This window comes from Oryctolagus cuniculus, chromosome 19, assembly GCF_051225735.1.
Source record: "Oryctolagus cuniculus isolate XC-2025 breed Fujian yellow rabbit chromosome 19, ASM5122573v1, whole genome shotgun sequence".
NCBI classification, from domain to species: domain Eukaryota; kingdom Metazoa; phylum Chordata; class Mammalia; order Lagomorpha; family Leporidae; genus Oryctolagus; species Oryctolagus cuniculus.
The window spans coordinates 45,451,369-45,523,457 of NC_142885.1; the positions used below are offsets into that span (position 1 = coordinate 45,451,369).

The 72,089-nt window shown below is 40.3% G+C and overlaps 1 protein-coding gene and 1 pseudogene across 1 annotated transcript; both read left to right on the forward strand.

Annotated features, from left to right (window-relative positions):
* The first annotated feature begins 24,800 nt into the window (after positions 1 to 24,800).
* On the forward strand, positions 24,801 to 25,792 carry LOC149120541 (CD2 antigen cytoplasmic tail-binding protein 2 pseudogene; annotated as a pseudogene).
* A 38,862-nt stretch (positions 25,793 to 64,654) lies between these two features.
* On the forward strand, positions 64,655 to 65,605 carry LOC138842960 (vomeronasal type-1 receptor 90-like). Its single transcript, XM_089322008.1, has one exon. The coding sequence runs from the start codon at positions 64,655 to 64,657 to the stop codon at positions 65,603 to 65,605; it is 951 nt and encodes a 316-aa protein (XP_089178134.1).
* The last annotated feature ends 6,484 nt before the right edge of the window (positions 65,606 to 72,089 follow it).

Below are 72,089 nucleotides of genomic sequence, written 5' to 3' on the forward strand. Positions count from 1 at the left end.
GCACGCGGCGGCTTCCGCGAATGTTTCCGCCACCACCGGCATTCAGTCCAAGTTCCCCGGACTAACCTGGCGAATTTCAACCTGGCGGCCCACGTCTCTGCCTCTGGTTCCAGATCTTCGCCTCTTGCTCCCCGGGGTGACTTGAAGAATTCCAAGGTGGCTTATGTCTCCGCCTTGGCCTGCACTCGCGGCTTCATCCTCCCTAACATTTTTCTCTACCCGGTATGTTTCCTTAAGTTTTCTTCCAACAATATTCCTCTCATTTCTCCTGGCTTCTCCCCACAGTCCGTATCCAAGTCTAAGTTTCTTATAGGTTTCACTTTCACTTTCAACCTGCAGTCCGTATCTAAGTCTAAGTTTCTTCTTGCTTTCACTTTAAATCCTAACTTCTTTCCCACAGTCCATATCCGAGTCCAAGCCTCCTCCAGGTTTCACTTTCGCTTTCAATCTCCTAGCTTCCCTGCCATAGTCCGCATCCGAGTCTATGAAAGCTTTCACTTTCGCTTTCAATCCTAACTTCTTTCCCACAGTCCATATCCGAGTCTATGCCTAGGCTTTCAATAGCTTCTTCTGGCACCTTTCTCGTCCGGCTTTCCCCTAGGCTCTTCGCTAGTCTCTCTCTCCGGTATTTTCCTGCTTCTTCCCGTTTCTTCTCTCCTAAGTTTCCTATCCGTCCTAGGTTTCCTATCCGAGTCAGGTTTCCTAACCGAGTCACGGCACCATTATGTCGCTCCCCCTCTTCGTGGAGGAACGACACAGGACCCTGCGCTGTTCTTTCGTCTGCTCGGCCCTCCCCGGGTTTGCTGCTGGTTCTTCCCGGGTTGGCTACTATCCCTTCCACCTCCGTGGAAGGGCGGTTCCCCCTGGCCACATTCCCCACTTCCGCAGGGGAGCGGCACACCGCCGGCCGGCTTTCTCGGGGGCTGCACGGGTTCCCTTAGATGTTCCCCTTAGATGTTCCTGGTGCATGCCGTCTCTCTCCTCCTTTATAGTCCTCCTCCGCCAATCCCAACTCGGCTGCCCACACGCCGAGTACGCTGCTCTCCTCCAATCAGGAGCAAGTCCTACAGTTTATTAGTTGAACTGGAGGCAGCTGTGCAGAAGCTGTTTACTTCTCTCCCAGCGCCATATTGTGGGAGAGCAGATGCATAGAATAAGTCTTAATTCCAGTAACAGTCTAGTCCGGTTTGCTCCCCACAGGGGCCATCTTTTTCCTAATGTTTGGATGTTGAACTCAGTCATACTGGTGTATTTAAAGGGGTACAATGCTCCCTTTCAACTCTTACACATATGGTAAATAGGAGGCCTCCAGCCTTCCATTTCATTATCAATTTTTTTTAAGAGGGCACCAACAGAAGCAAAAAGTGAGCCCTTTCAAGTTACTGGATATGCTGATCCTCAATTTTACTCTCCCCAGCATTGAGAACAGCGTGAAAATTTTCAAATACCCAAGACAAGGTCTTGTTACAATAGCAAAAAAGCGCTGAAATCTCTGGGAATGTCTTGCTTTTCTCCATACAATTTGAAGCATAGCTTTGTGGGCTACAGATTCCTCAGTTTGCGCTTTTTTTTTTTTTTTTTTTTTTGCCTTCTGTACTGCTGCACCAGATCAGCCCACAGCCTTGTGGTCCTCCAGGGATTCCAATGAGCAATCTGTGCATGAACATAGGGGAAATGATGGAAGACACCTCCCTCTCAGCTCTACAGATATGAACAATGCACCGAGCTGTCATGGGCAACAGAACATTTTGTGGTAGTGTCATGATGCCGGGAAAGTGATCCCGTCATGTTGGGACCTATCACTCAGATGTTAAAGAGAAAGGAAAGGCTATTTGGGGTGTAGACTTCAGGAGGCAATTGAAACATTCTACATGTGTTGATTTTGCAAAAAAATAAATATCAATTTCTATAACTAACCTAAGCAAAGATCTTCTGGGGGTATTTTCTGTTTAATCAAATGGACAGATACTTGTGGAAACTACCATGGAGTATCACCAACTGTGATTGGTCCATTTCTTCCTCTGACCTTGGGAGGCACATTGTGATGTCATTCCAACTGCTTGTTTGAATCCCTGGCTTGGCAGAGGATTTTGTCCATTTCTTCCAGGAAGCAGTTGGATGCTGACCAGCGAGACTTGGACAAAGCTAAGTGTTTTCCATATTTTGCTGTTTCTCTAGTTCCTGTTAGTGTGTTGTTTATTTTGTTCTTTTATTGTTCAGTTCGTTTTGTTCTCTCCCTTAACCCACAATATTTTACTACTTATATGTGCATTTCTATTTCATTTAAATATCCCCTCATTTCTCTTTTGATTTTTCTTGTCAATTCTTCAACTTAATTTCTGTTTCCATTTTCTAATTGTTTAATACTTGCGTATCTCACCTTTTTTTATTTTTTCTCATCTGTAATCACTTTATTTACATAGGAGGTTTAGTATAGTAAGTTTAGTTATCAGAGTTGGTGTTTTACTTTCTGTTACAGTTTTCCATGTTTCTGATTTGTCAGTTTTTATTATTTTGTTTGAATCATGGCTGAGTATAGTGTAATTCATATGTAGTGTTTGTTCAAAATATTAGCATAGTGAACAGAATTAATCTTAATAATTAGTGTAGTTCACATCCTGGTGTTTTGCCTATTCTTTTTAGTGCTTATTATTTTGTTCTGTTTGTTTTGCTTTTCCTCTTTTCTCCCCCATGAAGTTTTGCTTTTTTTTCTTTTTCTTTTTTGACAGGCAGATTGGACAGTGAGAGAGAGACAGAGAGAAAGGTCTTCCTTTGCCGTTAGTTCACCTTTAAATGGCTGCCGCGGCCAGCGCGCTGCGGCCCATACACCGCGCTGATCCGATGGCAGGAGCCAGGTACTTATCCTGGTCTCCCATGGGGTGCACGGCGCAAGTACTTGGGCCATCCTCCACTGCACCCCTGGCCAGAGCAGAGAGCTGGCCTGGAAGAGGGAAAACAGAGTTTTGTTTCTAGCTGTGTGTATTTAATTTAAAATTCTCCTTTTTTTGAATTTCTAATTTTTTTATTTATTTCCTTTCTGCATTTTCTCATTGCTTAATCTTGTGTATCTCACCTTTTATATTTTTTCATCTGTTATCAATTATTTATCTAGGAGGAGTAGTATTGTAAGTTTGGTTACAAGAGTTGCTCTATTACTTTCTGTTATATTTTCCCATGTCTTTGTTTTGTCACTTTGATTCTTTGGATCACTGATGAGGATAGTGTAATTCATCGATAGGGCTAGTTCAAAACATTAGCATAGTGAGTAGAATTACTGTTAACAATTAGAGTAGTTGGGCCAGCGCCATGGCTCACTAGGCTGATCCTGCCCCTGCAACGCTGGCATCCCGGGTTCTAGTCCCGGTCGAGGCACCAGATTCTGTCCCGGTTGCTCCTCTTCCAGTCCAGCTCTCTGCTGTGGCCCGTCACGGCAGTGGAGGATGGCCCAAGTCCTTGGGTCCCGCACCCACATGGGAGACCACGAGAAGCACCTGGCTCCTGGCTTCCTATCAGCGTGGTGTGCTGGCCACAGCGGCCATTGGGTGGTGAACCAATGGAAAAAAAGGAAGGCCTTTCTCTCTGTCTCCCTCTTTCACTGTACACTCTGCCTGTCCAAAAAAAAAAATTGTGTAGTTCATTTCGTGCTGTTCTGCTCTTTTTATTAGTGCTGTTTATTTCATGCTTTTTGTTTTGTGTTTCCTCTTTTCTCCCCCACAAGCTTTTTTGTTTTTATCTGTGTGTATTTTATTCAAAATCGTATTTCTTTTTTGATGTTCCTGTTATTTCTTGTATTTATTTTCTGTTTTCCTTTTCTAATTGTGTAATTCTTGTGTATCTCACCTTTTTATTTTCTCTCCTCTGTAATCACTCAATTGACATAGGAGGATTAGCATTGTAAGTTGAGGTATAAGAGTTGGTGTTTTACTTTCTGTTACAGCTTTCCATGTTATTGTGTTGTCACTTTTGATGATTTTGTTTGACTCACTGATGAGTACAGTGTAATTCATATATAGTGTTTGTTGAATATTAGCGTAGTGATTAGAGTGTCTCTTAATAACTATTGTAGTTCACATCCTGGTGTTTTGTCTATTCTTTTTAGTGCTGTTTATTTGTTTCCCTTTTTTGTCCAATACAATTTTGCTTTTTATTGGTGTGTATTTTATTTTAAAATCTCATTTTTTTGTATTTTTTGTCATTTCTTCCATTTCTTTTATTTTCTTTTTTCCTTCTTTCTTTGTTTCCTTTTTCCTTTTTTCAGGCATAGTTAGACAGTGAGAGAGAGAGAGAGGTCTTCCTTTTTCTGTTGGTTCACCTTCCAAGTGGCCACTCTGGCCGGCACGTTGCGGACAGCACGCTGCTCTGATCCAAAGCCAGGAGCCAGGTGCTTCCTCCTGGTCTCCCATGCAGGTGCAGGGCCCAAGTACCTGGGCCATCCTCCACTGCACTCTCGGGCCACAGCAGAGAGCTGCACTGGAAGAGGAGCAACCGGGGCTAGAACCCGGTGCTCCGACCGGGACTAGAACGCGGGGTTTTGGTGCCGCAGGCAGAGCATGAGACAGTGAGCCTCTGTGCTGGCTTATTCATTTTCTGTTTTTGTGTTCTGATTGTTTAATTCTTGTGTGTCTCACCTTTTTAAATATTTTTCTCATTGGTAATCACTTTATTTACATCGGAGGATTAGTATAGTAAGTTTAGTTATCAGAGTGGGTGTTTTACTTTCTGTTACAGTTTTCCATGTTTTTGTGTTGTCACTTTGGATTATTTTGTTTGAATCACTGATGAGTATAGTGTAATTCATATGTAGTGTTTGTTCAAAATATTAGCATAGTGGACAGAATTAGTCTTCCTAACTAGTGTAGTTCACATCCTGGTGTTTTGCGTGTTCTTTTTAGTGCTTATTATTTTGTTCTGTTTGTTTTGTTTTTCCTCTTTTCTCCCCCAGAGACTTTTTCTTTTTTATCTGTGTGTATTTTGTTTAAATTCTCATTTGTTTTTGATTTTCTTATTTCTTGTATTTATTTTCAGTATGCATTTTCTAGGTTTTAAATTCTTGTGTATTTCACCTTTTTATTATTAGCCCATCTATAATCACTTTATTTACATAGGAGGTTTAGTATTGTAAGTTCATTCATACACGTTGGTGTTTTACTTTCTGTTGCAGTTTTCCATGTTATTGTTTTGTCACTTTTGATTCTTTTATTAGAGTCACTGATGTGTAATTCATATATAGCTTTTTTTCAAAATATTAGCACAGTGAATAGAATTAATATTTTTTTAACTTTTATTTGATGAATATAGATTTCCAAAATACAGTTTATGGACTATATTGGCATCCCCCTCACCCCTGATGACTTCCTTCCCACCCGCAACCCTCCCCTTTCCTGCTCTCTCTCCCCCTTCCATTCATATCAAGATTCATTTTCAATTTTCTATATATACAGAAAATCAGTTTGGTATACATTAAGTAAAGATTTCAACAGTTTGCACCCCCATAGAAACACAAAGTGATATATACTGTTTGAGTACTCGTTATAGCATTAAGCCTCAATGTACAGCACATTAAGGACAGAGATCCTACATGAGGAATAAGTGCACAGTGACTCCTGTTGTTGACTTTACAAATTGACCCTCCTGTTTATGGCATCAGTAATCTCCCTATGCTCCAGTCATGAGTTTCCAAGGCTATGGAAGCCTTTTGAGTTCACCGACTCTTATCTTGTTTAGACAAGGTCATAGTCAAAGTGGAGGTTCTCTCCTCCCTTCAGAGAAAGGTACCTCCTTCTTTGAAGACCTGTTCTTTCCACTGGGATCTCACTCACAGTGAACAGAATTAGTTTTCCTAACTAGTGTAGTTCACATCCTGGTGTTTTGCCTGTTTTTTTTAGTGCTTATTATTTTGTTCTGTTTCATTTGTTTTCCTCTTTTCTCCCCCAGACACTTTTTCTTTTTTATCTGTGTGTATTTTGTTTAAATTCTCATTTGTTTTTGATTTTCTTATTTCTTGTATTTATTTTCAGTATGCATTTGCTAGTTGTTAAATTCTTGTGTATTTCACCTTTTTATTATTTGCTCATCTATAATCACTATTTACATAGGAGGATTAGTATTGTAAGTTCAGTTATAAACGTTGGTGTTTTACTTTCTGTTGCAGTTGTCCATGTCATTGTTTTGACACTTTTCATTTTTTTGTTTTAGGTACTGATGTGGATAGTGTAATTCATATGTAACATTTATTCAAAATATTAGCATAGTGAACAGAATTAATCTTAATAGTTTGTCTAGCTCGTATCCAGTTGTTTTGCCTGTTCTTTTTAGTGTTGTTTTCTTTCTTCTTTTCATTTTGTTTTTCCTCTTTCCTCTTTTCTCCCCCACAAACTTCTGCTTTTTATCTGTGTGTATTTTTTTAAAAAATGTCATTTCTTTATTTTATTTAAATATCTCATTTCTTTTTTGATTTTCTTGCAATTAAAAAGTTAAAAAGGTACGATATGCCATGATGGGTCTTATTCAGGTGATAGAATCTCAGACATTGACATCTAGCACTTCATTGCAAAAAGCCAAACTTACTCCTTTAACTAGAGCCTTGCAATGGGGAAGAGCTAATGAGTTTATATGTATGTGCTCCAGTTTGTTTTCCTTGAATTCCATGCACATGGAGCAATTTGGAAAGGAAGAGCCCTCCTGACTGCAGACACGAAGGATGCCACTGGAGGTGGGTTTTCAATCATAAGGCCATGCACTGAATGGAGGATTGTTAATATATGACTCTCACTGCTTTGGAAGAGTAGGTTTAATGCCAGGAGTTCCTTGCATATGTGGAGGGTAAAGGCTGCATACTGTCATGAGGAAAGTACCTTAACATGTAGTGACTGCTTTAGGGATTTCTTATCTCCATGCCCCTTGGAGACCTTAGTCATCAAATAAACTCAAAAAGCTAGTCATATTCTTAAGATAATCCTAGCTAAGCTTTGCCTAGAGACCTCAGAAACATGTCTTAAATTCTTACCTGTTGCCCTCAGGATCAAAGTGGCACCTAAGGCTGTTTAATTAAAATGCTATATAAAAAGGTCTTCTTCACCTCTGACACTCTCTTTGACTCAGGGATACAGGATCCGATAAAAGTTTATTATTAATCTTTTTCCTATACAAGAGGCTAATGGACTGTGGTAATAAAATTCTCACAGTGCCAGGTCCCAAAAGTCATGACAGCCTGTCCCCAGGAGACCAAGGCTTAAGAGACATTTGCAGCAAAGACTCTAACTCTGATCAATTGCAGCCTAAATGAAAGGAATCCTACCAGGTGCTACTCAGCACTCCTACTGAAGTCAAATTCAGGGCATCCCAAGCTGAGTTGTCAAGGATCTCAGTTCTACCTCTTTAATCTTCACAGGTGCACACAGAGAACAACAAGTCTGCTCACTCTCGTGAATGCATTGAAGATCTCGAATACATCTTCAAAGGGCAAAAGGGTGAGTAAAATGTTTGCTTTTTTCATATTGAACCTGCTACACTTACTGGCACACATGTTTTACCTATCTTTTATTCTCTCAGTAGGCTGCTGTTGTGAGGAAAACTCCATAGTTCTTGTAGTGTGATAGTAGTAGGTCCTGCTAGGCCATAGAAAACCATTTAAAAATCTGTTTATTGTGTGGGCCAAACTAGAACCTACACTTCAGGCCAGATTTTACAGTAATTGCTTGAATCCGTGGGTGCTCTAAGAGAGTCATGGACAACTAGCTAGCCATAAAATGCATATTGGCAAAAGCAGGAGCTTGTGCACTGATTAATGGAATCTGCTGCATCTACTCTAACAGTTGTATATTCACTGAAAAGGATACTACCAGTCTTTAAGCCTACACTAGATGGTTTTATAGTTTGGGCAAAGACAATCTACCAACACCCATTATTTGGGAAACAATGGAATAGATGGCAGAGGATTAACCAAGTGAGCCATGGGGCCAGCCCCATAAGTCTATCTTAAAAACCACATACTGTATTAATCAATTTATACAAAAATGCCCCCACAGAAGCAAATTCATAGAAACAAAAAATATATTAGCGTTACTTAGAACTTTGGGATTTAGAGATCAAGTTCATTGACTGCTGTTAGGTATGGAATTTCTCTGTAAGAAAATGAAAATAGTCTGAAATTGACTGTAGTAAGGAGGCACAACCATGTGATTATAATGTGAAGACCATTGAATTATACTCTTTAAATGGGGGAATTGTATTGTATATGAATTAAATATTGATTAAATATTTAAGTGAATACAATGGAAGCACACAATAAAAAGTATGAGCCTGTGGTGTCTGTGTGTGTGTGTTTGTGTGTGTGTATGATGTGAATTATTCATCCTAGTAAGTATCAGAAATACATTTAACAATCTGAATTATATGTAATAACTTGAGAAGTCTACAAAATGTCAGTATTTAATGGCTTGGGAATTCGAAGTTTTTAGTTGTACTTCAGTGTAAATTTAGGTCACAAATTCCAAACATTAATACTACTCCTTTGGAAGACAGATTTTTTTAAATGTGTTAACATTCGTACTACAATGTTGTAGTCACTTATTTTCAGGACTATAGTTAATCAATATTAAATTATTTTTAAGATTTATTTATTTATTTGAAAGTCAAAGAGTTACAGAGAGGCAGAGGAAGAGACAGAGGGAGAAGTCTTCCATCTGCTGGTTCACTCCCTAATGGCTACAATAGCTGGATCTGGGCTGATCCAAAGCCAGGAGCCAGGAGCCAGGAACTGCCTCCAGGTCTCCTGCATGGGTGCAGAAGGCCAAGGTCTTGGGCCATGGTCTGCTGCTTTCCTAGGCCATAGCAGAGAGCTTGATCGGAAGTGGAGCAACTGGGACCGAAACCAGCACCCATATGGGAAGCTACCTCTGCATGTGGCATCTTTACTCTCTATGCCACAGCACTGGCTCTTAAATCATTTCTTTAATGATGAAATGTCTTTTTATGCTTCAAAATTTTCATTGTAGTAGTTTGAAATATAAACTTGTGGACGTGAAGTACATCTATATTATCCTCATAAAGGCTCATATTTGGCAGCATAAAGTTTTAATGATTTACTGTAAAATGATAACATGCTTGACAAAAAGCATTCATTGATTGCTGGACATCTTCATTTTTAAAGGTTTATTTATTTACTTGAAAGGCAAAGTTGAGAGAGAGAGAGTGATCTTCCATTAGCTAGTTCATTCCCCCAAATGGTTGTAACAGGCTGGGCCAGGCCCAGAATTTGAAACTATTTAAGTGCCTGGAGAAGAGTGGAAATAGGAGTCTCCTGGTGCAGATTAACAGCCCTTTTGTCATGAGGAAGAAGCTGAAGTTCAGATCTTTAGGTCATTTCCGGACATGTGCATGTGTGTAGTTGAGCTTCTGGGTACCACACTATCTGAATCAGTTTCAGACGTGAAGATACAAGGTGCATTGAAAAGAAGAAAACACTGCTTGGCACCCTGTGAGGTGATTTCACTAGGACTCTAGTTAACTGTTTTAAGCAAGTGCTTATAGATTACAAACAGTACCAAGTACAGATTTTTGTAAGCAACAAGCGCCAATATCAGGGTTCTATAAGGGTGGCTCAATTACTGGAATCCTGGGATTCTAGGGACTTCTAGGGCATTTTCCAAGGACCTACTAAAGGGAAGCTTTTGGATACCTTATATGCTTATATATGCTTTGTGGGCAGTGTTTGGAAATATATTTTAAAAAATTATCTGTCGAGGGGGCGGAGCCAAGATGGCGGAATAGTGAGGGCGCGCACCGATAGTCTGGGAAAATTTAGTTTAATAAAAGGGGAGTTACGGTAGCCGCAGAAAAAAGAACCAGGAAAAAATTGCACGGGAATCGTGAATCGGAGGACCTACTGGGAGAACAAGGTCGCCCACCGCGCGGAAGCCAAGTCACGGGACTGAGCCGCAGAAGCCCCAGGGTCTGCGCGCCAGTGCTCCAAGGGGAGTGCATGCCACACAGACAACAGCGGGGAGACTTGGGACGCTCAGGGCTCCGAGTCCACACATCGGCGCTGGAAGGGGAGGTGAGCTCAATAACCCGAGACATTGGTGGGGAAACGGGGGTCAGAATCTAGAGGGGGGCCGGAAAGTGCAGCAAACTCACTACCGGAAAGAAGGAAAAAAAAAGCTTCGGGGTTTCTCTTCCACCTAACCTTGCAAAGGTTACAAGGCTGCAAGGCTTGAAGAATTCCCAAGAGACAAAGAGCAGGCCTCCTCTCTGGATTTCCATATCAATGGGGGAGAGCTAAGGAACTGAGTCACTACAATTCAGTAGCCTAGGCAACCCAGTGGGAGTCCAGAGGAGCCAAAGACTGGAAGCTAAATACCATCAATTCTGCACAGCCATGCCGTGCGGTGTTACTTACCCCCTGAATAAATAAAATAAATAAATAAATAAAAAGAGAGAGATTTACCACGCATAACCTGAGGGTGTCACCTTTGCACACCCTTAACCAGGAAGAACCAGGCAGAGCTCTCAGGCCACACCCATCTCAAGCCTCCAAGGCTCCTCCAACAGCAGGCAGTCCACTTAACACGGACACAGTATAAAAAAGAAAAAAAAGAAAAAAAACACGCACAGTGACGCAAGAAGAATTAACTATGCCGAGTAACAAACACAGAAATAGAGGGAGCAAGATCAACGATGACACTATGATGCCTCCAAATAAGCAAAACACCCCAAGCCAAGAGTATGAAGATGATGAGATAGAAGAAATGCAAGATACGGATTTCAAAAAATTTATGATAAGAACATTTAGAAGTTTTCAAAAGCAAATCCTTGAACTACAGAAATCCTTAATGGACAAGATTGAAAATCTCTCTCGTGAAAACGAAATTTTAAGGAAGAGTCAAAATGAAACTCAGAAACTAGTAGAACAGGAAAGTGTTATAGTGAAGAGAAATCAAAATGAAATGAAGAGCTCAATAGATCAAATGACAAACACATTAGAAAGCCTTAAAAACAGAATGGGTGAAGCAGAAGAGAGAATATCGGACTTAGAAGATAGAGCACAGGAAAACATACAGTCAAACCAAAGAAAAGAAGAGGAAATTAGAAACCTAAAAAATATTGTTGAGAATCTACAGGATACTATTAAAAAAACCAACATTCGAGTTCTAGGAGTTCCTGAAGGCATGGAGAGAGAGAAAGGATTGGAAGGCCTTTTTAGTGAGATACTAGCAGAGAACTTTCCAGGTTTGGAGAAGGACAGAGATATCCTAGTACAGGAAGCTCATAGAACCCCCAATAAACATGACCAAAAGAGATCCTCACCACGACACGTTGTAATTAAACTCACCACAGTGAAACATAAAGAAAAGATCCTAAAATGTGCAAGAGAGAAATGTCAGATTACTCTCAGAGGATCTCCAATCAGACTCACAGCTGACTTCTCATCAGAAACCCTACAAGCTAGGAGGGAATGGCGAGACATAGCACAGGTGCTAAGAGAGAAAAATTGCCAGCCCAGAATATTATATCCTGCCAAGCTCTCATTTGTGAATGAAGGTGAAATAAAGACCTTTCATAGCAAACAGAAATTGAAAGACTTTGTGGCCACTCGTCCGGCCCTGCAAAAGATACTTAAAGATGTGCTACACTCAGAAACACAGAAACACGGCCATCAATATGTAAGAAGGGAAAGGAAGAACACCTACCAGTAAAAGAGCATGGGAAGCTCAAAGCATATACTAGAAAATATTTCCGGGAAAATGGCAGGGCAAAGTCACTACGTATCAATTGTCACATTGAACATTAATGGTCTGAATTCTTCAGTTAAAAGACACCGTTTGGCTGACTGGCTCACAGAACACAACCCAACTATTTGTTGCCTACAAGAAACACATCTCTCTAACAAAGAGGCATGCAGACTGAAAGTGAAAGGTTGGAAAAAGATATTCCATGCCAACAGAAACCAAAAAAAAGCAGGTGTAGCCATATTAATATCAGACAAAATAAACTTTAATACAAAAACTGTTAAGAGAGACAAAGAGGGACACTATATAATGATTAAGGGTTCAATTCAACAGGAAGATGTAACTATTATAAATGTATATGCACCTAATTACAGGGCACCGGTCTATTTAAAAGATATGTTAAGGGACTTAAAGGGAGATTTAGATTCCAATACAATAGTACTGGGGGACTTCAATACTCCACTCTCAGAAATAGACAGATCATCCGGACAGAAGATCAACAAGGAAACAGCAGATTTAATTGACACTATTGCCCAAATGGATCTAACAGATATCTACAGAACTTTCAACCCTACATCTACAGACTTCACATTCTTCTCAGTAGTGCATGGAACCTTCTCTAGGATTGATCACATACTAGGCCATAAAGCAAGTCTCAGCAAATTTAAAAGAATTAGAATCATACCATGCAGCTTCTCAGACCACAGCGGGATGAAGCTGGAAATTAGCAACTCAGGAAACCCCAGAAAGTATGCAAACACATGGAGACTGAACAACATGCTCCTGAATGAACACTGGGTCATTCAAGAAATCAAAAAAGAAATCAAAAACTTTCTGGAAGTAAATGAAGACAACAACACAATATATCAAAACTTATGGGATACAGCAAAAGCAGTATTGAGAGGCAAATTTATAGCAATAGGTGCCTATACCAAGAAATTGGAAAGGTACCAAATAAATGAGCTTTCAGCGCACCTCAAGGACCTAGAAAAACTGCAGCAAACCAAACCCAAATCTAGTAGGAGAAGAGAAATAATTAAAACCAGAGAAGAAATTAACAGGATTGAATCCAAAAAAACATTACAAAAAATCAGCCAAGCGAGAAGCTGGTTTTTTGAAAAAATAAACAAAATTGACACCCCATTGGCCCAACTAACTAAAAAAAAAAAAGAAGAGAAAAGACCCAAATCAATAAAATCAGAGATGAAAAAGGAAACGTAACAACAGACACCACAGAAATAAAAAGAATCATCAGAAATTACTGCAAGGACCTGTATGCCAGCAAACAGGAAAACCTATCAGAAATGGATAGATTCCTGGACACATGCAACCTACCAAAATTGAACCATGAAGACATCGAAAACCTAAATAGACCCATAACTGAAACAGAAATTGAAACAGTAATAAAGGCCCTCCAAACAAAGAAAAGCCCAGGACCAGATGGATTCCCTGCTGAATTCTACCAGACATTTAAAGAAGAACTAATCCCATTTCTTCTCAAACTATTCAGAACAATCGAAAAAGAGGGAATCCTCCCAAATTCTTTCTATGAAGCCAGCATCACCTTAATCCCTAAGCCAGAGAAAGATGCAGCACTGAAAGAAAATTACAGACCAATATCCCTGATGAACATAGACGCAAAAATCCTCAATAAAATTCTGGCCAATAGAATACAACAACACATCAGGAAAATCATCCACCCAGACCAAGTGGGATTCATCCCTGGTATGCAGGGATGGTTCAACATTCGCAAATCAATCAATGTGATTCACCACATTAACAGACTGCAGAAGAAAAACCATATGATTATCTCAATTGATGCAGAGAAAGCATTTGATAAAATTCAACACCCTTTCATGATGAAAACTCTAAGCAAATTGGGTATAGAAGGAACATTCCTCAATATAATCAAAGCAATTTATAAAAAACCCACAGCCAGCATCCTATTGAATGGGGAAAAGTTGGAAGCATTTCCACTGAAATCTGGCACCAGGCAGGGATGCCCACTCTCACCACTGCTATTTAACATAGTTCTGGAAGTTTTAGCCAGAGCCTTCAGACAAGAGAAAGAAATCAAAGGAATACAAATCAAGAAGGAAGAAGTCAAACTATCCCTCTTTGCAGACGATATGATTCTTTACTTAGAGGATCCAAAGAACTAAATGCCATCAATGGTAGACTGGATAAAGAAATTATGGGATATGTATTCTTTAGAGTACTATACCGCAGTAAGAAACAACGAAATCCAGTCATTTGCAACAAAATGGAGGAATCTGGAACACATCATGCTGAGTGAAGTAAGCCAGTCCCAAAGGGACAAATACCATATGTTCTCCCTGATCGGTGACAACTGACTGAACACCAAAAAGGAAACCTCCTGAAGTGAAATGGACACTATGAGAAATGGTGATTTGATCAGCATAGCCCTGACTGCTAATGGACAACTTAATACATTATCCCTCATAGTATTTTTTTTTGTCTGTTCTACTTAATATGACTGGTTTCATTCTGTAATTATCACACAGTTATTCTTAAGTGTTGAAAATTAACTGAAATGTGATCCCTGTTAAACATAAGAGTGGGAATAAGAGAGGGAAGAGATGTATAATTTGGGGCATGCTCAGGCTGACTTGCCCCAATTGGTAGAGTTGGAAACATACCAGGGGATTCCAATTCAATCCCATCAAGGTGGCATGTGCCAATGCCATCTCACTATTCCAAGTGATCAATTTCAGTTCACAATTGATCATAATGAAAGGACTAAGAGTCAAAGGGAGCACATAAACAAGTCTAGTATCTGCTAACACCAACCGATAGAATAAATAAAGGGGAGAGTGATCCAACATGGGAAGTGAGATACTCAGCAGACTCATAGAATGGCGGATGTCCTAAATAGCACTCTGGCCTCAGAATCAGCCCTAAAGGCACTCGGATCTGGCTGAAAAGCCCATGAGAGTATTTCAGGCATGGAAAGCCAAGACACTCTGGCAAAAAGATCTCTGTGAGTGAGATCCCAGTGGAAAGAACAGGTCTTCAAAGAGGGAGGTGCCTTTCTCTGAAGGGAGGAGAGAACCTCCACTTTGACTATGACCGTGTCTAAACAAGATAAGAGTCGGAGAACTCAAGGGGCTTCCATAGCCTTGGAAACTCATGACTGGTGCATAGGGAGATTACTGATGCCATAAACAGGAGTGTCAATTTGTAAAGTCAACAACAGGAGTCACTGTGCACTTACTCCTCATGTAGGATCTCTGTCCTTAACGTGCTGTACACTGAGGCTTAATGCTATAACGAGTACTCAAACAGTATATTTCACTTTGTGTTTCTGTGGGGGTGCAAACGATTGAAATCTTTACTTAATGTACACTAAACTGATCTTCTGTAAAAAAAAAAAAAAGAAAAAGAAAAAAAAAGAAATTATCAATTCCCAACTTGACTCTCACTGGGATTAAACATGACAATAGGTCTGATCTGATTTCATCATCATTTAAAAAAAATCATCTATTATTTTTCACTTTATGTTTCTGTGTGGGAGCAAACTGTTGAAATACTTACTTAAGGTATACTAAGCTGATCTTCTGTATATTAAGATAATCGAAAATGAATCTTGATGTGAATGGAAGGGGAGAGGGAGTGGGAAAGGGGAGGGTTGTGGGTGGGAGGGACGTTATGGGGGGGAAGCCATTGTAATCCATAAGTCGTACTTTGGAAATTTATATTCATTAAATAAAAGATAAAAAAAAATTTTCTAACACCAGAAAAAAAAATTATCTGTCAACTAGAAAGGTTTTTTGTAAGAGTAGATGAGAAACTTCTTCATTACTCAAGAATTAAGTGTCATCATTGGAAATGATGTAAAAAATTGAAACAATATAAAGAAATGTCAATTTAAATAAAAACAGATCTAACCCATTACATACTGTTAATATAAATTATCTTTGATAAGGATATTTGATAATACATTTTTCATATATGACTTATAAGAAGTCCTATGGTAATTGGCCTGGTGATCTGTGCTTGCTAAGTGTCTGTATTCACAGGAAAATATACTTGAGACTTTATGACAGAAAACATTTTTACATTGAAGTCAATTGGCCATTGAAATTGTGCATCTAGTCTCCTACTAAAACCAGGACTTTGGAACTGTCTTTTTTGATATTTACAAGTCAAAGAGGTACTTCCTAGGTAGTGGAAACAGATATTTCTGTTTCAAAAAGATTGGTAAAATCTTATTTATCTGTGAAAAGTATGTACATATATTTCAAAAACACAGAAAAATAATTCCATATAAATATTTTCTGAATTAAAGGCTACAGCAAAATTACAAAGAGGGAAAGTTGACTCCAACTGAATGTGACATAAGGCACCTGAAAGGTGACCTTTATGCACTGTGTGCAGATTAAGAGGTTCAGTAGGGAGGGAAAAAGCAAAAAAGGAGGAGATGCAAAGACTCATGGAGGGATGCATTGTAGTGTTTATTCCCGATCTTTTTGGGCTATGATGTTTATTTAGGCAAGGATGTGCTCATGTTGATTCCTATTTGCATGTTGTCAGGTGACATCAAAATGCACTTGTCTAAAAGCCCAAGCTGGTGGAGTGACAAGGTTGTTGCTGCAGATTCTGGGCCTAAAGGTGAGAGTACAACAGGTGTCCTCCAGGTGCCTATATGTATTTTCAAGAGAAACCTCTAGGAGAACAAGCACTGTGGATGGCATTTCAGGGGGTAGAGCTTAGGCCCGGGAGCTAATGAGAAAGCATTGTATATGGTGACAGAAAATAGAGGGCAGGAATCTGCCCTAAGAACTCACTGCTGAGTCCTTCACCCCTGCTAGCACAGAATGTGCAGAACAGAGTTTTCCTTCCTAGAGACACTGCGTCACATGTGTGGCTGAGATTCACATACTAGAGTCAATACCAGAGGCACTTGCTCTTAGTTTCAGAAAAAATTTTTTTTACAGAGTGGACAGTGAGAGAGAGAGAGACAGAGAGAAAGGTCTTCCTTTGCCATTGGTTCACCCTCCAATGGCCACCACGGCCAGCGCACTGTGGCCGGCGCACCAATCAGAAGGCAGGAGCCAGGTGCTTTTCCTGGTTTCCCATGCGGGTGCAGGGCCCAAGCACTTGGGCCATCCTCCACTGCACTCCCGGGCCACAGCAGAGAGCTGGCCTGGAAGAGGGGCAACCAGGACAGAATCCAGCACCCTGACGGGACTAGAACCCAGTGTGCCAGTGTTGCAGGTGGAGGATTAGCCTATTGAGCCGTGGCTCTGGCCTAAGTTTCAGAAACTTAAGATACCAAACAACATCCTTTCCCCAGGCATCTCTTGGGTTGTATCATCAGGAACTTTTCAGAGAGGCAACTCAAATTTGTATATCAATGAGCAGACCAGCAAAGGTGGAGAAAGTTTTAATAGTTTGTTTTGAGAATGGATAGAGACTTTTGGCAAGGATTCCATGAATGCATTGATGATACCTGGAGAAGTCATGGCCATGTTTGGATTTACTCATAATGGTAGAGCTAGAAACATGCCAGGGGATTCCAATTCAATCCCATCAAGGTGACACGTATCAATGCCATCTTGTTAAAGTGATCAGTTTAAGTTCATAATTGATAAAAAAGATAGGATTAAGTGTCAAAGGGATTACATAAATAAGACCAGTGTGTGCAAATAATTGATATAATTAAAAAGGAGAGAATGACCCAACATGGGAAGCAGGATACACAGCAGACCCAGAGAATGGCAAAAGCCCTAAACAGCACTCTGGACTCAGAATCAGCCCTTAAGGCATTCGGATCTGGCTAAAAAGCCCATGAGAGTTTCCCAGGCATGGAAAGCCAAGATATTGTGGCAAAAAAAATGACCTAAATGAAATATCTCTGTGAGTGAGATCCCAGCGGAAAGAATGGGCCATAAAAAAAGGAGGTACCTTTCTTTGAAGGAAGGAGAGACCTTCCACTTTGACTATGGCCTTGTCTAAATAAGATCGGAGTTGGTGAACTCAAGAGGCTTCCATAGCCTTGGGAGCTCATGGCAAGAGCCTCGGGTGATTACTGACATCATAAATAAGAGTGTCAATTGTTAAATCAACAATGGGAGTCACTGTGCTCCTGCTTCCCATGTAGTACCTCTGCCCTTCATGTGTTGTACTACGCGAATTAATAGTAAAACTACTACTCAAACAGTGCTCTATACTTTGTGTGTCTGTGTGGATGCAAACTGTTGAAATCTTTACTTAGTATATACTAAGTTGATCTGTATATAAAGATAATCAAAAATGAATCATGATGTAGAATGGGATGGGAGAGGGAGTGAGAGATGGGATGGTTGCAGGTGGGAGGGAGGTTATGGAGGCAAAAGCTGCTATAATTCAAAAGTTGTACTTTGGAAATTTATATTTATTAAATAAAAGTTGAAAAGAAAAAAAAAACAAAAAAGAAACAAAACAGCTATCATTGTAGTAGTTCAGATTTTTGTCTATTTTTTCCCAAGAATTTTAATATCACATACACCTCCCTTTGAAGTACTTACATTTCCTCAATTTAAATTTTATTGATTGCTTAAGGAAAATTGCAAAAGAAAAATAATTTTAATTTTTAGTAGTATAAAAGTAATAGATATCATATATTTCATAGATGCAGTTCTAAGAAGGTACCCATACTTTTCTCCCTTCCGCTCTCCCTCCCTCAATCCTTCTCATCCCTTCCACTTTTTCTTTAATTTTTTTGCAAAGACATAGTGTTGTTAAAAAAATTATTTGAAAGTCAGAGTTACACATAAAGAGAAGCAGAGACACAGAGAGACAGGGAGAGAGAGAAAGAGAAAGAGGTCTTCCATCTGCTGGTTCACTTCCCAGTTGGCCACAATGGTCATAGTTGTGCCAATCCAAAACCAGGGAACCAGGAGCTTCCTCCAGGTCTTTCACATGGGTGCAGGGGCCCAAGGACTTGGGCCATCTTCCACTGCTTTCCCAGTCCATAGCAGAGAGCTGGATCAGAAATGGAGCAGCTGGGACTTGAATCGGTGCCCATATGGGATGCTGGCACTGCAGGAGGTGGCTTTACCTGCTATGACACAGTGCTGGCCCCTAGAATATATTTCTTCTTCTTTTTTAAATTGTTACTGATATTAAGCTTATTTATTCTTTCATTTATTGAAAGGCAGGTTAAAATCTCACATTTGTATCTGTGTGTGTGTGTGCATGTCACATTTTTCTTCATGTTATTTGGTTATATATATATATATATATATATATATATTACTTGACAGGTAGGGTTAAGAGAGAGAGAGAGAGAGAGAGAGAGGTCTTCCTTCCATTGTTTCATCCCCCAAATGGCCATTATGGCTGGAACTGCACAGATCTGAAGCCAGGAGCCAGGAACCAGGAGCTTTTTCTGGGTCTCCCATGCAGGTGCAGGGCCCAAGTACTTGGGCCATCCTCCACTGCCTTCCTCGGACATAGCAGAGCTGAACTGGAAGAGGAGCAACCAGGACTAGAACCGGCATCCATATGGGATGCCGGTACTGCAGGCGGAGAATTAACCAAGTGAGCTACAGCGCTGGCCCCTAGAATGTATTTCTTATATTATTTTTGTTTTGATAGCTGTTAATATCTTCTCCCTATCACTCTCACGTCCTCACATCTCCTTCCCAGTCTTAAAGTCCTCACTAGTCTATATTCAGATAGATGTAATTTTTAGGTTTCATATACGAATGAGAATAGATGGGATCTGTCTTTCCAAACTGAGCATTTCATTTAACTTGATACTCTCTAGCACCATTTAGTCTGCTGCATATAACAGCATTTCACTATTTGTCATGGATGAATAATATTCATTATGCTCACATGCCTCATTTATCCATCCATTATTGGATCTCTAGTTTGATTTCATATCTTGTGGATAGTGAAGCAGTATATGTGGGAGTACAGGTATCTTTTTGATATGATGATTTCATTTCTTTTGGATATCTGCATGGAAGTGGGATAAATGTGTCATATTTGAAATCTATTTTCAGTTTTCTGAAGAACATAAATCTGTTCTCCGTAGTGGTTGTACTAATTTACATTCACATCAATAGTGCATGAGTTCCTATTTTTCCATATCCTCACCAGATTTTCCTATTTCTTTTCCTTTTTCATAACAATCTAAGCTTAGATGATATCTCATTGTGATTTTGATCTTCACTTCCTGTATGACTGATGATATTAAGTACTTTTCACACATTTGTTGTCTATCTGGATTTTTCTTTAGATAAATGTATATTCATATCCTTTCCCCAATCTCGTCAGATTATTTGCTTTTTGGTTATTTAAGCTTTTTTTTGTTTGTTATTCCAGTGAAAGAGAAGGGGTGGGGAAGTCAGAGAGAATGCCTGTCGACTTTTTCATTTCCCAAATGCTCACAAAAGTGCTAACCCAGAACTAGAGCCAAAGCCAAAAAAACAGTTTGGTCTGCCATGTGGGAGATAGCAACTCAATTGTTTCAGCCAGCAGTGCTGCCTCTCAAAGTCTGCGTTAGTAGAAACCAGAATTTGCAGCCAGAGCTGGGAATTAAACTCAGGCACTCTGATGTGGGACATGGATGTCTGAACCAAGCAAAACATTTATTCCAAATATTCAATTTTTTGAGTTCTTAGCATATTTTTTTTGACATGAACTTTTCATTAGATAAAGACTTTTCAAAATGGTATTTCATTTTTTAGATTGTCTCTTCACTATATTCATTTGCTGTGGAGAAGTTTCTTAATTGGTTTCCATCTGCTGGTTTACTCCCCAGAGGGCCACAATAGCAGAGGCTGAGCCATGCTGAAGCCACGAACCCAGAATGCCATCCCTGTCCTCCAAATGGGTAGAAGGAACCCATATACTTAGGTCATCATCTGCTACCTTCTGGGCACATGATTACAAAATTGGATCATCAGCACAGGTCAGTGTGGACTAGAATTGGCACTCTAATATGAATGCCGGTGTCCCCACAATGGCAGACATATGTCATATATTATGACTAATGTGGCCAGAAACAAAAAATAAGGAATTAGGTAATCAATATTTGTATAAAATAATTAAAAATAAAGCTAAATTTTCTAAAGTATGTAGAGCCATTACTATGTGTGAATATTATAAAAATATGTGAATGAAGAAAGATAGAATGGTTCAGATAACAGTTTACATAGACTTATGAAAGAGAACAATTTTAAGAAAATGTGAATGAAGAACAGTAATAATGGGGTTGGCACCATGGCTTACCTGGTTAATCCTCCACCTGCGGCGCCGGCATCCCATATGGGTGCCAGGTTCTAGTCCCAGTTGCTCCTCTTTCAGTCCAGCTCTCTGCTGTGGCCCCTGCACCCGCATGGGAGACCAGGAAGGAGCACCTGGCTCCTGGCTTCCGATCGGCAAAGTGCCAGCTGTAGTGGCCATTTGGGGGGTGAAGCAACAGAAGGAAGATCTTTCTCTCTGTCTCTCCCTCTCACTGTCTATAACTCTACCTGTCAAATTTAAAAAAAAAAAAGGAAATATGTAGGCTAAAAGAAAATAGGAAAGATTTTTGAAAAAATGAGCAAGTCACCTTAAAACAAACAAACAAACAAACAAAAGCCCACTATTATCAGATGGAGAGCAATTGTGGGTGACACAATAAGTTTAAATTATAAAACTGTCTTATAATTTTAAAGCTAAAATAAAAATATGACGCCTGGTGGTCCCCAGCCAAGGAGTCCAGGCGTAGTGGAGTGCCCTGGACCCCTCTTGGTGCCTCCCTGCTCCAGCCACTGGGAGTTCCTGGGGGTCCGTGTTCACAGCTCAGCCAAGCCAGAACGCTACCCAGAGGGCCACATTCGCCGGGACCAGGAGCGCGTAGGCTCTGGGGATAGTGCCTTGGCCGGCAGCCTCCATGCAGTGCACAGGGTGCCTCAGGGCGTGAGCCCTCTGGCCAAGGGCATCCTGCACCTCCCTGCCATTCTGGCTCTCCTGACCATGGACTGCTGAGCTGACTGAGGTCTGACCATTTCTGGGGCTGGACCCCAAAAACTAACCGTGGGTTTTCAATGAGAAAAGCATAGTTGTGAGAATCGCAAGTGTCAAGTGACAAAGAGCCAGGATTTGGGACAGGGAGGTCCCGGGTCCACCAGGTGGTACCACGAAGACCCTCCAGAGCCCTTGGGAGAGAGAGACAGTGTGGATACTCTGCCATCTCATTGTCTCTGAGGACAGCCATGCTGGGCTCAAGTGCCTCAGAGGGACCGGTTGTGGCGCCGTACCGCAAGCCTGTCTGGCACTTTGGCTCTGACTTCTGGAAGAACTTCTGCAGAGGGAAGAAAATGGAGGCAGAAGGGTGAGTCAATGTGTGATACCAGCCATGTCTCTGACACAGTGGAGAGCTCACCTCCTACCTCTGAATGCAGACCCAGCCACCATCCACCACCCAGGTCCTCCTGAAGGAGTGGGATGTGGGCGGGGAGGAACATTCCACCTGTGGTTACTCGCCATCCCAACAGCTCCCCTGGAGCTACACACGTGGAGAGCTCCCATGTACCCTCAGAAGGTGATGACTGCGCTTCTCCACCTGAAGTCCAGGGACTGCTGCGATGGCTGGGCATCCTGGAGCTGCTGTCGAGGCTGGTGACTTCACCCGTGCCACCACCTTCCTTCACAAGGACAGGCAAGGGCACAGCCTGTTCAGCTGTTCACAGCCCTGCAGTGGGGGAGGGCTAGAGATCTCTAGATGTTCAAGCCATATTGAGGATGTTTGATGACCTGGATGCAGTGGTCACCAGATTGCCACGTCATTTAGAAAACCAGCAGGAACATGAGAGGATTTCGAGAATATATAAAGAGTTTAAGAAAAGCCGGCGCCGTGGCTCAATAGGCTAATCCTCCACCTTGCGGCGCCGGCACACCGGGTTCTAGTCCCGGTCAGGGCGCCGGGTTCTGTCCCGGTTGCCCCTCTTCCAGGCCAGCTCTCTGCTATGGCCAGGGAGTGCAGTGGAGGATGGCCCAGGTGCTTGGGCCCTGCACCCCATGGGAGACCAGGAAAAGCACCTGGCTCCTGGCTCCTGCCATTGGATCAGCGCGGTGCGCCGGCTGCAGCGGCGGCCATTGGAGGGTGAACCAACGGCAAAAGGAAGACCTTTCTCTCTCTGTCTCTCTCTCTCACTGTCCACTCTGCCTATCAAAAATAAAAAAAAAATTAAAAAAAAAGAGTTTAAGAAAAAATAATCCTTCATTTCTGGGTGAAAAAAAGAATGCTGTGATTACCTAAAGAATAAATTTTCTCACAGAAACGAAGAATTCAATAATATGAGAAAGTAATGAATTGGGATATATATATATATATATATATATAGTTATTCTTAGATTTTATTTGAAACTAATTTTCATAGCAAATTTTTAAAACTTTTATTTAATAAATGTAAACTTCCAAAGTACAACTTTTGGATTACAGTGGCTTTTCCCCCAGTAATCTCCCTCCCACCCGCAACCATCCCATCTCCTGCTCCTTCTCCCATCCCATTCACATCAAGATTCATTTTCAATTATCTTTCTATACAGAGGATCAATTTAGTATATACTAAATAAAGATTTCAACAGTTTGTACCTACAGAGAAACACAAAGTGTAAAGTTGACTGCTCACTTACTGCCTATTTATACTAGTTTCTGCAGCAGACAAATGTTTTCTGATTCAGTTTCCAGTTGCTTTAACCAGTATGCCATGTTTAAAAGTATGATTTCATTCAAACATTTCAAAACAAATTCAAGATTCACTAAGGGCCTTTACTAAAAATGGAAGGAATCTTGTGTTCATCTGTATATGGTTTTATATTGATTTATGTCCTTTACAGGTGCTGTGTTTTTCAAGATTACATCCTTGCAGTGTGATGAGCAAGTGAACTATCAGTTCTGGTGGTACATTATCCTCTAATCCTCAGGCAAGCTCCTAGGATTTTTCTAAGACAAACCTTTTCAGAGGTGCCATTTCTTTCCTTTGAGAGGGGTTTGAATCCCACACCAACATTTGCCAACTTTATAATTCTAGGCAAGTCCTTAATCTCTTTGTATCTGTTTCCTCTTCAGTAAAATGAGGCAAAAGTGTAGCAGTACCTACCTTATGGGGTGGTTATGAGAATTAAGTAAGCTCATATTTGTAAAGTATTTAGGCAGAGCCTGACACACTATAGGCATTATATTTGTATTTGTGAAATGAATAAAATTCATGTGCATCTAAGAGAAAGTCCCTAATAGACAAGTTCAGCCAGCTAATAACAAGGCCATGTATCTTATAACTTTTATGTTTGTGCTGTTAAGTCTTAAAATCCTTAGCCTTTGGCAGGTGCCTCATTTCCCATGGGATCCAATCCAGAGCCCCATCTTTTTAAATCAATACAGCTGTCCACATATCACTCTATTCTGACAATCCAGCCTGTCCTGATATGCATCAAATATAGTTACATGAATGACTCCCCTTTCGTATGAATGCGAATGCCCAAAGATGTTACATTTATTTGAAATCTCCCTTGGATCTATTGGGATGCTTCATCTTTCAAATAATTATTTTGACTTTGGGGTATATTCATGAGAACTATTTTATTAGTAGTAGTATGAACAAAAAATTTTTAAATACTCATCCTTATTGAATCCTATTCAGTAACATCCATCTCATAGATCATTTCCCAGGTGTAAAATTATAGTTTCTGCATATGACAACTGCCATTCCAATAACTAATAATCAGAGAGTTTTCTGAAGTGATAAAGCCAAAGGGAAAACAGAAGCTTAGAAAGTATTGGTTACTGAATGAAATGCCTGGTTTTTCATTGTCAATGCAAACTTTATTAGTATTTGTTGTTAAAGCTTTAATCTCACGGGTCCCAAATTGAGTACCTTGTGCTGTGTCTCAAGAGCACACGAGCATCAAAGGAAGTCTAAGGCACTATTGGAGACCCCCACATGTGGAACTTCACTTCCTGATTTATATTTTGGGGACCTATGTTAATATTTCACTTTAAGAACACCAATTTTTTTCTTCCCCCTGCCTCCCCCAGATCCCCAGTTTAAGGAAAGCCCCCAGCCTGTCATGCCAAAGAGGAAAGTGACCTTCCAAGGCAGTGGAAGACGGGAATGAGGAGGATGAAATCAGGGTTACCAGGAAGAAGATGGTAAAGCCTGTGAGTCGGGCCAGGAGACCTAGGGGCCGCTTCAAAGGCAAATGCTCTGGACAGCAATGAGGAGGAGGAGGAGGAGGAGGAATCCAGCAAGTATGACATCCTGGCTTCAGAGGATGTGGAAGGTCAGGAAGCAGCCACAGTGCACAGTGAAGGGGGAGTGTGCATCACACCCTTCAACCTGCAGGAGGAGATGGAGGAAATTTAATTTGAGAGACAGCAACTACTTCCTGAACCTGGAGGCTCAGATCCGAGAGAGCTGGCTGGACAACATTGGCTATGTGAAAATCAGGGAGAGGGCACCGGATCAGTGCCAGGTTTCAGGCTCAGAGGAGGAGGACAGTCTGGGCCAGACACCAACGAGTGCTCAAGCTCTCTTGGAGGGACTTTCAGTGCTGCTTCTGCTGAGGGAGACAGTGGCTGGGACAATGAGACATCTGTGGGCAAGAAGAGAGGGCAAAGGGAACAGCAAGGGGCCCGGGTGGCCCAGTTTCCCCCAGGGCCTGGACCGGCTGCCTGGGTTGGCTGACCAGATGGTGGCCCTGGGAATCCTTGACATGTACCAGGAAATGTGGGAGTGGTTGGCCATGTGGCTGAATGGTTTGGAGTGAAGGACCCAGGGATTTCAGGATTCCACACTCCCACCTCCCCATGCTGAGGTGGCCCCAACCCCTTTCCAGAGGGGAGAAGCAGAGTCATCAGAAGATGGCCTGGTGAACATGATGTAGGAATATAAGTGGAAGAGCACCGAGGAGGCCGGGTTGTACAGTCCCTTCACTAGCTCCCAGATGCAGACTTGGGTGAGCAAAGGCTACTTCCCAATGGTGTTTATTGCTGAAAGCTTGACTCCCCTGGGAGTCAGCTCTACAACTCCAAATGCATTGGCTTGGACATCTGCACCTGAGCCTGCCAAGGGCTCAGTTGAAGCCTTTTATTTTCAATTTGCCTTTTAAGTGTTTTATTGGCTTTCTGAGGTTTCAAGAGGCAGAGAGTTCCTGCCTTGACTGGGCTGGGGAGGTGGGGGGTGTCCTGAACACAGAGTTTAGCAAAGACACTGGTAGCACTGGTAGGAGCTCTGGGTGGGTGGGGAGAAGGCATGTGGGGGGGCTGGAGGGTGGGGACTCTTTGGGAACAGGGTATACAGGTATACAGTCAGCTCTGGCAGGAAGGGCTTTTCTGGAGAGACACTGAGGAGAGAGGAGAACCTGAGATGCTGAGGGAAACCCCAGAGGGAAGCCAGGTGCCCCCTGTGAGGGGACAGGGACCCCTGCTTCCTGGGGTGCTGGCATGCCCCGCCCCCCCCACCAGTGTCCACGTGTTGGGCAGAGACCCCACTTCAAACCCAAAATTTCCTGGAGGCACAGTATCAGGACCCCAAAGCCTCCTGGGACCTCACTCTGGGAGCAGCTCAGGTGACCCCAATGGGAGCAGTCAGGAGCCCTGGCCACTTTCCTCTGCCCTGGGAGTACTCCAGAGGCAGGCACTTCTATGGGCATCTGGCACAGAGTGAAGCTTGGGGAAGGAGGACAGGGAGGGGGAGGAGTAGTTGGAGCTGAACTGGGTCCCCGAGCAGTGGGAGCCTCTACGCCCCCACTGATGCTCGGCTGTGACAGGCATCCCAGCGTAGAGTGGGGGATTGGTCCAAACCCATGCCTGTGCCTCAGCAGCCACTGTGCTGCGAGTCTTGCTGGAATTTGGGGAGCCGGTCCCCAGCTGTCTCAGGCACAGAGAATATTGGAGGCCACTTGTCAATTTCTTTTTTTTTAATTTTTATTTAATGAATATAAATTTCCAAACTACAGCTTATGGATTACAATGGCTTCCCCCCCATAACGTCCCTCCCACCCGCAACCCTACCCTTTCCCACTCCCTCTCCCCTTCCATTCACATCAAGATTCTTTTTTTTTTTTTTTTTTTTTTTTTTTTTTTTTTTTTTTTACAGGCAGAGTGGACAGTGAGAGAGAGAGACAGAGAGAAAGGTCTTCCTTTGCCGTTGGTTCACCCTCCAATGGCCGCCGCGGCCAGCGCGCTGCGGCCGGCGCACCACGCTGATCCGATGGCAGGAGCCAGGAGCCAGGTGCTTTTCCTGGTCTCCCATGGGGTGCAGGGCCCAAGCACCTGGGCCATCCTCCACTGCACTCCCTGGCCACAGCAGAGGGCTGGCCTGGAAGAGGGGCAACCGGGACAGAATCCGGCGCCCCGACCGGGACTAGAATCCGGTGTGCCGGCGCCGCTAGGCGGAGGATTAGCCTAGTGAGCTGCGGCGCCGGCCCAAGATTCATTTTTGATTCTCATTATATATAGAAGATCCATTTAGCATACATTAAGTAAAGATTTCAACAGTTTGCTCCCACACAGAAACATAAAGTGAAAAATAATAGATGATTTGTTTTAAATGATGATGAAATCAGATCAGACCTATTGTCATGTTTAATCCCAGTGAGAGTCAAGTTGGGAATTGATAATTTCTTTTTTTTTTTTTTTTACAGAAGATCAGTTTAGTATACGTTAAATAAAGCTTTCAACAGTTTGCACCCCCATAGAAACACAAAGTGAAATATACTGTTTGAGTACTCGTTATAGCATTAAGTTTCAATATACAGCACATTAAGGACAGATATCCTACATGAGGAGTAAGTGCACAGTGACTCCTGTTGTTGAATAACAAATTGACACTCCTGTTTATGGTGTCAGTAATCTCCCTATGCTCCAGTCGTGAGTTTCAAGGCTATGGAAGCCTTTTGAGTTCACTGACTCTGATCATATTTAGACAAGGTCATAGTCAAAGTGGAAGTTCTCTCCTCCCTTCAGAGAAAGGTACCTCCTTCTTTGAAGACCTGTTCTTTCCACTGAGATCTCACTCACAGAGATCTTTCATTTAGGTGTTTTTTTTCCAGAGTGTCTTGGCTTTCCATGCCTGTAATACTCTCATGGGCTTTTCAGCCAGATCCGAATGCCTTTAGGGCTGATTCTGAGGCCAGAGTGCTATTTAGGACATCCGCCATTCTATGAGTCTGCTGAGTATCTCGCTTCCCATGTTGGATCACTCTCCCCTTTATTTATTCTATCGGTTAGTGTTAGCAGGTACTAGTCTTCTTTATGTGATCCCTTTGGCTCTTAGTCATTATGATCAATTGTGAACTGAAATTGATCACTTGGAATAGTGAGATGGCATTGGTACATGCCACCTTGATGGGATTGAATTGGAATCCCCTGGTATGTTTCTAACTCTACCATTTGGGGCAAGTCAGCTTGAGCATGCTCCCATCTCTTCCCTCTCTTATTCCCACTCTTATGTTTAACAGGGATCACATTTCAGTTAAATTTCAACACTTAAGAATAACTGTTTGATAATTACAGAATTAAACCAGTCATATTAAGTAGAACAGACAAAAAACTACTAAGAGGGATAATGTGTTAAGTTGTTCATTAACAGTCAGGGCTATGCTGATCAAGTCACCGTTTCCCATAGTGTCCATTTCACTTCAACAGGTTTCCTTTTTGGTGTTCAGTCAGTTGTCACCGATCAGGGAGAACATATGGTATTTGTCCCTTTGGGACTGGCTTACTTCACTCAGCATGATGTGTTCCAGATTCCTCCATTTTGTTGCAAATGACTGGATTTCATTGTTTCTTACTGTGGTATAGTATTCTTTTTTTTAACTTTTATTTAATGAATATGAATTTCCAAAGTACGACTTATGGATTACAATGGCTTCCCCCCCGTAACGTCCCTCCCACCCACAACCCTCCCCTTTCCCACTCCCTCTCCCCTTCCATTCACATCAAGATTCATTTTCAATTATCTTAATATACAGAAGATCAGCTTAGTATACATTAAGTAAGGATTTCAACAGTTTGCTCCCACACAGGAACATAAAGTGAAAAATAATAGATGATTTTTTTAAATGATGATGAAATCAGATCAGACCTATTGTCATGTTTAATCCCAGTGAGAGTCAAGTTGGGAATTGATAATTTCTTTTTTTTTTTTTACAGAAGATCAGTTTAGTATGCATTAAGTAAAGATTTCAACAGTTTGCACCCGCATAGAAACACAAAGTGAAATATATTGTTTGTGTGGGGGGCAACTCGGACTAGACTGTTACTGGAATTAAGACTTATTCTATGCATCTGCTTTCCCACAATATGGTGCTGGGAGAGAAGAAAGCAGCTTCTACACAGCTGCCTCCAGTTCAACCAATAAACAGCAGGACCTGCTCCTGATTGGAGGAGAGCAGCGTACTCAGCATGTGGGTAGCAGAGTTGGGATTGGTGGAAGAGGACTATAAAGGAGGAGAGAGACAACATGCTCGAGGAACATCTATCTGAAGGAACACCTGTGCAGCCCCCGAGAGAGCCGGCCGGCGGTGTGCCGCTCCCCCGCGGAAGTGGGGAAAGTGGCAGGGGGAACCGCCCTTCCACGGAGGTGGAAGGGATGGTAGCCAACCTGGGAAGAACCAGCAGCAAACCCGGGAAGGGCCGAGCAGACGAAAGAACAGCGCAGGGTCCTGTGTCGTTTCTCCACGAAGACGGGGAGCGACATAATGGTGCCGTGACTCGGATATGAAGCCTAGGCTGGGTTTAGTGTCGTTCCTCCATGAAGAGGGGGAGCGACATAATGGTGCCGTGACTCGGATATGAAGCCTAGGCAGGGTTTAGTGTCGTTCCTCCGCGAAAAGGGGATCGACAGTTTGAGTACTCGTTATAGCATTAAATCTCAATGTACAGCACATTAAGGACAGAGATCCTACATGAGGAGTAAGTGCACAGTGACTCCTGTTGTTGACTTTACCAATTGACACTCCTGTCTATGGCATCAGTAATCTCCCTATCCTCCAGTCATGAGTTTCCAAGGCTATGGAAGCCCTCTGAGTTCTCCGACTCTTATCTTGTTTAGACAAGGTCATAGTCAAAGTGGAGGTTCTCTCCTCCCTTCAGAGAAAGGTACCTCCTTCTTTGAAGACCTGTTCTTTCCACTGGGATCTCACTCACAGAGATCTTTTTGCCAGAGTGTCTTGGCTTTCCATGCCTGAAATACTCTCATGGGCTTTTCAGCCAGATCTGAGTGCCTTTAGGGCTGATTCTGAGGCCAGAGTGCTATTTAGGACATCTGCCATTCTATGAGTCTGCTGAGTATCTCACTTCTCATGTTGGATCACTCTCCCCTTTATTTATTCTATCGGTTAGTGTTAGCAGGCACTAGACTTGTTTATGTACTCCCTTTGACTCTTAGTCCTTTCATTATGATCAATTGTGAACTGAAATTGATCACTTGGAATAGTGAGATGGCATTGGCACATGCCACCTTGATGGGATTGAATTGGAATCCCCTGGTATGTTTCCAACTCTACCATTTGGGGCAAGTCAGCTTGAGCATGTCCCAAATTGTACATCTCTTCCCTCTCTTATTCCCACTCTTATGTTTAACAGGGATCACATTTCAGTTAAATTTCAACACTTAAGAATAACTGTGTGATAATTACAGAATTAAACCAGTCATATTAAGTAGAACAGACAAAACTACTAAGAGGGATAATGTGTTAAGTTGTTCATTAACAGTCAGGGCTATGCTGATCAAGTCACCTTTTCTCATGGTGTCCATTTCACTTCAACAGGTTTCCATTTTGGTGTTCAGTCAGTTGTCACCGATCAGGGACAGTCTTTGGTATCTTGATTGGTATTGCATTGAATCTATAAATTGCTTTTGGGAGAATGGACATTTTGATGATGTTGATTCTTCCAATCCATGAGCATGGAAGATTTTTACGTTTTTTGATATGCTCTTCTATTTCTTTCTATAAGATTTTGTAATTCTCATCGTAGAGATCTTTAACGTCCTTGGTTAAGTTTATTCCAAGGTATTTGATTGTTTTTGTAGCTATTGTGAATGGGATTGATCTTAGCAGTTTTTTCTCAGCCGTGGCATTGCTTGTGTATACAAAGGCTGTTGATTTTTGCGCATTATTTTTATATCCTGCCACTTTGCCAAACTCCTCTATGAGTTCCAATAGTCTCTTAGTAGAGTTCTTTGGATCCTCTACGTAAGGAATCATATCGTCTGCAAAGAGGGATAGTTTGACTTCTTTCTTCTCAATTTGTATTCCTTTAATTTCTTTTTCTTGTCTGATGGCTCTGGCTAAAACTTCCAGAACTATGTTAAATAGCAGTGGTGAGAGTGGTTATCTCTGTCTGGTGCCAGATCTCAGTGGAAATGCTTCCAGCTTTTCCCCATTCAATAGGATGCTGGCTGTGGGCTTTTCATAAATTGCTTTGATTATATTGAGGAATGTTCCTTCTATACCCAATTTGCTTAGAGTTTTCATCATGAAAGGGTGTTGAATTTTATCAAATGCTTTCTCTGCATCAATTGAGATAATCATATGGTTTTTCTTTTGCAGTCTGTTAATGTGGTGAATCACATTGATTGATTTGCAAATGTTGAACCATCCCTGCATACCAGCGATAAATCCCACTTGGTCTGGGTGGATGATTTTTCTGATGTGTTGTTGCATTCTATTGGCGAGAATTTTATTGAGGATTTTTGCGTCTATGTTCATCAGGGATATTGGTCTATAATTTTCTTTCAGTGCTGCATCTTTCTCTGGCTTAGGGATTAAGGTGATGCTGGCTTCATAGAAAGAATTTGGGAGGATTCCTTCTTTTTTGATTGTTCTGAATAGTTTGAGAAGAAATGGGATTAGTTCTTCTTTAAATTTCTGGTAGAATTCAGCAGGGAATCCATCTGGTCCTGGGCTTTTCTTTGTTGGGAGGGCCTTTATTATTACTGTTTCAATTTCTGTCTCAGTTATGGGTCTATTTAGGTTTTCTATGTCTTCATGGTTCAATTTAGGTAGGTTGCATGTGTCCAGGAATCTATCCATTTCTGATAGGTTTCCCTGTTTGTTGGCATACAAGTCCTTGTAGTAATTTCTGATGATTCTTTTTATTTTTGTGGTGTCTGTTGTTACATTTTCTTTTTCATCTCTGATTTTATTGATTTGGGTCTTTTCTCTTCTTTTTTTTTTTAGTTAGTTGGGCCAATGGGGTGTCAATTTTGTTTATTTTTTCAAAAAACCAGCTCCTCGTTTGGCTGATTTTTTGTAATTTGTTTTTCGATTCAATCCTGTTAATTTCTTCTCTGATTTTAATTATTTCTCTTCTACTAGATTTGGGTTTGGTTTGCTGCAGTTTTTCTAGGTCCTTGAGATGCGCTGAAAGCTCATTTATTTGGTACCTTTCCAATTTCTTTTTTTTTTTTGTATTCTTTTTTTTTAACTTTTATTTAATGAATATACGTTTCCAAAGTACGAATAATGGATTACTATGGCTTCCCCCCCATACCGTCCCTCCCACCCACAACCCTCCCCTTTCCCACTCCCTCTCCCCTTCCATTCACATCAAGATTCATTTTCGATTATCTTAATATACAGAAGATCAGCTTAGTATACATTAAGTAAGGATTTCAACAGTTTGCTCCCACACAGAAACATAAAGTGAAAAATAATAGATGATTTTTTTTTAATGATGATGAAATCAGTTCAGACCTACTGTCATGTTTAATCCCAGTGAGAGTCAAGTTGGGAGTTGATAGTTTCTTTTCTTTTCTTTTCTTTTTTTTTTTTAACAGAGGATCAGTTTAGTATGCATTAAGTAAAGATTTCAACAGTTTGCACCCCCATAGAAACACAAAGTGAAATATATTATTTGAGTACTTGTTATAGCATTAAATCTCAATGTACAGCACATTAAGGACAGAGATCCTACATGAGGAGTAAGTGCACAGTGACTCCTGTTGTTGACTTTACCAATTGACACTCCTGTCTATGGCATCAGTAATCTCCCTATCCTCCAGTCATGAGTTTCCAAGGCTATGGAAGCCCTCTGAGTTCTCCGACTCTTATCTTGTTTAGACAAGGTCATAGTCAAAGTGGAGGTTCTCTCCTCCCTTCAGAGAAAGGTACCTCCTTCTTTGAAGACCTGTTCTTTCCACTGAGATCTCACTCACAGAGATCTTTTGCCAGAATGTCTTGGCTTTCCATGCCTGAAATACTCTCATGGGCATTTCAGCCAGATCTGAATGCCTTTAGGGCTGACTCTGAGGCCAGAGTGCCATTCAGGACATCTGCCATTCTATGAGTGTGCTGAGTATCTCACTTCCCATGTTGGATCACTCTCCCCTTTATTTATTCTATCGGTTAGTGTTAGCAGGTACTAGACTTGCTTATGTGCTCCCTTTGACTCTTAGTCCTTTCATTATGATCAATTGTGAACTGAAATTGATCACTTGGACTAGTGAGATGGCATTGGTACATGCCACCTTGATGGGATTAAATTGGAGTCCCCTGGTATGTTTCTAACTCTACCATTTGGGGCAAGTCAGCTTGAGCATGTCCCAAATTATATATCTCTTCCCTCTCTTACTCCTACTCTTATGTTTAACAGGGATCACATTTCAGTTAAATTTCAACACTTAAGAATAACTGTGTATTAATTACAGAATTAAACCAGTCATATTAAGTAGAACAGACAAAAAAACTACTAAGAGGGATAATGTATTAAGTTGTTCATTAACAGTCAGGGCTATGCTGATCAAGTCACCGTTTCCCATAGTGTCCATTCCACTTCAACAGGTTTCCTTTTTGGTGTTCAGTCAGTTGTCACCGATCAGGGAGAACATATGGTATTTGTCCCTTTGGGACTGGCTTATTTCACTCAGCATGATGTGTTCCAGATTCCTCCATTTTGTTGCAAATGACTGCATTTCGTTGTTTCTTACTGCGGTATAGTATTCTAAAGAGTACATATCCCATAATTTCTTTATCCAGTCTACCGTTGATGGGCATTTAGGTTGGTTCCAGGTCTTGGCTATTGTGAATTGAGCTGCAATAAACATTAGGCTGCAGACCGCTTTTTTGTTTGCCAATTTAAATTCCTTTGGGTAAATTCCAAGGAGTGGGATGGCTGGGTTGAACGGTAGGGTTATCTTCAGGTTTCTGAGGAATCTCCAGACTGACTTCCATAGTGGCTTGACCAGTTTGCATTCCCACCAACAGTGGGTTAGTGTCCCTTTTTCCCCACATCCTCGCCAGCATCTGTTGTTGGTAGATTTCTGAATGTGAGCCATTCTAACTGGGGTGAGGTGGAACCTCATTGTGGTTTTGATTTGCATTTCTCTGATTGCTAATGACCTTGAACATTTTTTCATGTGCCTGCTGGCCATTTGGATTTCCTCTTTTGAAAAATGTCTATTGAGGTCCTTGGCCCATCTCTTAAGTGGGTTGTTGGTTTTGTTTTTGTGGAGTTTCTTGATCTCTTTGTAGATTCTGGTTATTAACCCTTTATCTGTTGCATAGTTTGCAAATATTTTTTCCCATTCTGTCGGTTGTCTCTTCACTCTCCTGACTGTTTCTTTTGCAGTACAGAAACTTCTCAATTTGATGCAATCCCAATAGTTAATTTTGCCTTGTCTGCCTGTGCCTCCCGGGTCTTTTCCAGAAACTCTTTGCCTGTGCCAATATCTTGAAGGGTTTCTCCAATGTTCTCTAGTAACTTGATGATGTCAGGTCGTAGATTTAGGTCTTTAATCCATGCTGAGTGGATTTTTGTGTAAGGTGAAAGGTAGGGTCTTGCTTCATGATTCTGCACGTGGAAATCCAATTTTCCCAGCACCATTTATTGAATAGACTGTCCTTGCTCAAGGAATTAGTTTTAGATCCTTGATCAAATATAAGTTGGCTGTAGATGTTTGGGTTGATTTCTGGTATTTCAATTCTGTTCCATTGGTCTATCCATCTGTTTCTGTACCAGTACCATGCTGTTTTGATTACAACTGCCCTGTAGTATGTCCTGAAATCTGGTATTGTGATGCCTCCGGCTTTGTTTTTGTTGTACAAGATTGCTTTAGCTATTCGAGGTCTCTTGTGCCTCCATATAAATTTCAGCACCAATTTTTCCAGATCTGAGAAGAAGGTCTTCGGTATCTTGATTGGTATTGCATTGAATCTATAAATTGCTTTTGGGAGAATGGACATTTTGATGATATTGATTCTTCCAATCCATGAGCATGGAAGATTTTTCCATTTCTTGGTATCCTCTTCTATTTCTTTCTTTAAGGTTTTGTAATTTTCATCGTAGAGATCTTTAACGTCCTTGGTTAAGTTTATTCCAAGGTATTTGATTGTTTTTGTAGCTATTGTGAATGGGATTGGTCTTAGAAGTTCTTCCTCAGCCATGGCATTGTCTGTGTATACAAAGGCTATTGATTTTTGTGCATTGATTTTATACCCTGCTACTTTGCCAAACTCTTCTATGAGTTCCAATAGTCTCTTGGTAGAGTTCTTTGGGTCCCCTAAATAAAGAATCATGTCATCTGCAAAGAGGGATAGTTTGAGTTCTTCCTTCCCAATTTGTATCCCTTTAATTTCTTTTTCTTGCCTAATAGCTCTGGCTAGAACCTCCAGAACTATATTGAATAGCAGTGGTGAGAGAGGACATCCCTGTCTGGTCCCAGATCTCAGTGGAAATGCTTCCAACTTTTCCCCATTCAATAGGATGTTGGCTGTGGGTTTTTCATAGATTGCTTTGATTGTATTGAGGAATGTTCCTTCCAAACCCAGTTTGCTTAGAGTTTTCATCATGAACGGGTGTTGTATTTTATCAAATGCTTTCTCGGCATCTATTGAGAGAATCATATGGTTTTTCTTCTGCAGTCTGTTAATGTGGTGTATCACATTGATTGTCTTGCGCACATTAAACCATCCCTGCATACCAGGGATAAATCCCACTTGGTCTGGGTGGATGATCTTTCTGATATGTTGTTGCATTCTATTGGCGAGAATTTTATTGAGGATTTTTGCATCTATGTTCATCAGGGATATTGGTCTGTAATTCTCTTTCAGTGCTGCATCTTTTTCCAGCTTAGGAATTAAGGTGATGCTGGCTTCATAGAAAGAATTTGGGAGGATTCCCTCTTCTTCGATTGTTCTGAATAGTTTGAGAAGAATTGGAGTTAGTTCTTCTTTAAATGTCTGGTAGAATTCAGCAGTGAATCCATCTTGTCCTGGGCTTTTCTTTGTTGGGAGGGCCTTTATTACTGTTTCAATTTCTGTCTCAGTTATGGGTCTGTTTAGGTTTTCGATGTCTTCCTGGTTCAATTTAGGTAGGTTGCATGTGTCCAGGAATCTATCCATTTCTGATAGGTTTCCCTGTTTGTTGGCATACAAGTCCTTGTAGTAATTTCTGATGATTCTTTTTATTTCTGTGGTGTCTGTTGTTACATTTCCTTTTTCATCTCTGATTTTATTGATTTGGGTCTTTTCTTTTTTTAGTTAGTTGGGCCAATGGAGTGTCAATTTTGTTTATTTTTTCAAAAAACCAGCTCCTCGTTTGGCTGATTTTTTGTAATGTTTTTATTGATTCAATCCTGTTGATTTCTTCTCTGATTTTAATTATTTCTCTTCTCCTACTAGATTTGGGTCTGGTTTGCTGTAGGTTTTCTAGATCCTTGAGTTTAATTGAAAGCTCATCTATTTGGTGCCTTTCCAATTTCTTGATGTAGGCACCTATTGATATAAACTTTCCTCTTAACACTGCTTTTGCTGCATCCCATAAGTTTTGGTATGTTGTGCTGTTATCCTCATTTACTTCCAGAAAGTTTTTGATTTCTTTTTTGATTTCTTGAATGACCCAATATTCATTCAGGAGCATGTTGTTCAATCTCCCTGTATTTGCATACTTTCTGGGGTTTCCTGAGTTGCTAATTTTCAGCTTCATCCCGCTGTGGTCTGAGAAGCTGCATGGTATGATTCTAATTCTTTTAAATTTGCTGAGACTTGCTTTATGGCCTAGTATGTGATTATTCCTTGAGAAGGTTCCATGCACTGCTGAGAAGAATGTGAAGTCTTTAGATGTAGGATTGAAAGTTCTGTAGATATCTGTTAGATCCATTTGGGCAATAGTGTCATTTAAATCTGCTGTTTCCTTGTTGATCTTCTGTCCGGATGATCTTTCTGTTTCTGAGAGTGGAGTATTGAAGTCCCCCAGTACTATTGTATTGGAATCTAAATCTCCCTTTAAGTCCCTTAACATATCTTTTAAATAGACCGGTGCCCTGTAATTAGGTGCATATACATTTATAATAGTTACATCTTCCTGTTGAATTGAACCCTTAATCATTATATAGTGCCCCTCTTTGTCTCTCTTAACAGTTTTTGTATTAAAGTTTATTTTGTCTGATATTAATATGGCTACACCTGCTTTTTTTGGTTTCTGTTGGCATGGAATATCTTTTTCCAACCTTTCACTTTCAGTCTGCATGCATCTTTGTTAGAGAGATGTGTTTCTTGTAGGCAACAAATGGTTGGGTGTTGTTCCTTGAGCCAATCAGCCCATCGGTGTCTTTTAACTGAAGAGTTAAGTCCATTAATATTTAATGTGACTGTTGATACGTAGTGACTTTGCCCTGCCATTTTCCTGGAGATATTTTCTAGTATATGCTTTGAGCTTCCCATGCTCTTTTACTTGTAGGTGTTCTTCCTTTTCCCGTCTTACATATTGATGGCCGTGTTTCTGTGTTTCTGAGTGTAGCACATCTTTAAGTATCTTTTGCAGGGCCGGAGGTGTGCCGGCAAAGTCCTTCAATTTCTGTTTGTTATGAAAGGTCTTTATTTCACCTTCATTCACAAATGAGAGCTTGGCAGGATATAATATTCTGGGCTGGCAATTTTTCTCTCTTAGCACCTGTGCTATGTCTCGCCATTCCCTCCTAGCCTGTAGTGTTTCTGATGAGAAGTCTGCTGTGAGTCTAATTGGAGATCCTCTGAGAGTAATCTGACGTTTCTCTCTTGCACATTTTAGAATCTTTTCTTTATGTTTCACTGTGGTAAGTTTAATTTAACATGTCGTGGTGAGGATCTCTTTTGGTCATGTTTATTAGGGGTTCTCTGAGCTTCCAGTACTAGGATGTCTGTGTCCTTCTCCAAACCTCAGAAATTTTCTGCTAATATCTCACTAAAAAGGCCTTCTAATCTTTTCTCCCTCTCCATGCCTTCAGGAATTCCTAGAACTCGAATGTTGGTTTTTTTAATAGTATCCTGTAGATTCCCAACAATATTTTTTAGATTTCTAATTTCCTCTTCTTTTCTTTGGTTTGACTGTATGTTTTCCTGTGCTCTGTCTTCTAAGTCCGATATTCTCTCTTCTGCGTCACCCATTCTGTTTTTAAGGCTCTCTAATGTGTTTGTCAGTTGATCTATTGAGCTCTTCATTTCATTTTGATTTCTCTTCACTATCACACTTTCCTGTTCTACTAGTTTCTGTGTTTCATTTTGATTCTTCCTGAAAATTTCATTTTCATGAGAGAGATTTTCAATCCTGTCCATTAAGGATTTCTGTAGTTCAAGGATTTGCTTTTGAAAACTTCTAAATGTTCTTATCATAAATTTTTTGAAATCCGTATCTTGCATTTCTTCTATCTCATCATCTTCATAATCTTGGCTTGGGGTGTTTTGTTTATTTGGAGGCATCATAGTGTCATTGTTGATCTTGTTCCCTCGATTTTTGTGTTTTTTGCTTGGCATAGTTAATTCTTCTTCCCTCCCTGTGCTTATTTTTATTTTATACTATGTCTGTGTTAAGTGGACTGCCTTCTGTTGGAGGAGCCTTGGAGGCTTGAGATGGGTGTGGCCTGAGAGCTCTGCTTTGTTCTTCTAAGTTACGGGTGTGCAAAGGTGACACCCTCAGGTTATTCATGGTAAATCTCTATCTTTTTATTTATTTATTTATTCAGGATGTAAGTAATACCGCACGCACTGCTGTGCAGAATTGATGGTATTTAGCTTCCGATCTCTGGCTTCTACCCAAAGAGTCTGTGCAGGGTCCATTTCTCCTCTGGACTCCCACTGGGTTGCCTAGGCTACTGAATTGTAACGACTCAGTTCCTTAGCTCTCCCATGTTGTTATGTAAATCCAGAGTGGGGCCTGCTCTTTGTCTCTTGCTCACCTTTGCAAGGTTGGCGAAGAGAGAAACTACAGAGAAACTCATCTGTACCAGTACCCCCCCCCTCACCTTTTTTCCTTCTCTCCAGTAGTCAGTCTGGTGAACTTTCCTGCTCCCCTCTAGATTCTGACCGCCATTTCCCCACCAATGTCTCAGGTTACTGAGCTCACCTCCCCTTCCAGTGCTGATGTGTGGACTCAGAGCCCTGGACGTCCCTGCTCTCCCTGCTGGTGTCTGTGTGACATCTTCTCCCCTTCCTGCAGTGGCGTGCAGACGCTGCGGCTCCCGCGGCTCGGCTTCCACACAGTGGGCAACCTTGTTCTCTCAGTAGGTCCTCTGAGTCACAGCCACTAGATCCGGAAGAGTTTCCTCTGCAATTTTTTCCTGATCCTTTTTCTGAGGCTACCGTAACTCCACTTTTATTAAGCTAAATTTTCCCAGACTATCGTGCACGCCCTCACTATTCCGCCATCTTGGCTCCACCCCTCATCAATTTCTTTTTCCCAATAAAAACTTTCAGATGTGCATGAGGGCCTCAGCTCTCCTGATGGCTAGGGGCCTTGTCTGCATCCCCTTCAGACTTATAAAAAGAAAAAAAAAATCCAGTGCTTTTGAAAAAACAGCTAAAACAACATTTTGATGGAGTGGCAAAGGGCTAGATCAATATTGAAGTATTTAAGGAAATTTAACGTTGTGAAACTTGATTTTACTAAATCTGTACATATTAGTCTTGGAAAAATCAGTACTATAACACTGATTTTTTTTAAAAAAAATTATGCCAATATATAAGGATATTGAAGTTTCAATTGCCTGTGGAAACAAATGAAAATATAATAGGTTTTTAAATTTTAAAATGGTCTTCAATAACAAATATGTGGCTTGAACAAATGAAAATATGTCTCACATGCTTTGAGAAAGTTATCACTGAAACTAATAAATAGTTGATATATTAGAAAATACATTGGCAATATGCAAAGTATATTAAACAGTATACAAAGAAATCTTAAACACAAATAAAAAGCTTACAGATATATGTGAAGAAGAGTTCCTATAAAAGAAATTTTTAGAATACAGAATATATGAATAGAAGCCCAAACTTGTGAGTGACACACACTGAAATGAAAGTTGAACAATGATGGCAATAATTGTCAGTAGTTTTTGTTTCCTTAATATCAGATCACAAGGAAAGGCTTTATTGAAGTAGATGTGGGACTTAATCTTAGTTTTGGGAGAGAAGTACAAGGAAAGGTGCACAGAGAGTGAGCAACAGAAGGCAAAAAGGTGCATTAAAATCCCTTATGAACAGGTGAATTACTGGTATGAGCAACTGGAGCTCAAAACAGCTATCAAGTCCAAGGAAGCATACAGAATGTGCATATGAATGGCTCCACCAAAGAGTCTAGACGCATGGAATCTTTCTCCTAATTTCTGCCTCTCACTAGTTGGGAACTTTCTGTAGACACCAAATCCTTGTCACATGTATACTTCACAGAATGTGAGTTTAGCAGATGCCAGTGAACAAAGTCTTCACTCAGAGAAACACATATCTGTTTATCTATCTATCCATCCATCCATCCATCCATCCACACAATTTAAAATTATTAAAAGGCGGTCTCCATTTCCCATTGAGAATGTTGGACCTAACTTTTAGATTTGTAGTTGAAATCATTCAAATGCTTATCTCTAGATTTATTTAACAATTTAGTCACATGCCCACTTTTAAAATCACACCTGCTATGATTTCCTTGTATGACATTTTATTCAACAATTCTATGGCAGAGCTTTCTGTCCATTGCTGGCAGCTTCACATGCATTTTTGACACAATTCCTAAAATTGTGAGAGCTATGTAGATTTTCTATAAGCATGTCTCCCCTATTTCCATCCTAGTGTTTTGAGATATGCCACTGTTAACCAAACTACTTTCTTTACTTTAGTTTGATTTTTTTTGACAGGCAGAGTGGACAGTGAGAGAGAGAGACAGAGAGAAAGGTCTTCCTTTGCTGTTGGTTCGCCCTCCAATGGCCACTGCAGCTGGCTCGCTGCAGCTGGTGCACCGCACTGATCCGATGGCAGGAGCCAGGTACTTATCCTGGTCTCCCATGGGGTGCAGGGCCCACGTACTTGGGCCATCCTCCACTGCACTCCCTGGCCACAGCAGAGAGCTGGACAGGAAGAGGAGCAACCAGGACAGAATCCGGCGCCCCGACCAAGACTAGAACCCGGTGTGCCGGCACCGCAAAGTGGAGGATTAGCCTAGTGAGCTGTGGCACCGGCCTCACATTGAATCTTGATCACTGCCCCCTTGCACCAGTGCACTCTGTTCATAGCAGTGCTCCTGAAATGTGCCAGTAAATTCTCTTTGAATTTGACTGACTGTTGGTTCCATTATTTTGTCAAGAATTCTGGGGCAGTAGTGACTTCAATCCCTGACTCAGAGAAAATAAACAAATGTATGTAAGCTCCCCATGTTTGACAGTGATTAAGGGGATGATTGATCAAGACTTTTGGAATCAATAAGACATTTTTAGTCCATTGGCTTTTATGGCCTTATGTCACCAAATTTTCTTTCATGGCAATGGACTCACCTCCTCTCACCTCTATTCCCTGTTCCTTTTGTTTGAGGACAGCCCCCACAACAAGTTTCTCACCAGCCACCTCTTTGATGATACTTACAGTTCAATGCCAGCAGAAGCTTCAAATAACTGTGTCCACATAGAAAGGAGCAAAGGCAGTGTATGCAAGCCCTTGAAATCCAAGATAAATATGAGCTAAATAAGGGAGTATGGTGCAGAGGGCTGTGACTGGGGTTTTGGATAGCATTTGTGAATGGCAGAGATATTTGAAAATGAGGTGCAATAATTTGCATAACTATTAAACCTGGAATAGATAGTAAAAACCACTCCCAACTTTTAAATGCCAGAATTTCTTCAGTGAAAGAAAAGACCTGAGAGAATTCTTGTTCTCAAGAATCAAAATGTAAAACTATATTTAAAACTCATAATTTCCGAAAATGAATCTTGATGTGAATGGAAGGGGAGAGGGAGTGGGAAAGGGGAGGGTTGTGGGTGGGAGGGACGGTATGGGGGGGGAAGCCATTGTAACCCATGAGTCGTACTTTGGAAATTTATATTCATTAAATAAAAGATAAAAAAAATAAAAAAACTCATAATTTCATCCTTTTATCTTTTTTTCACAATGCATAACCCCATCTGGGTTATCTCCAGGTGAACTTATGGTTGTATTACAGAGATTCTAATGTACCATTTGTCATAACTCAGTCTTTTTTCATTTATTTATGCATTTAATCCTATCACTCAAATCCCATGGCTACCAAAGCATGATTTTCTTTCCTTCCATCCTTTCATTTTTTTTTTGATGGGCAGAGTGGACAGTGAGAGAGAGAGACAGAGAGAAAGGTCTTCCTTTGCCATTGGTTCACCCTCCAATGGCCGCTGTGGCCGGCACACTGCACTGATCCGAAGGCAGGAGCCAGGTGCTTATCCTGGTGGGGTGCAGGGCCCAACCAGTTGGCCCATCCTCCACTGCACTCCTGGGCCACAGCAGAGAGCTGGACTGGAAGAGGGGCAACTGGGACAGAATCCAGTGCCCCGACCGGGACTAGAACCCGGTGTGCCGGCGCCGCAAGGCAGAGGATTAGCCTATTGAGCCATGGTGCCAGTCCCATCCTTTCATATTTTTAACCACTAAATTTAGAGGTGATTTAAAAATTTGAAATTTTGCTGGGAAATACTGTAATGGATTTTTTTTTTTACTTTTTTCCACTTTTGCTATGAGTATTACAGTTTTTTAAATACTATTTTTTAAAGATTGGACTGTAAGATTCTTCAATCTTCTAATTTCAAATTATCACTGTTATGAAATAGAAGTTTGGTTTGGACTAAGAAATCTAAACTGAATCACACAGTATGTTGATGAGGAACGTCACAACTTCTTGATAGGATAAGTGTTCTAGCGACCTGCTCTGTGGTACACTATTAAAATTCACTGGTATTTCTGACTTGCTTTATGTATTTGGACAGCCATAACTGTTGTAGTCATCCCTGTAGTCATGGTGCCTAGCTCAATGCCTGGAACATAGTAAGATCTTAATATAGGTTGAATGAAAACCATAGTAGATGTGATGGATAAATAGAATGGAAAGCATGTCGTAACAGAGTAAGGAAAATGTATGGTTCAGATAGGTTATAACCTTTAGATCAGAAGGTAGCTTTCTTTCAGGAATGATACCTGATATGGACCCTGAAAAATATGTAAAATTAGAATAAATTGACATGTGTTCATAGGGAGATCCTGATGTAAAGAGAAGTTTGAATAGGAGACATTGAGACCATGGAGATGTGTGGGAAAGTGTCTGCGCAGACACTGAGGAACTGTGGAGCTGAGCTAGGATACGACTGACTGAGCAAAAGATATTTCAGTTCAGACCCAGGAGGAGTATGTCTGTCAGCTTTCAGTTGCTACACTGAGAGTTGACTAATACAAGAGGTGTATTTAACTTCTGACTTTGGAGGTTCAAGTGCATGGCTCCTGTGTTAGCTGAGTTCTGGTGAGTGCACCTTATGTCACATAATGGCAGATTGCCGTGGCAGGTGGATGTGTGGAAGGAAGAGCTCACATCTCCACACAGGAAACCAGAGGATGACTCTGCATTTAAAATGAATGCAATTCAGATGTAGTCTTCTTTATCAATGTGCAGTTTTGTTTTTTCTGCAACTGCACACCAGGAGACTACTATGCCCCCTGAGAGCAGGGGCTTCAGTGACCAAAGGATCTCCAGGTGGGCCCAACATTTCCCACCACCACACTGGGGACCAAGCCTCCAACCTGTGGGCCCTTGGGGTGAAGGGGGCAGGCCATGTCCACATCTTAGAAAGTATTAATTGAAGCTATGATTTTTGAAAAAGGGAGCCAGAGCGATTTAAACTATGCCTTACAAAGATTTTACAGTAGTAGTAAAATGAACTATAGGAAAGGTACTAGAAGCTGGAAGGGTAGAATATTAGCTAAATAACCTAAGTTTGAGGAAGCAAGCATATGAACCATGACACAGGCATCAAAGAACAAAAGGAGGGAATGGTTTGCAAGGAAAGAAGTAGAATCTGGTGAACTTAGCCCTTAAAAGAGATGGGGATGAGGGAAAAAGAGGACTCAGTGATGCCTGAGATTTTAAAGTTGGGGGAATGAATAATGGGGCTGATGAGGAATACTGGTGAGGAGGCATTTGAGATGTGGTGGTTCAGGGAGCTTAGTTGCATCCTGAGATGTGTTTTCAGAACCCATTCTGTATAAGCAACTGATTCAGTCTGGTTCTCTTTGCAGTGTTTCCCTATCTTCACGATGCTATCCCCATGACCTCTGGGAGACCTGTGGTATCATCTCACTGCAGTGACTCCAAGAGTGGTGTTAAGGACACAGCTGAAGGATTGCTGCCCAATTTAGAAGATTCCCTTCTTGTGTGATGTGACAGCTGAGTTTGTACTTCTCAGTGGCACTTGAGTTTCACATACAGAAGGACTGCAAATTGTCTTCAGTTTTGCTGTTATCCTAAGTATCTGCAGCCCTGAGGATTCTTCACTTGACATGAATTTTATTCAATCTGCTTTCCAACTTTACGTACTTTAACAATGTGCTTTTTGTTTTGCTGTTAATAGCAACATAATTCTTCTACTAAAATCTAAAACACAGTGACCTTGATTTTCCCTGTCTCCAAGGTGAAGTCCTTAGCCTGTAGATTCCTCATGTTCCTGCTTCATTCTGGGACCCTTGATGTGTGTTTATAGTTTAGTTATTCATGTCTCAAGGATTTGAGATTTAGACCTATATTCTAATTTACACTGTGATTGAATTTATGTTGGTAATAGGAAAAATTTGTTGGGTAATTGATAATGCCTCACTCACAATTTGAATAAAAAAACAGTCTAACAGCCTCTTGTGAAACAACAGTACATTCTAATGTTACCTGAATTCTAACTCTTTAAGCATACATCTGTAAAAATGGTACTGTACAGCAATAACCTTGGGTTATTCTGAACCACATAATGATTTTAAAGTTGGAGTGTAATACTGAAAAATAGAGGTGGCCCTGGAATATAATAATGCTCACCCTGCAGCTAAGAATGAACATAAAAGGATATAAAATGACACAGCTTTTTCAAAAAATTTATTTGGAAGAGTTACAGAGAGAGAGAGAGGGAGAGAGAGAGAGATATCTCCCATCTGCTGGTTCACTCCCTGAGATGGCCAGACTGAAGCCAGGAGTCTGGAACTCCCTCTGGGTCTCCCACATGGGGGCAGGAGCCCAAGTACTTCAACTATCTTCCACTGATTTCCAGGCCATTAGGAAGGAGCTGGATCATAATTGGAGTAGCCAGGACACCAATCAGTACCCATATGGGATATTGGTGTCACAGCTGGCATGCTTCACCCTCTATGCCCCAATGATGGCCCCAGTGACACACATTTAAAATGCAGTTATATTGTTACTGATAAAATGACACATTCATATACTGGAGTGGTGAGCACAGTTTGCCACTGGATTCCCTGTTCTGTATTACAGAAGGTTTGACTGACATCGGGGCCACCCTACCCTCTCCACAGGCCACCAATTGAGGTGAGAAAACAGTAGGGGGTCACTCATGGAGGGTGCAAGGTCTGGACCGGGATGGGGTTTGCTGGGAGTCTGCTCCTTCCCATGCCCCTTCCCTGCAGTTCCCATCATCATGGGGTGGGGGAGGGGCAATGCCTCTGGGCAGTGCCCTTCCTGCCTTCAAGAATACACACCTGAGGTAGAAGAGGGGGCTGGAAGCCTGTGCTTGCAAGTTTGCAAAGGCTTGGTGACTTGTGCATGTAATGAAGGAAATGGAAAGGCATGCAGCAGAATCATCGGTGCAAGGCCTTGACTGACAAGACCAGATATGAAGAGATCAGGACCATGGTTTAAAACTTTACCTTCTAAATGGATGAGCATTGTACCATCTTCAAAAGAACCATGTCCCCCAAGTGTGGTTGCCATAGAGCAACTGCAAGACTTGCATCTGGAAAGCAGAACTTGGTGCCTTTTGGAGGGACCATTCCTAGTGCCAGAGACTCTGCATGAGCCAGCCTTGGCTGGTAAAGTTTGCTGCTGACAAATGCAAGGCCTGCACCTCTCTGAGGACCAGAAATGGCAGGAGATGGCATGGGGCATGGTGAACATCATGGTCATTAGATCTCCAAGCTGCTCTGGCCTAGCCTGACTGCTGCCAGCCTTGGTGCCTGCACCAGACCTGCTCTGTAGGAACAGCTGGAATTAAAGGGCCCTTTCAACTCTGGGCAGGATACTCAGTGGAAGTTTAGCAAACCCTAAGGCCCATCCCTTAATCACCAATAAGACACATTTTTTATTCTACTTTCCAGGCCCAACTCAAAGACAAGACATTCCTCTGTCAACCTGCACAGTCGATGCCAACCATTTCCTTTCTCACCAGCCCTTTTCCCACCCTGTACAGCCTCACACATACACCTGCTCCTACAATACTCACAGCCTCAGAACACTCCTTAACATACTCTTGTCCTCCCCATGGCCCATGCACAAATGGCTTTAAACACATACCTGCTCACACCCTCATACTTACACACCTGCCATCACCACACTCATACAGTCTTCAGGCACACTCATATCCTCTCCCAAGCCCATGCACATGCTCACATACACTCCCACACACCCCTCTTTCTCTCACACACCCACACTCACACATGTGCCCATTTTCTTCTTTAAAGTAAATGGAAATAAATAAAAATTTTTAAAGATTCATAAATATTCCATGAACTTTCTGAAGCCTCCTCACATGGAGTGGAATCTTTAAATCCATGTAAAACATGAATTGGAAATCAGCACTGTGCATCAGTGTGAGCGATACAGACCAAAATGCTGAGGACAGAAGCATTTCTGCTTTTAAAGTACATTCTTAACTGAGTCATAGACAACCAGAGGGTTGCAGGACAGCTGGAAATCAGGGCATTCCCAGCAACAAGCCCAGCATGAACAAGAATGTCCTCTGGATCTTTCCTCCCATTTCCACCCACTTTGTTCCACAAAAGCTGACTTTCTTGATGAAATTAGCAACTTCCCTCTAGCTTCAAATACCTTATCTGGAGGTGGGAGGTTGTCACTTGAGAAGGTCAACAAAAAAGGAGAAGAGTGGCATTAGGAGGTTTTGATCCCAGCTTCCATCTTGCAGGGCTGCACCAAATCAGCTGCCTTCCTTTCTCAGGTCTTTAGCTGGGAGGCCTGGTACAATTTCCCCCCATCTCCAGTCTGGTAACTGCTCCCTTATTAGAGACTGCACCATTCCCTACAGCTTCCCCTAGAATCTGTCCACAACCTCTTATTTTTAAATATTTATTTTATTTATTTGAAAGAATTACAGAAAGAGAGGTAGAGACAGAGAGAGAGGTCTTCCATCTGCTGGCTCACTCCCCAGATGGCCACAATGGCTGGAGCTGTGCCAATCTGAAGCCAGGAGCCAGGAGCTTCTTCAGGGTCTCCCACGCAGGTGCAGGGGCCCAACGACTTGGGCCATCCTCTACTGCTATTCCAGGCCAAGTAGAGAGCTGCATCGGAAGAGGATCAGCTGGGACCAGAACTGGTGCCCATATGGGATGCCGGTGCTTCAGGCCAGGTCTTTTACCCACTGTGCCACAGCAGGGGTCCCTGCCCATACCTTTTCTTCTTGCCTGATTGTGCCATGAATTTTTCCTGGCAGCCAGGCTGAGAGGGTGGGAATGGACTCAGTAAGACTAGAGGGAAATGTTTAGCACAACCTGAGGGAAAGATTCAGGGTGGGTAGTGTCGCTCCCCCTCTTCGTGGAGGAACGACACAGGACCCTGCGCTGTTCTTTCGTCTGCTCGGCCCTCCCCGGGTTTGCTGCTGGTTCTTCCCGGGTTGGCTACTATCCCTTCCACCTCCGTGGAAGGGCAGTTCCCCCTGGCCACATTCCCCACTTCCGCAGGGGAGCGGCACACCGCCGGCCAGCTCTCTCGGGGGCTGCACAGGTGTTCCCCTTAGATGTTCCTCTTAGATGTTCCTGGTGCATGCCGTCTCTCTCCTCCTTTATAGTCCTCCTCCGCCAATCCCAACTCGGCTGCCCACACGCCGAGTACGCTGCTCTCCTCCAATCAGGAGCAAGTCCTACAGTTTATTGGCTGAACTAGAGGCAGCCGTGTAGAAGCTGCTTTCTTCTCTCCCAGCGCCATATTGTGGGAGAGCAGATGCATAGAATAAGTCTTAATTCCAGTAACTTAGTCCAGTCCGGATTGCTCCCCACAGGTAGAGGTTTGTAAAATGGACATTCCTTATCATTTCCTTCTAAAGAAATATGGTGATGTTGTTTGGGTATCATTTGAATGTGTCCTCCTAGAGTCTGTGTGTTCAAAGTTAACCCCAACTGTGAGGTATTAAGAGTATTGACAGGCCAGCGCTGCGGCTCACTAGGCTAATCCTCTGCCTTGCAGCACTGGCACACTGGGTTCTAGTTCCAGTTGGGGTGCCGGATTCTGTCCCAGTTGCCCCTCTTCCAGTCCAGCTCTCTGCTGTGGCCCGGGAGTGCAGTGGAGGATGGCCCAGGCACTTGGGCCCTGCACTCCATGGGAGACCAGAATAAGTACCTGGCTCCTGCCATCGGATGAGCGCAGTGCGCTGGCCGCAGTGCGCCGGCCACGGCGGCCATTGGAGAGTGAACCAACGGCAAAAGGAAGACCTTTCTCTCTGTCTCTCTCTCTTTCACTGTCCACTCTGCCTGTCAAAAAAAAAATAAAAAAAAATTAAAAAAAAAAGTATTGATAGTTAATCCTACTAAGGTGCTTAGAGACAGGGCCTTTGAAGTTTGACTAGCTTTAGGTAAGGTCCAGAGTAGAGCTAGTATGATTGAATGCTGGTGGCTTTTTAAGGCTTGCCTTTTTAAACTTACCATTTATTTGCATTTTATTGAGAGAGAGAAACACACACACACACACAGAGCGACAGAGAGAATGAATATGAATATCTTCCATTTGACGATTCACTTCTCAATGCCCAAGAACAGATAGGGCTGGGCCAGGCAGAAGCCAGGGCCCCAGAGCTCAATCCAGATCTCCCACATGTGGTCGGAATCTAGTACTTGAGCCATCACCTGATGCCTTCAAGGGTGCACATTAGCAGGAAGCTGAAATTAGAAGCAAATGATTTGGGAGTAAAACCTCAGACCCTCTGAGCTGGGATGCGGTTGTCAGAAGACTTGTCTAGCCAAAGGCCTGCTCTTGCACATCTTTCAATTCTATTTTTAGATTAATAAAATTAAAGCCTCCTTGTTGCATAAGATTTGGGGACCACAGCTTAAGTGCAACATGTCTTTTGTCTTTCGCAGCACTCACAAGTGTTATTATTATGCAACTATTTTTCATAATATCTCAGATTTTCCAAACTGTGTCTCTACAAGCACCACTCATGACAAGCACATCACATTCTTTTTCTCCCTACTAAGAGCTATCATCCTTTAAATATTCAATTTTAATATTTTAAAATAACTGCATGTATTCTTCAGTTACTGAGGTGTGTTTGTATATAAGGGTAATTACTCTTGATGCATGCACACATAAATTTATACCATTCACCATGTGTTCTCCTTTCAAACACACCCTCCCTGTCTCCTACTGAGATGATCACTATCCTGAAAATAATGTTTCATTATTATAGCATATTTCTTTGCAGTTTTACCCAAATGCAATTGGTTTTCATGATTTTGAAATTTAAGTAAACAATATCACAATTTTCTGCAACTCTCTTGCTCAGCTTGTGAGATACATCCCTGCAGAAACACATGACTATGTTATATTTTTACTTCTGTATAGTATTCCAATATATAATTATACCTTAATTAACTCATCCATTCTGTTGATGGATAATTGGTTTGTTTATAACTTTTTCCTATTACACACAATGCCACTATGAACACTTGTGTATGTTTACATGGGTACTTAGAAAATGCAAGAGTTTCTTTAGATCAAAATTGCATCCACTGGGATGTGAAGGAGTGGCACAGAGAAGAAAGTGCCATTGATTTCTATTCTATTATTCTCCATTCCCAAATGCATAATCTCTAAGAAAAAGACTCTTTCATTAGAACATAGCTCTCTATTATGTTAGCTTGATGATGTATTTTCCACACTGTCACAGTGAAATTTATCTCTGAAAATTTACTTTTTGAATTGTTATTTTTTAGTTAAATGCAATATGGTAGACACTATTAAATGCTTAAAAAGTATCTTATGATCTTCTTTCTTACTAATAGAACTCCAATATTTTTGCATGGATGACCACATACCAAGTTAAAAGACTGTTGCTTTAGTCTCTCTTGCAGTTAGACTAAGTTCTAGCCATTAAATAAAAACCAGTGTGTCATATGGACATCATGGGTGGTTGCTTAAAGGCAGCCAACTGAGAGAACTCTTTTATCCTTCTTTATTTCTGGAGTTTATGGCTTGTGTTCCTGCTACTTGGGAGACTTGGATTGAGCTTCAAACTTTTCTTAAATGTGTAAATTCCTGTGCAGGCATCTGATTAGTGCTAAGATACCACTTGAGAAACCTGCATTCCATATTGGAGACCTATGGTTCGAGTCTCAGTTCTAGTTCCAATTCAGCTTCCTACCCAGGGAAGCAGAAGTGATGGCTCAAATGTTTGTGTCCCTGCCACCTGTGTGAGAGACTCAGATTGGGTTCAGGGCTTCTGGCTTTGGCCTGGTCCAGTGCAGATATGTCCCTTTTCCTTACAAATAAAGAGAGGATCAATAATTTTAAGTGCGAATTCACATAACCACCTTGAAAATTTTGCATTCGCTTTTTTAAAAAGATGGTTTTTAAAATTTATTTAACAGATGGAGTATCAGAGGGAGGGAAGGAGGGAGGAAGAGAGAGAGAGAGAGTTTCCCTCTACTGATTAATTTGCCAAATGGTTGCAATGGCCAGAGCTGGGCCAGGCTGAAGCCAGGAGGCAGGAACCCCATTCTTTTCCCTCAAAAGAGTGGCAGGGGCCCAAGAACTTGAGTACTCATCTGCCACTTCCAAGATGCATTAGCAGACAGCTGGATAAGAAGAGGAAGCACCTGGGGACCCAGACCAGCACTCAGAATTTGATGGGTTCTCAGGCTTCCTCTGTGGGAAATTCAGGAATTCTGTCCAGATCAGCAGATGAAATGATCAGAAGAAAGCAACGGGTCCTCATCCCTCGCACACTTTCCTTACCAGAAAAACACAATTGGATAAATTTTATTTTCCAATAAGTAATTTTGAAATGTATTTAATGTACTTATGATCTGGAGAACTGACCTTGCAGTGAGTATACTGCAGTACTATATATGTATGCTTGAAACCATAAATAAGGAGGGAATTTTATTTTATTTATTTATGTATTTATTTATTTTTGACAGGCAGAGTTAGATAGTGAGAGAGACAGAGAGAAAGGTCTTCCTTCCATTGGTTCACCCCCAAAATGACTGCTACGGCCAGTGCACTGCGCCAATCTGAAGCCAGGAGCCAGGTGCTTCCTCCTGGTCTCCCATGTGGGTGCAGGGCCCAAGCACTTGGGCCATCCAGGAAGGAATTTTAATCCCTGAACTCTATACTTGTGTACAGTATTCTAAGCTCTCCTTGAAGCACCACTTTCAGTCACTGCATCCCGCCATTTTTTTTTTTTGGACAGGCAGAGTGGACAGTGAGAGAGACAGAGAGAAAGGTCTTCCTTTACTGTTGGTTCACCCTCCAATGGCAATGCAGCTGGCGCGCTCCGGCAGGCGCACCGTGCTGATCTGAAGCCAGGAGCCAGGTGTTTCTCTTGGTCTCCCAGGCGGGTGCAGGGCCCAAGGACTTGGGTCATCCTCCACTGCACGCCTGGGCCACAGCGGAGAGCTGGACTGGAAGAGAGGTGACCGGGACAGAATCCGGTGCCCCGACCGGGACTAGAACCCAGAGTACCAGCGCCACAGGTGGAGGATTAGCCTATTGAGCTGCAATGCCGGCCTGCATCCTGCCAATTTTAACAAGTCAATTTTCATTATTATTTAGACTGAAATATTTTTGTATTTCTCTCAATACTACTTCTTTGATCCCTATACTCTTTAGAATGATGTCTAATTTCCAAGGACTTTGTAGTTTTCCAGCTTTTTCCTACTATGGAGCATTAGTTCTGTGTTCTGAGAGGAGATTTTGTATCATGAGTGTTCCTTTTACTTTTTAGTGTTTCATGAACCTCATTGTAGCCTACATGGGTGAATGTTCTGTGTGAGCTTGATAAGCATGTTTATTTTGCTGTTATTAGGTGATCCATTCTATAAATGTCAATAGATTCTGACTTCAGATTTCCCATGCTGCATTTTCTCCTCTTTTTTTTCAGTTTGCTGTTTCTTTTGGAAATTTCTCCTGACATTTGCTTGAGCTCACTGATTCCTTATTTAATTGTTTTGTATGTGATAATCTAACCATAAAATTAATGCGAAATTGCTGTTTGGTGTTTTGATTTCTAGCATTTCTTTCAAATTCTTAGAATTCCTGTCTCTGTGTTTATTATTTCTTCTTGCCCCTTCTCATTTTTTTAAAGATGTATTTATTTTACAGGCAGAGTTACAGAAAGGCAGAGGCAGGGAGAGAGAAAAAGAGAGGTCTTTCATCTGCTGATTCGTGCTCCAAATGGCTGCAATGGTCGGAGCTGGGTCGATTGAAAGCCAAGAGCCTGGAATTTCTTCCAGGTCGCCCACATGAGTGCAGGGGCCCAAGGACTTGGACCATCTTCTACGGCTTTCCTAGGCCATAGTAAAGAGCTGGATTGGAAGTGAAACAGCCAGGACTCGAACCAGTGCCCATATGAGATGACGGCACTGCAGATGGCAGCTTTATTCACTACCCCATAGTACTGGCCCCATGTACACTTTTTCTATTCAGGTATTTACTTTATTAATCACAGTAGTTTTTAACTCCTAGTATGATAGTTCCATTTCATTGCTATATCTGGGTGAGAGTCTAATGCTTGCTCTCTTTAATCAAGTGGTCATATTTTTAAATTGTAGCTTTCTCTTAGTTTGCTTATAATTCTTTGCTGAAAGCAGGAAACATATGCTGGACAAATGTAAGTTATTTAAATAGGCTGTTTGAGTTTTATATTTATCTGAGTAGAAGTTAAGGTATGTTTGCTGTTTACAGAAGTAGTAGGTAGGTGGAGGACAAACTGTCCTCTGGGGTCCCTGCTCTTGACTCCCCATTATTTGATGGGTTATCTGGATATCCTTTAGCTCATAATGCTTGATATGCAGGGCCTTCAGCTGAATGTCACAGCTACTCTGGGTCAGTTCTGTTGTGATGGTGATAAGGTGTGGAGGATAAAGTGTCCCATGGTCCTAGGTTTACTTCTCAATCTTTTAGTTGTTTTCCTTTTCTCTTGTAGTGAGGAAGAGGAGAGAGAGGTCATGTCACTATTTCCCTTCACAAAGGTCATGTAGTCTCTGGTAAAATCCCAATTTACATGATAAACATAGATGCACAAATCCTCAATAAAATTCTGGCCAATAGAATGCAACAATGTGTCAGAAAGTATCCATCCAGGGATTTATCCCTGGTATGCAGAGATGGTTCGACATTCACAAATCAATCAATGTGATATACCACATTAACAAACTGCAGAAGAAAAAACATATAATTATCTAAGAGATGCAGAAAAAGCTTTTGATAAAATATAACAGCCTTTTATGATGAAAACTCTAAGCAAACTGGGTATAGAAGGAACATTCCTCAATTCAATCAAGGCAATTTATGAAAAACTCATGACCAGCATCCTATTGAATGGAGAAAAGTTGGAAGCATTTCCACTGAGATCTGGTAATGCCAGACAGGGATGCCCACTCTCACCACTGCTATTCAATATATTACTGGAAGTTTTAACCAGAGCCATTAGGCAAGAAAAAGAAATTAAAGGGATACAAATTGGGAAGGAAGAACTCAAACTATCCCTCTTTGCGGATGATATGATTATTCAGGGGATCCAAAGAATTCTACTAAGAGACTATTGAAACTCATAGAAGAGCTTGGCAAAGTAGCAGGATATAAAATCAATGCACAAAAATCAATAGCCTTTGTATACACAGGCAATGCCATGGCTGCGAAAGAACTTCGAATATCAATTCCATTCACAACAGCTACAGAAACAATGAAATACCTTGGAATAAACTTAACCAAGGACGTTAAAGATCTCTACAATGAGAATTACAAAAATTTAAAGGAAGAGATAGAAGAAGATACTAAAAGAAAGAAAAAATATTCCATGTTCATTGATTGGAAGAATCAATACCATCAAAATGTCCATTCTCCCAAAAGCAACTTATAGATTCAATGCAATACCAATCAAAATGCCAAAGACATTCTATTCAGAACCCGAATAAAAGATGCTGAAATTCATATGGAGATACAGAAGACCTCGAATAGCTAAATCAATCTTGTACAACAAAAACAAAGCTGGAGACATCACAATACCAGATTTCAAGACATACAAAAGGGCAGTTATAATCAAAATAGCATAGTACTGGTACAGAAACAGATAGATAAACCAATGGAACAGAATAGAAACACCAGAAATCAATCCAAACATCTACAGTCAACTTATATTTGACCAAGGATCTAAAACCAACTCCGGGAGCAAGGACAGTCTATTCAATAAATGGTGCTGGGAAAACTGGATTTCCACATGCAGAAGCATGAAGCAAGACCCCTACCTTACACTTTACACAAAAATCCACTCAACATGGATTAAAGATCTAAATCCATGACCTGACACCATCAAATTATTAGCGAACATTGGAGAAAGTCTGGAAGATATAGGCACAGGCATAGACTTCTTGAAAAAGACCCTGGAGGCGCAGGCAGTCAAAGCCAAAATTAACTATTGGGATTGCATCAAATTGAGAAGTTTCTGTACTTCAAAAGAAACAGTCAGGAGAGTGAAGAGGCAACCAACAGAATGGAAAAAAATATTTGCAAACTATGCAACTGATAAAGGATTAATAACCAGAATCTACAAAGAGATCAAGAAACTCCACAACAACAAAACAAACAACCCACTTAGGAGATGGGCCAAGGACCTCAATAGACATTTTTCAAAAGAGGAAATCCAAATGGCCAACAGATACATGAAAAAATGTTCAAGATCACTAGCCATCAGGGAAATGCAAACCAAAACCACAATGAGGTTTCACCTAACCCCAGTTAGAATGGCTCACATACAGAAACCAACTAACAACAGATGCTGGCGAGGATGTGGGGAAAAAGGGACACTAGCCCACTGTTGGTGGGAATGCAAACTGGTTAAGCCACTATGGAAGTCAGTCTGGAGATTCCTCAGAAATGTGAATATAACCCTACCATACAACCCAGCCATATCACTCCTTGGAATTCACCCAAAGGAAATTAAATTGCAAATAAAAAGCTATCTAAAACTCAATATTTATTTCAGCTCAATTCACAATAGCTAAGACATGGAATCAATCTAAATGCCCATCAACAGAAGACTGGATAAAGAAATTATGGGATATGTACTCCATAGAACACTGTTCAGCAGTAAAAAATGAAACCCGGTCATTTGCAACAAAATGGAGAAATCTGGAAAACATGCTGAGTGAAATAAACCAGTTCCAAAGGGACGAATATCATATGTTCTTCCTGATCTGTGACAACTAACTGAGCACCTAAATTAAACCTGTAGAAGTGAAATGGACACAATGAGAAACAATGACTTGATCAGCCCTTGTCCTGATTGTTGAGGAACAACTTAGTATTTTATTCCTTTTAGTATTTTTTGTTCTACTTAATATTATTGGTTGAACTCTTTAATTTACACACAATTATACTCAGACATTTAAAATTAACTGAAAAGTGATTCCTGCTAAAAGTAAGAGTGGGAATTAGAGAAGGAGGAGAAGTATAATTCAGCACATGCTCACTCGTAGTTACCCCTTGTGGGGACCCACGAGCCGGCCATGGGCCACATGCTAAGGCTTGGCTTGCTGATCATTGGCATTTTTAGTTACTGTTGTGTGGATGTTTATGGTTTCTGTTGAGCTGTGATATGGGGACCGTTTCATAACCCCATGCTAGAGTCAAAACAACTATGGCCTTGGGGCTTCCCATACTTCTTTTCCCACTGACCAAGGCTGAGAAAACACCAGGTGGAAGCTTGTTGTTAGCACCTGAGTCACCTGCTACATGACCAGGAGCTTTATTGGATGAAGGCGCGTGATCACCTTTATGGTTGGACAAGGAGCACATGGACTATGCATGATCAGGCACCCGATTGGAGCACCACCGCATGGACTGTAGTATGGACTAAGCTTGCTTACATGCTTCAGCAATGTTATACTATATAAGCTGCTTGTGATATGGTACGGGAGCTTCCCCTTTCTTTCGGAGCTCCCCTTGCTCAAGGGTTTCTCTTTGTATCCTGTTTAAATAAAAGTCTACTGAAGACCGATCAGCTGGGAGCAGTGTCGTTCCTTTGCGGGCAAGGGAACCACACCCCTAATAAGAGTCAGAAATGTGCCAGCGGATTCCAATTCAATCCCATCAAGATGGAATGTACCAATGCCATCTTACTAGTTAAAGTGATCAGTTTATATTGCAGCTCAATTCACAACAGCTAAGACATGGAATCAACCTAAATGTCCATCAGCAGAAGACTGGATAAAGAAATTATGGGATATGTACTGCATAGAACACTATACAGCAGTAAAAAAAGAAGAAATCCAGTCATTTGCAACAAAATGGAGGAATCTGGAAAACATCATGCTGAGTGAAATAAGCCAGTCCCAAAGGGACAAATATCATATGTTTTCCCTGATCAGTGACAACTAACCGAGCACCTAAAGGGAAACCTGTAGAAGTGAAATGGGTAGGCCAGCACCGTGGCTCAATAGGCTAATCCTCCACCTTGCGGCGCCGGCATACCAGGTTCTAGTCCCGGTCGGGGCGCCGGATTCTGTCCCGGTTGCCCCTCTTCCAGGCCAGCTATCTGCTGTGGCCAGGGAGTGCAGTGGAGGATGGCCCAAGTCCTTGGGCCCTGCACCCGCCTGGGAGACCAGGAGAAACACCTGGCTCCTGGCTTTGGATCAGCACGATGCGCCGGCCGCAGCACGCCAGCCGTGGCGGCCATTGGAGGGTGAACCAACGGCAAAAGGAAGACCTTTCTTTCTGTCTCTCTCTCTCTCTCTCTCACTGTCCACTCTGCCTGTCAAAAAAAAAAGTGAAATGGGCACCATGAGAAACAATGACTTGATCAGTCCTTGTCCTGACTGTTGAGGAACAACTTACTATTTTATTGCTTTTAGTATTTTTTGTTTTACTTAATACCATTGGTTGAACTCTTTAATTAATACACAATTATTCTTACATGTTTAAATTTAACTGAAAAGTGATCCTCATTAAATAGAAATGTGAGAATAAGAGAGGAAGGAGATGTACAGTTCATCACATACTCAATTGGACTTACCCCTAATGGTAGAGTTCGAAACGTGCCAGGGGATTCCAATTCAATCCCATCAAGGTGGCATATACCAATGCCATCTAACTAGTTAAAGTGATCAGTGTAAGTTCATAACTGATCATAATGATAGGATTAAGTGTCAAAGGGATCACATAAACAAGACTAGAGTCTTATAATACTAACTGATAGAATTAAAAAGGAGAGAAAAATACAATATGGGAAGTGGGATACACAGCAGACTCACAGAATGGCAGATGTCCTAAACAGCACTCTGGCCTCAGAATCAACCCTTAAGGCATTCGGATCTGGCTAAAAAGCCCATGAGAATATTTCAGGCATGGAAAGCTAAGACACTATGACAAAAAAAAAATGACCTAAGTGAAAGATCTTTGTGAGTGAGATCCCAGTGGAAAATATGGGCCATCAAAGAAGGAGGTACCTTTCTCTGAAGGGAAGAGAGAACTTCCACTTTGACTATGGCCTTGTCTAAATGAGATCAGAGTTTGTGAACTCAAGAGGCTTCCATAGCCTTGGCAGCTCATGACAACAGCCTAGGGTGATTACTGACGTCATAAATAAGAGTGCCAATTGTTAATTCAACAACACAAGTCACTGTGCACCTACTCCCCATGTAGGATCTCTGTTCTTAATGTGTTTTACTTTGCAAATTAACGGTAAGACTATTACTCAAACAGTATCTATACTTTGTGTGTCTGTGTGGGTGCAAACTGTTGAAATCTTTACTCAGTATATACTAAGTTGATCTTCTGTATATAAAGATAATTAAAATGAAATTAATGAAGAATGGGATGGGAGAGGGAGTAGGAGATGGGATGGTTTCCAGGTGGGAGGGTGTTTATGGGGGGAAAACCGCTACAATCCAAAAGTTGTGCTTTCAAAGTTTATTTTTATTAAATAAAAGTTTTCTAAATAAAGAAAGAACATCACAAATATCCTCACAAATTCTGACTAATATAGTAGGAAAGAAATCCTTTTAAAATTTTCAAATTTTACTGTTGTCTAACTATAGTGTTTAGAATTCCTTCCCAATTCTTTCTGAACAGCCATCGCCCGTATTTTCTCCACCCCTCCCTGATCTTACAATAGTGCATCTGACAAGGAAGTGTGGCCAATTTTTTTGCCCTCTCTTCATACTGGACCATCTACATCAGTGTTCTGACTCATTCCAGGTGGTCTCTCAAATATGTAGACTAATAACCAGACTCAATAGGTACCCTTATGCAATTTTTAGGTAGAGTTGGTCCTGTTCGGAGGAGATTTTTTTTTTTTGGACAGGCAGAGTGGACAGTGAGAGAGAGACAGAGAGAAAGGTCTTTGCCGTTGGTTCACCCTCCAATGGCTGCCGCGGCCAGCGTGCTGTGGCCGGCGCACCACACTGATCCAATGGCAGGAGCCAGGTGCTTCTCCTGGTCTCCCATGGGGTGCAGGGCCCAAGGACTTGGGCCATCCTCTACTGCACTCCCTGGCCACAGCAGAGAGTTGGCCTGGAAGAGGGGCGACCGGGACAGAATCCAGTGCCCCAACTGGGACTAGAGCCTGGTGTGCCGGCGCCACAAGGCGGAGGATTAGCCTAGTGAGCCGCGGAGCCGGCCTTGGAGGAGATTGCTGATGTCACCTTCGTTACCTTGAAAGCAGGTCCCTTCTCTGATGTTCTTAATTTTTTGAAAACTTGATGGTGTTTTAGCTGAAAAATTAGCAAGACTATTAAACAAGTTGAGGAGAGCTGTTTAAGAAACTGAAAAGCAGTTGCAAACTATGTTGGATAATTGTGACTTTCAGTTTTATATGAGTTGAATTTTTGTGCTCTTTTCCCTGTGTACATGGTGGTTCTATTTTTCTCCAATAAAACTTTTATTTAAAAAAATTTTTCAAATTTATATATACACACACACACACATATATATATATATTCTGTTTTTGTCATATACTACATGTTGTCACACACATACATTGTGGAATGACTTAGTATATCCTATTACCAAATGTTAGGATTTTTCAATGGGTTTAAAGCTATAAGTATGCAAAATGAATAAATTATAGAAATTGTTCTACAACATTTTGTAAGTTAATTGTGCACTGTACACTTAAATATCTTTAAGAAAAGTTGTCATGGTAAATGTTTTCACCAGCCAAAAGAAAGAAAAAGGCATATGAATCCCTATTTCACAAAACATGAGATACCTTAATACAGAATCTAGAAGAGAAAACTTTAAGAATTAAATACAGGGATATAGCTGCATAAACACAGATTTGATAGATATGAGACAAAAGTACAGGAATCAAGGTAAAATGTGTGAGTCAGTATAACTCATGTGACCAATGTATCAAAAAATCCTAAGAGTGTGGGAGACTAGGAACCCACAAAGTTCAGATCAGCATAATGCTCTAGAGAAGGACAGGGTGTATGCAGACTCTCCATGCTGCTGGAACTGGGACTGGTAATGTCCTGTGCCCCAGGAAAATAAGTCAGGGAGAAATGGGTGAAACAGAGCTTGCATTCTGCTCCCCATGTGAATAGACCTGGCTTGTCTCTCTGGACAGAACAATAGTAAATGTTATCCTTGTTCCCATAATGGCACTAAATTGTCTAGCTGTGATTTTATGAGAGCTGTGGGACACATGAGAAAGCCACTGGAGTCTTCTGAACAAGCCAGAAAACAATGGCAGTTCTGCTGTGGTACTGGCTCATTTTGAAGCTAGAGATGTTGCAGGACTTTTGTGTTGTTGACAAGGACTGTAACCATACAGTCCCCACAGGAGAATGTAGGCTGGGAAAGTGCATTCACACCTGGGGAAGTTTGAACTCCAGCTGTTCTTGCCCTGTGTCTTTCCACTTTCCCCTGTATCAAATCCCAAGCCCAGAGCTTGTCCTGTTTTGTAGGTGACATGTTATTGTGGGTCTGAAAGGAGATGAGCTCATAGCATATTTCCTTATAACCACATGGGGGAGGTTCATCTCACCTTCGTAGGCTCCCTGCAGAGACTAAGCTGGGTGAGTGTGTGTTTTTCAGCTCCAACAGAGGCCATGAGTGTTCCATGGGCAAGGCAGTTCTTATATGTTGCAGGATGATCTCAGTGACAACTGAGGAAAATCCTGTTTTCATAATCTCAGTCTTGCATGGTAGAGAATCACAAGTGAAATTAGTAGATTTTGCAGATGCAAAAATCAATTTTATAAATCTTATGAAGCTACAATTCATATATTCAAGAGAGAACATTTATGATTGGATTCTGGGTTTAAATTAGAACTGTGTTTGTTTTAATCCTATTTCAATATTTTTCTCACTTTCCCTTACTATGTACACAATGAGAGATTTTGTTTTGAAAGCATTATCTGTCGTAATTTAGAATGGTTTTGCTTTCAGTTCTTTGAAATTTTATGATAATTTATTTTAAACCTTTTGAAACATTTATAATAGTAACATAAAATGTTATATTTCTACCCCTTAAACTAATTGAATATTAGCATGTTAACACTGACTAGCTTTGTGATCAGGGAAAAAATAAGTATAAATTTCAAGAACTTAGCTCTCCTTATTGGGAAAAAAGCCTCTATTTTTAATTACCTTTGGTGTTTAAAGTTCTAATTTTTTGGTTTAATATTTAAAACATATTTTTAAATGGTCAGCTAACTTCGATAACATTACTGAATCATAATTAATTTAATGATAATCCTGCTGCCTATTTGCCTTCAAGTGCCAAACAGCAAAGTATACATAGTGTCAATTTCTTTTTTTTTTCATGTCTCACATAGCATTTAGTTTTTATTTTTTTAACTTTTATTTAATGAATATAAATTTCCAAAGTACAGCTTATGGATTAAAATGGCATCCCCCCCATAACTTCCCTCCCACCCACAACCCTCCCCTTTCCTGCACCCTCTCCCCTTCCATTCACATCAAGATTCATTTTCAATTTTCTTTATATACAGAAGATCAGTTTAGCATATATTAAATAAAGATTTCAACAGTTTGCACCCACACAGAAACACATAGTGTAAAATACTGTTTGAGTGCTAGTTATAGCATTAAATCACAATGTATAGCACATTAAGGACAGAGATCCTACATGAGGAGTAAGTGCACAGTGACTGCTGTTGCTGACTTAACAAATTGACACTCTTGTTTATGGCATCAGTAATCACCCTAGGCTCTTTTCATGAGTTGCCAAGGCTATGGAAGCCTTTTGAGTTCACAAACTCTGATCATATTTAGACAAGGTCGTAGTCAAAGTGGAAGTTCTCTCCTCCCTTCAGAGAAGGGTACCTCCTTCTTTGATGCATAGTGTCAATTTCAAATGAGAAACGTGCTATAGTGATCTGCTATACAGAATGGAGACTCTATTACTGTTCATGTGCAATGTATTTCAAAATTGTTAATAAGGTAGGTATTAAATATTCTCCGCACTAAGAACTAAAAAATATAGGATGCAAAATAGGCAAATTAACTGATGGAATCATTATTTGATTTTAATTTATATCCTATTGTCTGGTAACCCATGAACCAATATGCTTATGGTTTATTAGTTAAATAAAATGAAGTAACAGAGTAAAGATATAACCAGTAAATTGTATTCTGAAAAATGAAGCAAAGTAATGATGAGGATTAACTATTTCCTGCTGATGAGAACAAAATGCCTCAAGAAACTCCAGCTGTAGAAGCTCACTATCTCTCTGTGTAGAAAGAAGAGGTGGTTCAGCTTGTCCCTTCAGCCTCCATGTGTTTCCTGCCACAGAGAAAACAGGTTCTCATTTCCCTTCCAAATTTCCTAATTTAGACTGCTGTTGTGACTCTCATCCTCTCCTGATTGTAATGTAGAAGCAGGTTGTGCTAAGATGTGTTTAAGCTTTTCATCTTCTATACAATTTACTAAACTCCTTTGTGCTGTGGATAACCAATCACAGGTTTTACAATGCTATCCAAAGAACTTGGTCAATTGATGAAAAATATTTTTGATTTATATAATTTTATAAAGCACAAGGTACTATTTTGTAGTATAGATTATATAATTACACTAAAGCTAGGCAGTGCACAAAAATATATATAAATAATATCCTTTTGATAGCAGAATTTCTCTGAAATTAATATAAAGATGAGGCTCTTACAAAGTTAGTTTTATCAAAAATGATGAGTTGTCATATCTAAAAATATCCCCTTTGTTTTTCAAAAAGGATTCTTCCTTTCATTGGATTCCACTTTGCTTTGGATCTAGGTCCATAGGTAAGTCATTTGTTTCTAGTATATTTAATGGTGTTATTTGCTCTGCCATAATTCATAACCATGTATGTACTTGGAAGTTCACAATACTGACAGTAATATAAAAATCAGCACAATAACAATGAACTAGGACTCTGTTATGTGTCTTCTCATAGTCTTCACAAGCTCTACCCTCAACACCAGCACAAAGTGGTGGTTGCAGATCATGGTAAGGTCTATGACATGCATTCATATTGGTATATTTTTAAAGAAACCAATGGCAATCCATGTTCCTTTATACTATAATTAGCATATATTTGACCTGTACTGATTTGTACTCTCTATATCCCTTCTATTTTCTTTCTCCTATTGTTGATAATGCTTCATTCTGAATTGTGTGATTGTTTCCATGTCAAAGTTTGTAAATTCATCAGCAGGGCTTCCAATTAAGTTTCTATTACAGAAAATATTTTTTTAGTAAAAAAGGCAATATGTTTCTATTTGATTGCCAATTGCATCTCAGAAATGGAGTGTGCTGCCTTCCTGCAGGTAAACACTTGCACATAGTGGCAAGCATGAATCATGGTAATACACATATAATTTAGATTTGGATAAGAAATGCTAAAATTATACTATGTGGTTTTTTTCTGATAATGTGTATCTTGTACTTGTTTCATGACACAAAAGCATTATTAAAGTAATTCAGGTATATATTCAGGGAAAAACACATATTTTTATCTGTGCTTTACTATTTTTACTAGTATTTAAGAGAAATTCTTAAAATTTGGCCATCACTTGGATTGTTCCTTTATAAGTCAGTATGATTGTGGTGCTTCTCCTGGGTCCAACCTGACAACAAAACCAAGTTTTCTGAGAATGCAGAACGTATTGGTGTCAGCAACAGGTTGTTTGATCCTGGGCAATTCACATACATCTATACCTCTAGTACATGGAGCTTTTGGTAAAAGCATATCAAATGTATAATCAAATCTATGGGTTCCCCATTATGAACACAGGCACTTCAGTTGGCATTTTGGGATGTTTTCTTAATCATCTATGAATGTCTAAATATGAGCAAATAAAAAAATCTTCCAACATATCTGAATACTTGTATTGATAGGCCTACAGTGGTACAAGTGGCTTTGCAAACAATCACACACACTCATTGGTCTCAGGAAGTGGGGAAATGTGGTAATTTGCAGTTTTCTCAGCTTCGTACAACTAAACTTTTGTAACTGCTTGCTATGGGTTAGATGACCCCTCTGAAACTCATGTTAACATTTAATTACTATTTAATTTGTTTTAATAGATGAGATATTTCAGAGTTTATCAAGTAATAAAGGTGCCACCTTTATGAGTGTGATTGGTGCAATTTTAAGAGTGCATATGTATCCCCTTGCTTTACTGCCCCTTCACTTTTTGCCGTGGGAAAAGGCAGCAAGAAGATGCACATCAGATGACAGGCCCTCAAACTTGGACTTCCCAACCTCCAGACTGTAAGAAAATTCATTTCTGTTAGCTAGAAATTATTCTGTTATAGCAACATTAAACGGACTCACCAACCCTCAGATTAATTAAATATAATAATTATGTCTACATCCAAGGCCATAGCAAGCTAAAGTAACAGTGAAATTTTAACATTGTAACTATCTTGATTAAGACCTGAAGAGAATGACCTTATCTGTATAAGTGTGTCTAAGAATATTTAAAATGTCCCAGAGTATCCCACAATTAGGAATAAAATGTGATTTTATTGATAAAATTTCAGGTATAACACAAAATAGAGTGTTCATGATTTTTCCTCTTGCTAATTGAAAGAAGCACTTTCCCAGTAGCCTACCAAATTGAAAAGTTCATATTAGGAATTTCTGGTATGGAAACGAAGAGAAACATAGGAACATTCTGAAAACAGAGAGCTAAAACACAAATTTTTGGTAGGCAGAATAATGCTTGTTGATGATATGAGACCCGCTGTATTTGTTTGTTTTTTCAGGCACTCATGTGTTTCACCTCTCTTATTAAGATGAGCACATTTTCTGCTTACAAGGCTGTTAATAAATATATTCTCTGCCAAGCTGGCATTGGAATCTCATCCAACAACTTCCTCCTCTTCCACATCTTCAAATACTCGCATTATCACAAGCCAAAGGTCACTGACCTGATAACCTGTCACCTGGCCCTTGTCCACATAATGATGCTTCTCACTGTGCTGTTTTTGACGTCTCCAGACTTGTTTGAATCACTGAATTTTTTGAATGACTTCAAGTGTAAAGCTTTGTTCTACATAAGCAGGGTGATGAGGGGCCTCTCCATCTACACCACCTGCATACTGAGTGTCATCCAGGCCATCACCATCAGCCCCAGCACCTCCTGGTTGGCCAACTTTAAATATAAATCCATAAAGTTCATCTTCTATTTATTCTTATTGTTATGGTTTCTATGTTTGTCTTCCTGTACTACCATGATCTTCCACATTGTAGCAAATTCCAATGTGACCCAGACCGATCTGATGATTCTCACTGAACACTGTTCATTTTCCCCAATGAGCCATAGCATCAAGGATTTGATGTTCACAATGACCACATCCAGGGATGTCTTCCTTATCAGTGTCATGCTGCTCTCAAGTGTGTACATGGTGATACTCTTGTCCAGGCATCAGAAGAGGTCCCAGCACCTTCACAGCACCAGCCTCTCCCCAAGATCTTCCCCCGAAAAGAGAGCCACCCAGACCATCCTGCTGCTGGTGAGTTTCTTTGTGGTCATGTACTGGGTAGACTTCATCATCTCATCCTCCTCAATGATACTGTGGACATATGACTCAGTTATCTTGGGTGTCCAGGGTGTTGTGGTCAATGCCTATGCCACTGTCACTCCATTGGTGCTTATCAGTTCTAATAAAAGGAATATTAACTTATTGCAAAATTTATCATGGAAAACCTTTCCATTTTAACAGATTGAATAAAAAATGGTTTTTCTTTGGGTATGAATGTGGTGCAGAAGATGCTGCTTCAGATGCACATCCCATCATAGTCCTGAATTTCAATACCATCACTGCTCTGGTCCAGCATTCTCCTAATGCACATCCTGGAAGATAGCAGGTGTTCACTTAAGTACTTCAGTTCCTGCCACCCACATGGAAGTGAGAGTTGAAGATCTAGACTTTCGGGTTTGACCTGCCCTACCCTGTTGCAGGCCTTTGGAGATGGAACCAGCTGATGAGTAATTCTTCTTTGCATGTCTCTCTGTTCTCTTTCTCTGCTTTCAAATGAAGTAAAAATAAATGAACATAATTTTAAATGATTGCCTTAAAAATGGATGTTTCAGACACAATGAAAATCATTCTAATAGAATATGTTCCTATGGAATCAATTCCATTTCTATGGAATTATACTTCTATTTCTAAAGACTTTGAAATATATACTGCACAGCATTACAGTTTTCTTTAACATCCACAATGGATTAATATTAAGATAGGTTTAACAATTATTTGCTCTTTCATTTTGATTTCAGACTTTCATACAGGAAATCCTTTATTCTTAAAGTGAACACGTGATACAATCACATATTTCATGAATCTAATTTTGACAAAGTCCAAAGTAAACATTCAAGCCTGTCACGTATGTCAGTTTTCATTAGCTATGTTGCTTTTGTATTTCTGACCTTTTTAGTATTACATAAAGGTTGTGGAGATTGTGCTGTCATGGTTTTTCATTTGTAAGTCTTTTCCTCTATGCATTCTCAAATTTTACTTCCTACCTATTTTCCTAAGTTTGGTTCTGATATGTTTGAACATTCCCCTTTTTACTCTTTTATTAATATATTGAAATTATGTATTCAGAATCTTTTATGACATACTATATTAGATAATTAAAATTATTTCTATTGAATTAGTATTTTCATAGCTTTATAAATTCTCTAGGTTTAATGTTCTAAATGGATGAGTTTTAGTCCCTCTCATCATAGTTACCATCTATATTTGGATTTTCTATTCCATGATTTTTCTGTAAATGAAATTCTGCAGCTCAGCGTGTCAGTGCATTAATACTCTCATCAACTAAGTTTAATGTTTAAACTGCATTGTATAGCTGCTACTTTGCTGCATGTTTTCAAGTTATTTATATTTTATTTGTTTTTCCCAATATAGCTGATCAGGACCATTAATCTTTGCTCTTACTATTTCTCATTCCCATAATTATTATTTTTGTAACAAATTAGTAGTTTAATAATAAACACATCAGTAGTTTCATAGAAAATGTTGTGGCTTTACCCTTGATATCAGCTGATTCTTACTCACTGATCCTCAAACTTTGGGCATTATTAAAAAAGAAAAATCTTGTGTTCATGTCAGTGATAGGAGATGAACTCTGGCAGAGGTTCCCTACAGTGATTTCAAACTGAGAGGCTCATGGACAAGCTAAATACCACTGCACACTTACTGTCAGAGGCAGTGTTAAAATGTTGGGGTGGTAGTGGAAGGGGAGAATATGTGAAGCTTGAATAAGCCCACAGGTAATGTGGATAAACTATATTTATGAGTCAGGGAGATAATAATAAATTTTATTCAACAATCCCACTGTCATTGCAATGTCCTCTTTTGATGCTTCCATGGCCTTGGCAGCTCATGACAAGAGCCTCAGCTCATCACTGACATCATAAATAAGAGTTTCAATTGTTAATTCAACAACAAGAGTCACTGTGCACTTACTCCCCATGTAGGATCTCTGTCCTTAATGTGTTTTACTATGCGAATTAACAGTAAAACTAGTCTTTATACTTTGTGTGTCTGTGTGGGTGCAACCTGTTGAAATCTTTACTTAGTTGATACTAAGTTGATCTTCCATATAAAAAGATAATTTAAAAAGAATCTTATTGAAGAATGGGATCTCCTATGCATTATATTTTTGTTACAGTATAAGTCACCACAAATCAGGGAAAACATATGGTATTTGTCTTTTTGGCACTGGATTATTTCACCAAGTATAATGGTTTCCAGTTAAATCCATTTTGTTGCAAAAGACAGAATTTCATTCCATTTTTATGGCTGAATAGTATTCCATACCAGATAGATAGATAGATAGATAGATAATCACAATTTCTTTATGCAGTCATCAGTTGATGCACATCTGGGTTGATTCAATATCTCAGCTATTGTTAACTGAACTTCAATAATCATGGGGATACGGATAACTCATAAACTGATTCATTTCATTGGGGTAAATTCTCAGGAGTGGGATGCCTGGGTCATGTGATGTATCTATATTCAGTGAGCTGATGAATCATCATATTGTCTTCCACAATGACTGTACTAGTTTACATTCCCATCAACAGTGGATTAGAGTAAGTTTTCCCCCTATATCCTTGCCAGTATTTATTGTTTGTTGTTTTCTGTATGAGAGCCATTCTAACTGGTATGAGATGAAACCTCATTGTGGTTTTGATTTGCACTTCCCTGTTGGCTAGTTATCTTGAGCTTTTTTTAATTTGTCTTTTGGGCATTTGAATTTCTTCTTTTAAAAATATATGTTCAAGTCCTTTTCTCATTTCTAAATTGAATTTTTTTGGTATTGAGTTTCATGAGTTCCTTATCTATTCTGGGTAGCTTGCATAGTTTGCAAATATTTTCTCTCATTCTGTCAGTTGCCTCTTCACTGTGCTAAGTGTTTCCTTTGCAATGCAAAAGCTTTTCAGCTTGATGTAATCCCATTGTCGATTTTGGCTTAGATTATGCTTCTGGGGTCTTTTCCAAGAAATCTTTGACTATGACAATGCCTTGCAGATTTTCCCCAATGTTTTCCTTTAATAATTTGTTGGAATTGGGTCAAATATTAAGATTCTTGATCCATTTTGAGTTGACTTTTGTATAAGGTGTAAGGTAGGGGACTTGTTTCATACTTCTGCATGTGGAGATCCAATTTTCCAAGCACCATTTGTTGAAGAGATTGTCCTTTCTCCAGGGATTGATTTTAGCTCCTCTGTCAAAGATTAATTGATTGTAGATATGTGGATTGATTTCTGAAGTTTCTATTTTGTGCCAGTGCTAGGCTGTTTTGGTTATAACTGCCCTTTAGCATGTCCTGAAATCCTAGTATTGTGACACCGCACCTTTGTTTCTGTTGTTTAACATTGCTTTAGCTATTCAGGGTTTCTTGTGTTTCCATATGAAATTTAGCATCATTTCTTCTAGATCCTTGTCCTTGGTATTGTGATTGGGATCACACTGAGTCTGCAAATTTCTTTTGGTGGCATGGACATTTTGATCATATTAATATTGCAATCCACAAACATGGAAAGTTTTCTATTTTTGTGTCATTATCATTTTACAATTATTTAATTTTCCAGTTCAAATATTTTAAATATTATTCCTATAATGCATTTCTGTGAATCTGTATTCTGGTGATTTCTTTCTGCGTGTGCTTCATTCTTTTCAATTTTATTATTGAAATCAGTGTCCCTCAATCCATGGAAAGTCTCTAGTTGGCACTTTTCTTTGTTTATTGCAGATGACCAGAGGGAAAGTTGTACAACTCACACAGCTTTGAGATTCAAGAAGTCAGCCAGAGTCCTGGGGGCAACACTTGTCTCTCAGTTTGATTTTTTTTTTTTCCCTTGAGTATACTTGTTTTTGTTGGAAGAGATTTGGGAACATGCAGTACAGGTTTTTCATGGGTACATGTACAATGAATTTACAAATGAGTAGTGTTTTCATGTAGTTTGTGGCAGACAATAGACTCATACCTGAGTAATATGCTGGACATTTATACTGATTTATAGGCTGATTGGTCTTTAATTTTTGATAAGTAATTTTATGCTTTACACAGTTTCCTGGAATTCTTATCCTTTATATTGTTTTTGAGCACTAGAGAACTGATAACTAATATCTTCCCATCCTGTGAAGTTGGTTTTCTTTTTTTCAGAAATAGCTGAAATTCTTATCTGGCTTCAAGTTTTGACTGCAATCATTTCAATTCCTACATAACACTTTTTTATTACTTGGAGATAACTTGTATGTTTATTTTGATACAACTACTATATAAGATAATCTTAAAGAAAATTTTCATGTGTCCAAATAACTACTCAGTTATAGTTTAAGTGATAGTGCCACTGTTATTTTAGAGTTGATAGGAAATATGATTTATAGATTAATGCTTTCATGAAACTGCTGGATTATATCCCTTAAAATATTCAAAATTTCTTCCTAGAATTTGGAAACAATGCTCACTTTATGTTCACTGTTCAAAATGTTGTCTACATGTGTATCATACTGACAAAAAATTTTTAAAAATAGTTTAAATATCATATTTATGTATATATTATATACTGATAACAATTTTATAATAATTTAATATCTTTTATAACTCTAAATGTCCTACAGATTTATTATTTCAATGAATCTTTATGTTATACATATTTTTATTATTTTAACATTTTAGAATATCTATCTAGTTGAAAGAGAGAGAGATTCCTTATATCTGCTGATTCAAATGTATGAAGTAGCTGGTGTTGTGCTAAGCTGAGGACAGGATTCCAGAGCTCCATGCAGGTTTCCTACACAAGAGGCATCATCTTCTGTGTCCCAGGGTGTGCATTAGGAAGCTGGATCAGAAGGCAGGACTTGATCATAGGCACTCTAGTAAAGATGCCAGTGTCCCAGTGGGGGTGTGACCCTCTGTTCTGTCGTGTGCACACCTTCATGTTACATATTAAAAAGTTATATATAAAAGATACATATGCAAATGATGTACTGTATGTGAAAATTACTATTTAATCCCTAATTCATGAAATCGTCATATAGTCACACTGTTCTTCAATTACAGTGTTACTTATTATTTTTTCTAGTTAGAAATTTCATTACGTGGCCGGTGCTGTGGCTCACTAGGTTAATCTTTTGCCTGCGGTGCTGGCACCCCAGGTTCTAGTCCCGGTTGGGGCGCCAGTTCTGTCCCAGTTGCTCCTCTTCCAGTCCAGCTCTCTGCTGTGGCCCGGGAAGTCAGTGGAGGATGGCCCAGGTCCTTGGGCCCTGCACCTGCATGGGAGACCAGGAAGAAGCACCTGGCTCCTGCATTCAGATCGTTGCAATATGCCAGCCGTAGTGGCCTTTTTGGGGGTGAACTAACAGAAGGAAGACCTTTCTCTCTCTCTCTCTCTCTCTCTCTCTCTCTGTCTAACTCTGCCTGTCAAAAAAAAAAAAAAAGAAATTTCAACACGTAAATTTTGACACAAAAGATAAGATAGGCCTAGTTTGAAGTCTTGACAGAACTCAAAGTTAAAAGACACAATTTAGTAGTTTACATTATGTGCAATATATCATTTTGTCTCATAAAATAAGTCTGAGTAGCATGTAGAGCAGTTGTACTTGTCTGCTCCTTCCTACATCAGAGTAAGCTGAAGAAGATAGGATTCATAAAATGTCTAATGCCTCATTCTTTATTTTTAATACAGCAGCTTCCATGAAAATTTTAAAACCTAGGAAAATTATAAATTCTTAAAATCTATAATGATAAAAAGCAATATTCAGGAAGAAATCTGATATACATATAACATGGAAATATACTCATTAATTAAAAACATCCATTGGAAATAATATGAAACCATACATATGAAGAATCTCTAAAAAGTTCATAGAAAATGTACATTATGTAAAACCCAGACATGAATTTCAAAATTTTGCACCAAACTGAACTTACCTTTTAAACTTTTTTCACAAACTTATTGAGGTATGTTTGTATATGGCATGTGTAAAATCTGAAAAACAATGACATAATATACTGCATTAATAGAAATAAGGAAAATCGTCATGTAATCATCTAAACAGAAAAACATCTGGTTAAATATATCACCCATTTATGATTAAAGTCCTAGAGAAATTTGTACATATGAAATGCATGAATTTGTATATCTTAAATAAAAAGTTTCTAGCTTAAAATAGAATAAATTTATATCCAGGATACAAAAAAAGAAAACAAGTAATGAAGGTAACTTTGACAACCTGGTGAAGAACACTTACGGGGCAGGAATTTAGCCTACTGGTTAATGAGTAAGGACTCCCAGGCCCCATATCTGAGTTTTGGGCATGAACAGGCATTTTTTTAAAGTGACCAACAGACACATGAGAAAATGTTGAGCATCACTAGCCATCAGGGATATACAAATAAAATCACAATGAATTTCAACTCAACCAGATATAATGACTATCACAAAAATCAAAAAGTAACAAAAGTTGGTGAAAATATGAAGAAAAGGTACCCTAATACACCATTGGTGAGAATATAAACCTGTGCAATCATATGCAAAACTGTATTAAGAATCCCCAGAAATCTAAAAATAGCAATCAGATGCTGAGAAAGCCAAAAACACTTGTCAATATATTGGAATTTATTTACAACATTAAAAGCCAGTTGCTCTAATGTTATAGCAGAACACATCCAGGAAGAGCA

Bases quoted from the DNA above. Each gene is read 5' to 3' on its own strand.
- LOC138842960 (XM_089322008.1), top strand. From the start codon at position 64,655: ATGTGTTTCACCTCTCTTATTAAGATGAGCACATTTTCTGCTTACAAG.